Source organism: Manacus vitellinus, unplaced genomic scaffold, assembly GCF_001715985.3.
Source record: "Manacus vitellinus isolate BGI_N305 unplaced genomic scaffold, ASM171598v3 scaffold_72_pilon, whole genome shotgun sequence".
Lineage (NCBI taxonomy): Eukaryota > Metazoa > Chordata > Aves > Passeriformes > Pipridae > Manacus > Manacus vitellinus.
In genome coordinates this window covers 287,998-353,559 of record NW_021940764.1, presented here as the reverse complement: position 1 = coordinate 353,559, position 65,562 = coordinate 287,998, and the positions used below count along the sequence as shown (strand labels likewise).

At 51.8% G+C, this 65,562-nt stretch overlaps 6 protein-coding genes across 7 annotated transcripts; all 6 read left to right on the top strand.

The window, feature by feature from the left end:
* Nucleotides 1-6,489: 6,489 nt before the first annotated feature.
* LOC103757784 (keratin, type I cytoskeletal 14) lies at nucleotides 6,490-11,199 on the top strand. Of its 2 annotated transcripts, none has more exons than XM_025896301.1 (7): nucleotides 6,490-7,028; nucleotides 8,272-8,354; nucleotides 8,762-8,918; nucleotides 9,423-9,584; nucleotides 9,672-9,797; nucleotides 9,901-10,121; nucleotides 10,915-11,199. In XM_025896301.1, exons 1-7 carry the CDS (start codon nucleotides 6,531-6,533, stop codon nucleotides 11,072-11,074), a joined length of 1,407 nt encoding a protein of 468 aa, XP_025752086.1. In that variant the 5' UTR covers nucleotides 6,490-6,530; the 3' UTR covers nucleotides 11,075-11,199. The 2 variants fall into 2 exon arrangements, with proteins under 2 accessions (XP_025752086.1, XP_017940032.1); XM_018084543.1 differs by having other exon boundaries at nucleotides 9,901-10,169; nucleotides 10,969-11,199.
* A 4,263-nt stretch (nucleotides 11,200-15,462) lies between these two features.
* Nucleotides 15,463-19,825, top strand: LOC103757782 (keratin, type I cytoskeletal 14). Its single transcript, XM_029964510.1, is given in 9 exon segments — nucleotides 15,463-16,001; nucleotides 17,598-17,680; nucleotides 17,971-18,127; nucleotides 18,379-18,540; nucleotides 18,628-18,672; nucleotides 18,674-18,750; nucleotides 18,862-19,083; nucleotides 19,442-19,491; nucleotides 19,587-19,825. Coding segments are annotated over 9 exon segments (1,392 nt in total). The 5' UTR covers nucleotides 15,463-15,503; the 3' UTR covers nucleotides 19,685-19,825.
* Nucleotides 19,826-25,372: 5,547 nt separating this feature from the next.
* LOC108641668 (keratin, type I cytoskeletal 19-like) lies at nucleotides 25,373-28,642 on the top strand. The gene is made up of 7 exons (XM_018084506.2): nucleotides 25,373-25,903; nucleotides 26,258-26,340; nucleotides 26,514-26,670; nucleotides 26,760-26,921; nucleotides 27,198-27,323; nucleotides 27,417-27,643; nucleotides 28,555-28,642. The coding sequence occupies exons 1-7, from the start codon at nucleotides 25,373-25,375 to the stop codon at nucleotides 28,640-28,642; spliced, it is 1,374 nt and encodes a 457-aa protein (XP_017939995.2).
* A 6,564-nt stretch (nucleotides 28,643-35,206) lies between these two features.
* LOC103757733 (keratin, type I cytoskeletal 19) lies at nucleotides 35,207-40,172 on the top strand. Its single transcript, XM_018084546.1, has 8 exons — nucleotides 35,207-35,980; nucleotides 36,887-36,969; nucleotides 37,297-37,453; nucleotides 37,691-37,852; nucleotides 38,294-38,419; nucleotides 38,524-38,750; nucleotides 39,054-39,199; nucleotides 39,970-40,172. The coding sequence occupies exons 1-8, from the start codon at nucleotides 35,408-35,410 to the stop codon at nucleotides 39,993-39,995; spliced, it is 1,500 nt and encodes a 499-aa protein (XP_017940035.1). The 5' UTR covers nucleotides 35,207-35,407; the 3' UTR covers nucleotides 39,996-40,172.
* A 4,504-nt stretch (nucleotides 40,173-44,676) lies between these two features.
* Nucleotides 44,677-49,349, top strand: LOC103757732 (keratin, type I cytoskeletal 13). Its single transcript, XM_018084550.1, has 8 exons — nucleotides 44,677-45,165; nucleotides 46,036-46,118; nucleotides 46,637-46,793; nucleotides 47,031-47,192; nucleotides 47,647-47,772; nucleotides 47,952-48,178; nucleotides 48,678-48,796; nucleotides 49,285-49,349. Exons 1-8 carry the CDS (start codon nucleotides 44,677-44,679, stop codon nucleotides 49,308-49,310), a joined length of 1,389 nt encoding a protein of 462 aa, XP_017940039.1. The 3' UTR covers nucleotides 49,311-49,349.
* A 7,131-nt stretch (nucleotides 49,350-56,480) lies between these two features.
* LOC103757731 (keratin, type I cytoskeletal 13) lies at nucleotides 56,481-61,515 on the top strand. The gene is made up of 9 exons (XM_018084545.2): nucleotides 56,481-57,098; nucleotides 57,188-57,270; nucleotides 57,792-57,948; nucleotides 58,209-58,370; nucleotides 58,729-58,854; nucleotides 59,060-59,298; nucleotides 59,579-59,859; nucleotides 60,314-60,415; nucleotides 61,235-61,515. The coding sequence occupies exons 1-9, from the start codon at nucleotides 56,481-56,483 to the stop codon at nucleotides 61,258-61,260; spliced, it is 1,794 nt and encodes a 597-aa protein (XP_017940034.1). The 3' UTR covers nucleotides 61,261-61,515.
* The last annotated feature ends 4,047 nt before the right edge of the window (nucleotides 61,516-65,562 follow it).

Here is a 65,562-nt window from a genome sequence, read left to right as displayed (position 1 = left end):
GTACCCCCGGATCTCACTGGGTGCCACCGGGTACCCCTGGTCCCACCGCGTACCCCCGGATCTCACTGGGTCCCACTGGGTACCCCCGGGTCTCACTGGGTCCCACTGGGTACCCCCGGATCTCACTGGGTGCCACCGGGTACCCCCGGATCTCACTGGGTCCCACCGGGTACCCCTGGATCTCACTGGGTCCCACCGGGTACCCCTGGATCTCACTGGGTGCCACCGGGTACCCCTGGTTCCACCGGGTATCCCCGGATCTCACTGGGTGCCACCGGGTACCCTCGGATCTCACTGGGTCCTACCAAGGACCCCTGGTCCCACCGGATCTCACTGGGTCCCACCAGGTACCCCTGGTCCCACCACGTACCCCCGGATCTCACTGGGTCCCACCGGGTCCACCCCAGTCCCCCTACATCAGTGCACAGCCCAGCGCAGAGCCTCAGCACCGGCCCCCAGGGCAGGTCCCAGCCCAGCTGCCCCCCTGAGCCCCCATCGCCCCCGGGGTCCCCACAGGGCGGGGGGGCACCAGCACTGCAGGGACATCAGTACCATCTGGACACCAGGACCACCAGAGCACTGGGCCAGCGGCACCACGGGTCACCGGGACCACCAACACCACTGGGACCTCCATGGCACAGGGACCACCGGGACGATTGGCACCACCAGGGTTCCTGCTGTTTGGCGCTGCCTGAGGGTCTCAGCCCAGCCCCGGTGGTGCAGACCCCCATCCGTGCATTGAGCTGGGTATGGAGTTTATCCCGAGCACCCACTGGTCCCGCAGTGCCAGGCTGAGCCAGCGGTTCGGATTAATACAATAATAAGAGAGGCGAAGCTGATCAGGGCCCGTAATTACAGTTACGTATCGCAGGATCCGCTGCGCTCCGGGCGAGAGCGGGACCAGCGTGTGCCAGGCCCGGGCAGGCCTTCACCTCCCAGCAGACACGGCTGACGGGCCTTGGCTCTGCACTCCCAGCTCGTGTTCAGAAAATCATTAGTGTCATTAGAGCTCCTGGGTGGAGCATGGCCCCGGGCCAGGAGCGCTGCGGGCACTGCGAGGGAGCAGGAGCGGGAGTGGGGTCAGGCGGGGTGCAGTGGGGGGGGGGGGGGGGGGGGGGCCGTTGGGTGGGTGGGCTCGCGTCTCGGGGGAGCTGGGGAGGGCTGGGAGGTATTTTATTTGTGGGGCTTCTTGTAGGCACTGACTGTTTCAGTCTTGTTAATGACTTCATAAAACTCTCTGCCAAGTACAGATTAATGAGCAGCCAAGTCCTTACCCTCCTGTGGGAAGTGACAGTGCAGCCTGGTTACAGGGGCTGCTCTGGGGTACATCTCCCCAGCACAAGGCTGGGCAGCCCCTTCCCCTCCCAGCAGCTGCAGTGGCCTTCTGGGATACGGCCCCATCATCCCCCAAGTGCACAAGGGGAGCAGACCCTGCTGCAGCCAGGCCATGGCAGAGCCTCACAGGCAACACCTGCCACGACCATCAGCCCTCGAGGAGCAGCAGAAGGGGAGGGCAGGTGGGGACCAGAACACGTGGCGGGGGCTGTTTCCCTGCTCCTGCCCATCCTCCTGCTCCTCGGGGCTGTGATCAGGGGCCAGGACAAGGCCTGGATACAGGAGGGCACTAAATGCTGGCAGAGGCTGTCATGGAGCAGTCACGGGGCTGGTGGAGCCCCTGTCACCACCGGCAGGTTTGTCACATCCCCCGGGGTCCTTTGGAGTGAGTGGCCGCACCCCAGAGCAGGGACCAAATCGCAATTCCCTTCTGTGAGCACGAGTCAATGCCGGTACCTGCCTCACCCCACCACTGACGTCAGGGTGTCCCCACGCTGGGATTCCCATCTGGCTGGAGACCTGGCCCGGGGGTGCAGCAGGTGTGGGTGCAGGATGAATGTGGGAGCCGCTGTTTGTTGCCCAGAGTCAGCAGAAAGTACCTGTGAGTCCCTGCTGGCTGTGCCGTGCTCAGCGAGGGGAGAGGAATGAGCAGACAGGGTGTGATCGTGTTGCCACACCGAACAATGAGACATGAGAAAAAATGCAACAGCTGCTGCTACCTGGAAGACAGATGCTGAAAAAATAACGTGGGAAACTCCAAAGTGGGAAACTCCAAAGTTTACTGTGGAGATACAGCTCAAGCAGCTCCTGGTGGCTTTGGGACTTTGGCTCCACTCAGACACAAAAACATCCTTCTGTCTAGAGTAAAACAGGCCCTGAGCTGTGTCCATCTGCCCTCCCTCCACCAGCCAGAATGACTCTGGTCACACCTCTGACTGCAGCTCAGGGGGATTCACAGGGAGAGCCCTGCTCACACGCAGTGTAGAGCAGCTGGTCCCTTGGCTCTGGACCAGGGAATGGTCCATGGATCTGCAATATTGTCACCAGCCTCAGCCTGGGCTGGAGTGCACAAGCTGGAGGTCCCAGGGAGCTGAGCTGCTCAGTGCTGAGCTTGCTGGAGTGGGTCTCTTCATCCCCAGGCAGGGGCAGGAGGGCTGAGCCAGCCCTTGGAGACAGGACTGGTGTGATCACAAGCTGTTCAATACCTTCAGAGCAGAAAGGCCACGCTCAGCCAGCCTGGGGGGGGGGCTGGCAGCACATGGGGCTGTCATAGTGCCTGGGTGGCCTTGAGGACGAACAACTTCAGCAGGAACTGGTGGGAAGAGCTTCAACCATCATGCAAAGACCATCTAGTGCCAGACAGGTCCGTGATCCCCAAAGTGTAGCAGAGAGAACCTCCCTGCCCTACTCTGCCTGGCCCTTCCGATGAGCAGGAGCTGCAGACTGGCTGTGTCAGCAGTGCTGATTCCCTGGGAATCAATGCCACGAGGGGATCTCCTCGGCACCAAAACGGGCAGAGCGGGTCTGTGCTCCAGCACAGCCCTCACTGGTGGTGACAGCTCATGAAGCATCGATGTCACAGGGCTGGGAGCTTGCCTGGCCCCGGGTCTGGCTTCACCGCTCCAGTCTGGAGCCCAGAGAAGGACAGCACGGGTCACTCCCCTTTGTCCTCCCCTGTGCACTGCTGCCTCCATCGCTGCCTCCTCCCCTCCGCAGTGGCCGGGCCGTGCTGCCCCTGCGTCAGCGTGGGCAGGAGGGGATCAAACAGGGTGAGCATCACCCCCACCCCACAGCTCGGGCAGCCGAGGCTCGGCTCCCTGGCTGATGGCGACGAGCCCTGCGCCTGCCCAGAGGGAGTTTCCATTGCAAACACACACCACCGTCTCCTTTCTTGGTAACTGATCTGGGATTGCTTTTTTCCAGATAATATGGGGGAGGCCGTCAGGACATGTCCTGGCAGAAGATAGAAAACTGAGACAGAAACAAAGACATAGTTTGTCACTCCACACCTCGATATATTTGTTACCCATTTTGTGTTGTGCAGACTAACAGAGCAAACCCGTCAGCCTGGGCCCGCCATCCCTCACACACAGGAGACACCTTTCCCAGGGCTGCATCATTCAGCGGGTTCCCACTGAGCTGGGAATTGCTGTGGAAGGCACTGGGGAGAAGCTGGTCCACAGGGGAAACCTAATGACTCCTAATTAGCTCTTATTCATGACACTAAAAGCGCAATTAAGTGCTATTCTTTGAGGCAAATGCAACACACTGACCGTTGCTGTTTTGCACCACTCTGGGCACCCCAGCAGGTAATATCACCTCCCCTCCCATGCGAGGAGCGCAGCTCGTCCCTCCCCCCTGCAGCACACAGGCAGAGATAGCATCTCCGGCGTGCTTCTTGCAGGAGCAGACTCCGATACCATCTCCCGAAAATTACGACGTTCCCTTTTTCTTTTATCTCAAGGGAATTTGTTGTGGGTGAGTGTTTTAGGAGAGCCTGGGAGACTGAATTCTTCTGCTAACATGAAATAGCCGAAGGAGCGGCTGCTCCTCCGTTTCCTGATGCCCCGTCACAGCCGGCTCAGGGGAGCTCTGTGCTGAGAGTTCCTGATGTCAGAGTGGGGCTGGTTTGGGATTGTTGTTCACGAGCTCGGTCAGGGGCCTTGGCAGCAGCTGACCAGCAACGACTTTGACCAGAAAAGTCCAGAAAAAGCTGACATTGCAGGACAAGCTCCACATTTCCTCTTTGACTCCTCTGCCACACGTGGTAAAAGAGCTGAAACATGGGTTGAGGTTGTGATAACACAGAAGGAAAAGCCCTAAATCCAGGTGTTCCCTACCTGTGGGGCTGTGGCAGGGCTTTACCTCATGTTAGGGCAGTTGTCACCTTCGGGCTGACTTGTGACTTGGCCTAAAATGTGAGGCTGACCTGAGGGGGTTCAGACTTCAGACCTCACAGCACAGGTTTTGGCCCACATGGGAGGCTCAGGGCCAACATGGGAATTGCCTGGAGCAGGAGGGTGTTTGCTGGAGTGAACATGAGCAAAGCGAGCACATCTGCTCCGAGCAGGGGTGGCCGGGGTGGCTCTGGAGCACAGCTCCCACACGACGGCTGTTGGGCAATCCTGTACCCCCCACTGTGGAGGGAAGCAGGCCAGGAACACCTGATCTTTGCCCTGCCAGGTTGCCCCAGGATGGTGCTGGAAGCTGAGCACTGTCCTCTGCTCGCTCTGCCTTTGCCAGTGGTGGGTTGGGCCCAGGTCCCCTCCTTCCCCAGCTCCCTGAGGGACAGGGCATGTGTGCACCCCAAATGCCCTGATTTGGCAGCCTGGGGAGTCAGAAATCCAAATCTGAAGCCCATAGGTGTGAGGCAGTGCTGCCCAAAGAGCAGAGCCCTCAACTGAGAGGATCCAGAATTTCTCTCTCTGGTTAAGTTGGTTCCTCGGTGGCCGCCCAGAAAATCACCCCACGCTCCTGGAGCTGCTGAAGGCAGCGTGACTGCTGTGAAGTCCTGGGATCTAACAGAAGGCAGATAAAGCCTTGTTGTTATTGTGTCCTTCAGGGAACAGATGAAAGAAAGGAGGCACCATGAATTACCGAGGGTGAGGCTCTGGGAACATCTGAGCACCTCCAAAATCAGTTAAGTGCATTAATGTGAAAACAGCCGGAGGGGCCCGGGAAGGAAGGAGATCACAACAGGAGGGAAAACACAAAAGGGTTCCTAATCCCTATAACTCCCTCACTACCTCAGAGGCACCTCTGCTAAAAGCAAAAATAACTTCTCTGATTGAGAATGCCACGGTGGAGCCAGGCGGGCCGGGCTGGGTGTGCGATTTTCCACTGCATGCGGCAAGAGTTGGCGTCACACCAGCGAAGGGTTTTATTCCCAACAAAGAATAAAACAGTGCAGGGTCTAATTTCCTGCTTCTTTGCTGCTTTTTTCAGGCCAATACCTGTCCAGCTGCATGACTGTAATGGCTCTGCCCAGTCCCTCAGTAGCCCCGGGCAGGGGTGGCCGGCGGGGCCTCACCACTGTCCCTCCCTCTGCGCTGCCCTGGGCGAGCCCTTGGGGTTTGCAGGGTCCTCACCCCAGTGCTGGGTGTGGGGGCCTTTGCCCCTCAGCACTTTTGGCACAGGGGATGCTGGTCCTGCTGAGTTACTGTTGGCTGTTACTGTTACTGACCTCAGCTGCAAATCCATAGGAAAAAACCTATGGCACAGGCACTGATAAGGACTGATCGTACTCTTCCCACTGATAAGGATTTATGCTACTCTTCCCACTGATAAGGATTGATCATGCTCTTCCCATTGATAAGGACTGATCCTACTCTTCCCATCAGAAATTGCAGGTAGCATGCCCTGGCCGTGGGTGTCTGATGCAGTTGCAGTCCCACTCCTCTGATTCAGAATATTTAGGCATTAAAACCTGCCTCAGCCAGGAGAGAGAGGAAATTGTGGCACAGGATTTTTTAGCTTCTACACATTTTTTAGAAGGCTGCTTCTGTGGAATTTGGGACAGGTGATGGAGCAAAGCAGGTACCCATTGCTGTAGGGACTTTCCAGTCTCTGTCAGGAGATTCAGCCCAGACTGGTACAAAAGCAGAAATTACATGATTTCTGCCAAATCCCATATCAGTACACAAATCCCGCCAGGTCTGTGCTTGTCCTGGGTTAGAGGTCCTGACAGGAAAGTTTCCATCTGGCTCTGGGTTGGCCCATATAAAGATTATGGATGTGCAGAGCTCTTAAGTCAGCAGCTTTCCTTGGCTTTGGACTCTTTTAAAAAAGCAAATAAACAGATTTGTAGATTTTTGCAATGATATCAGCCACTTGCGGGCGACCTGGCGGATCGCAGAGGATTCACTTGTGTTACTTCATGAGGGAGCAGCGGGTGGAGCTGGGCTGGGAACGCTAAAACGTAGCCATGAGCAGGAGCCTGGACCACGCCAGGTGCTGGGAATGGAAGCGGAAGGAGAAGATCCCGTGTGTGCCCTGGTGCTGCTGGTGGGATGTGACAAAAGATGTGAAATCAGGGAGAGGAAAATGATGATTCTGGAATTTGGCTCAGGCTGTTGGGGGTGACGAAAAGCACTGGGAACGCCTCCTGGCCGGGCTATAAAGGGCCCCGAGGCAGGGGAAGGAGCACTCACTGCTGAGCTGCAGAACTGCCTCTCTCTCCACCTCCAGCCTCCACCATGAGCACCACTGTCAGGCAATACTCCTCCTCCACCTCCCTCAAGGGATTCGGGAGCCTGGGGGGAGGCTCCAGCAGGCTTTCCTCCGTGCGTGTCGGGGGGGGAGGCTACAGGGCCCCCAGCGTGCATGGGGGCTCTGGCAGCTACTCCGTCTCTTCCCGCGTTGTCTCGGGGCTCGGAAGTGGCTTTGGGGGCAGCTACTGCAGCAGCGTCGGAGGGGCCCTCGGCGGGGGCTTTGGGGGCAGCTTTGGGGCCGGCTTTGGGGCCGGCTTTGGAGGGGGCTTTGGAGGCGGCGATGGCATCCTGCCGGCGGGGGAGAAGGAGACGATGCAGAACCTCAACGACCGCCTGGCCGCCTACCTGGACAAGGTGCGAGCCCTGGAGGAGGCCAACACCGACCTGGAGGTCAAGATCAGGGAGTGGTACAAGAAGCAGGGCCCTGGTCCTGACCGGGACTACAGCCCCTACTACAGGACCATCGAGGAGCTCAGGAACAAGGTAGGACTGGGGATTAATGCACTGGGACATCGTGTGTCAGAGAGGAAGCAGAAACACTGACTGTTACTTCTGTAATTAGTCAGCACTAATTATGTTGTAAAAAGTGTCCCACTGGCACATGGGGAGCGCCAGGTTGGAAATCAGGGGTGTTTCAACGTCATCTTTTGGTTGCATCCTCCTGGGTGGGACAAGTGGCAGCTTTCACTGGCAGAAACGGATGTAACAAGACGTAACACAAAAAAGAAGAATACAGACAAGTCTGCACTGATCATGTGTGTTCTTGGGAGTTTTAAAGGAATGTGCAGGGAAAGTTGTAACTGTGGGCAAACTGTGAGACGCTGATGTCATGTTTGGAAACATTCAGGCAAAGAATTTGCAAACTTGTTTCAGCTCCTCCTATTAAGAAGATTTAGATGATAAAAAGATGTATCTGACCAATAACGAGTTCTTCACCTCCTTTTGGCAGTCACTGCCCCTGGGCTGGGCTTGGTGCAAAGCCCCCAGCCCAGGCATCTTGGGGGATTCCTCTCCATCTGATTTGAGTCCCAGCACCTCATTTTGGAGGAAATGCCCCAATTTCTTTTGTCCTCTGTTACTTCCCATGCATGAATTGCCCCCAGCAAACACGCAGGAAGCCTTGTGCAGCTAGAGCTGTGGGAGTGCTGGCAAAGGATGCAGGGAATCCATTTTCCTCCCATCTCCTTAACACAATTCTCCCAAACTCTGACTTGAATCTCCTCCCAGGAGGGGTTATTTGCTTTGGTAATATGAAAATCAGAAGCTGTAGGCACCTGCTCACTGCCTTTTGCTCCATTTCTGTTGCCAAGAAATTAAATCCACCCCAGAACAAGGTGTGCCAAGTGCAGACACCCTGCTGGTCCCTCTGTCCTGCCACGGTGCTGCAGGTGGGGACCACGTGATTCCTCCTTGACCTTTCTATAATCAGCACCTGCCCTGAAGGACGGGAACAAAAGCTACCATCAGATTTCACACATCTTTCATGGCCCCACCTTGCCTTTTGGAACACTTACTGATGGATTTTTGGAAAGGGAAGTCACAGACCGACCAGCCCCTTCCCACGGTCGCAGCTGCATCTCCCTTGTCCCGATTCCATGCACACTTCTGCTAAAGAAATCCCAAACTTCCCCAAAACTGCTCCTGTCCCAGCACTCCCACTGTGCTGCTTCCCTTGATCTGTCAGGAGGAGTTCCTGACGCTCCTTTTTTTATCCTCCACCCACCAGGTGCTGGCGGCCACAGTTGACAATGCCAACCTCTTGCTGCAGATTGACAATGCCAGGCTGACGGCCGATGACTTCAGGACCAAGTAAGCCACATTTCCTGGAAAAACGGAGCGAAGGGAAGTTTGATGCAATGAGGAGAAAATCCCACCCAAACCCCAAAAAGGCAGCGGGAAAACAAAGCCTTCAAAACGAGGGTGTAATTTCCAAAGCAGATGGTTATCTCAGGCACTCAGGGATTGTGTTGCTTCCATCCACGACCACTGTGTTATTCCCATTCCTTGTTCACCCATGGCACAGGCTCTCCTGTGCAGAGGCCTTGCCCTGTGCCTTGTTGTGCACTTAATGTGTGTGTGCAGCTGCACAGAGCACAGAGCCAGCACCAGGGCCTGGTGGGATCAGGAGCAGGGTGACGTGATGGACTCAGGTGGACACTGTTTTGCTGGTTTTCCCCACATTTGTGCAGCTTTGCTGACTGTTGCTGTGCCTCCAGGTTTGAGTCAGAGCAGGCCCTGCGCCTGAGCGTGGAGGCCGATATCAACGGCCTGCGCCGCGTCCTGGACGAGCTGACCCTGGCCAGAGCCGACCTGGAGATGCAGATCGAGAACCTGAAGGAGGAGCTGGCTTATCTGAAGAAGAACCACGAGGAGGTGAGCACAGAGCCAGGCTCAAAAAAGGCCATCCTGGGCCCAGAAATTTGATCTCTGGTCCAGCCTTTAAGGCTACACTAAGTGCTGGGCGGGAGGTGAGAAGTGCTGGTGAGGCAGCAGAGGGGCTGCACCTTGGACAGCAGCACATCCTCCCCATCCTCCCTGGAGACTGGGTAACACCCACTCACCACTTGGCATGTCAGTAATAACCACTGTAGCTGTTAGAACTTTATTAACATCGCTCACAGCTTCGGGCAGGGAAGGTCTGTTCCTTGAGAAATGAACCAGCTACAGGCTCTGTTTTATTTTCTGACGAAATAACTCCCATAGGGATTTCTTAAGAATTTGATCTATTTTCTCTGTGGTCATGGGGCAAAGACCCCAATTGGCTCCCTGTTGATCTGCCTCCAAATGCTCCCTTTCCTGAAGAACTCTGTCTCAAGAAAAACATTTCATATGCTGGTTCTTGGATTGCATGAAGATGTTTTTCTCTTTCTGTGCCAGGAAATGAGTGCCCTGCGCGGGCAGGTGGGTGGGGAGATCAGCGTGGAGATGGACGCTGCCCCTGGAATCGACCTGACCAAGATCCTGGCGGAGATGCGGGAGCAGTACGAGAGCCTGGCGGAGAAGAACCGCAGGGACGCCGAGCAGTGGTTCTTCACCAAGGTGAGGGGCTGGGGGGCAGCAGCGGGCACGGGGCCGGGGCTGTGCCCACCACTGGGGCTCTGAGGGCACGGCTCGGCCTCACTGCAGACGGAAGAGCTGAACCGGGAGGTGGCCATCAACACGGAGCAGCTGCAGAGCGGCAAGACGGAGATCACGGAGCTGCGGCGCACGATCCAGAGCCTGGAGATCGACCTGCAGTCCCAGCTGAGCACGGTACGGGGGGCGGGGGGCACCCAGGGACACGGGCCGGGGCCGCAGGGCTGTGCCCCCCCGGGCGCCCCCGCGCCCCTGAGGCCGGCCCGTTGCCCGTCCGCAGAAAGCGGCGCTGGAGGGCACCCTGGCCGACACGGAAGCGCGCTACGGCACCCAGCTGGCCCAGCTGCAGGCGCTGATCACCAGCGTGGAGGAGCAGCTGGCCGAGCTGCGCTGCGACATGGAGCGCCAGAACCACGAGTACAGGGTCCTGCTGGACGTCAAGTGCCGCCTGGAGCAGGAGATCGCCACGTACCGCCGGCTCCTGGAGGGCGAGGACGCCCAGTGCGTGAGGGGCTGCGCGGGGAGGGCGGCGGGAGGACACGGGGATAGCAAAGGAAACAGAAAAGGAACCACCTGCATTCCCTGCAGGGTCCTGTCAGCCCATTCCCTGACCCACCGCATGCAACAGGGTCTCCAAGTCCAGAACAGCCCCGTGGTTATAACGGTGCTGCAGCATCCCTGGGATCCACCTCCCATCCCTCCTGTGTCCATGTGACCCTGTGGAGGGAGCAGGTGCTGCTGCTGCTCCTTGCAGCTGGGATAGGTGCTGCCTTGGTATCCAAATCCCCGTGGTACACATGCATCCTTAGCAGTTTCTTCCCTTAATTGTGACACCAGGCAGTTTCCACAAGCACTGGAGTTTTAATCACTTACTGGTGATTATCACAAGAAATAAAGGCAGGGTTTAAATAATGATTTTGTCTTAGCGATCACCCACTTTTTTCCTGTTTCTGACCACCCCTTCCCTGTTCTCCTCCTGTAGCATGTCCTCCCACTACATCGCGCCAAAAGAAGGTAAGAACAGGTCTTGGCTGAAGCTCTGATCACATACAGCTCTATCACACCCTTATCCACCTTCTTAGCACAGAATTCTTCTACTAATCTACTAAAGTTACTATTGCATTATATTTCCAAAATGTGAATTGACACAAACCACTCTTATGATATACCAAAACCTCTTTGAGAAATTATCTGAGCAGACTGAAACTGTACAGTGAAGCTTACAGGGGTGGGAATGGGGTGTTATGTTGGGTTTCTGAGGCGGTGGTTCTAATAACAAATCTTTAGGATGAAGCTCTTTAAGACACTTTCTCCTTACTGCCCTGGAAATAATGGTTCCTTCCCTCCCCACTGCAGGGCCTGTAACCACCCGCCAGATCCGCACAATCTTCGAGGAGGTGCAGGATGGGAAGGTGATCTCCTCCCGGGAGCAGATCACCCAGGCTGCCCACTGAGCCCTCAGAGCCCACTGAGCCTGGTTTGCTGCAAACCTCGCCTGGCACAGCAAAGCAGATCCCTGCTGACATGCTCTGGCCCTGTGTGCCATGAAAAGCACCTTCTCCCTCTCTCACCCCCCTCCTTCCCCTCCCTCACCCTTCTCTCAGCACTGTGCCACACACAGAAATCAAATAAAGCTTCTCCTCACACTCCTGCAAACCAGGCTCTGGTCCCGTTGCTCTCGGGCTGTCCTGCTCCTGCAGCCATGGGACAGAGCTCCTCCCTGGAAGGACCAACATTCCCCAGCCTTGGTACCCTGATGGCAGGCCCAGCACACTCACACCTCTGAACACCTGAGACCTGGCGGCTCCAGGGAAGAGGGGAGGGATGCTGGTGTGGAGGAGACCTAGACAGGAACTGATCCCACAGGTGGTGGGAGGTGAAACCTGTCAGCGTGTCTGCGTTCCACCTCAGGCTGGGCACTGAGAGGTTCAGGTCGGGCAAAGCACTCCTCCACTGTGACACCCAGGGAGAGCAGAGCCGAAGCTTTAACCCAGAGAGGCCAAGCAAGAACATGAATAAAGCCCAGGTGATGCAGCCAGGACCCTGCAACAGCTCTGCCCCAGCAGCTGCCCCTCAGTCCAGATCCTGAGCTTTGGGAAGCTGCAGGTGGGGCAGGGGTTCCCTGGCTGCTGCCCCTCCAGACAGGCAAACTCAGCTCAGTTTGATTCCTGCTTCCAAAGGTGCTGCTGAAGGGTGAGGAAAACAGTGATGGGAAGCAGTGGGGTATGGTCTGTGCAAGCAAAAAGATTAAAATTCTTCTGGGAGTTCTTCTGGCACTCCCCAGGGTGCTGGTGGCTGCTCCTGACACAGCAGTTCCTGCTGCTGTCAGCTGGCCCAGCGTTCCTGGAAAGCCAGTTCAGACACATTCTTGGCTGGATTCTGTCACATTTATTACTTCATAAATCCAACTTCTAAATCAATGAGATGAATCAGAGCAATGCTACTGATTGTGAGTGAGAGCAGAGCTGGCCACACAGCTTTATGACCCCTCTCCAGAAAATCTGCCTGGAATTCAGGGGGAGATAAGACAAAATTCTTTTTTTTTCCCCCCAGACATTGGAATGATGCCTGCAGTGCATCAGCTGGGTTGGCAGGGACCCCCACAGTCCTGCCCTGCACCTCTGCCCAGCACCAAGGGCTGTGTCCCCCCTGTCCCCTTGGAGCAGACCCCTGTGATCCCTGTGGGTCATCAGCTGTCCTGAGCACCCCCAGCATCCACCAAGCAGTGGAGACACGATTTGGTTTAAAGCTGAACTCTATCAATCAGTGAGCTCATTTCCACTCAGATTCCACCCAAGGACATGGAAACAACCCAGTGAGGCAGTGCTGGGGTCAGGAGAACATCCTTGTGGTGCATCGTGGATGATCCACGCATCAACAGCAGCACAATTCCCAGCTGGAGGCACTTCCAGCCCCAGCACCTCCACAGTCCTGCAGACTGCACTCCCTCTGCTCCCACAGCCTTGAAGGAGCAGCTCTGGGCAGCCTCAGGTCTCTCCCTGGGGAGATCCATAGTCTGGAGCCTCTCCCTGGGGGGATCCATGCCCTGGGCTGGATAAAGGCAAGGCTGAGCCATCCAAGCTCAGCTGCCTGAGAAGTGTCAGGACAGACACAGCCTGCAGTCAACCCTCCAGCTGCCACCCTTGCGACACAGAGCGAGGGGCTGCTGAAGTGCCTCGCTGGAATTCACCCTTGCTTCATATTTTTCTCCTGTAAAAGTCTGGGCACACCCCTGTTCCTATAGAAACAACAAATAACACTTTTCTAACGAAATCCCCTGGTTTAATTACTCCTACTGCACAGTGTGAGGGAGGTGTGAAAAACAGAAGTCGATTCTCTCCTGCCTTGAGCACTATTAATTAGCCCTGACCTCAGGAAACCCGTCAAGGAGGGATCTGCAGGCTCATGCTGACAGGCAGCGGCAGTTTAAGGCATGTTTCAAAAACTGGGAATTTAGTCCACAAAGACAGTTCGACTTCTCAGGCTACACAGAGTTACTCTGACAAAAAAGACCACTTCAGAAGGAGACATTGATATGTGGGTTTTCAGCTCATTTTAAGGACAGGAGAAACTTTATAAACACATTTAAAGAGAGAAGTGGTTTTATCCAGGTAGTATCTGGGTCTGCTGATAAATGAGTTTGGAGCCAGAACTTCACCTCCATTTTCCTCCTACAGAATTGTGTGTTTAAACATCAATGTGCAACCACAAAGCTGTTATGCCATAGAACTGGAATTCTGATTTTGAAATGTATTAAAGGTGGGCTCACAGCATGCACGTGCTACTCAACAGAGGCAGGATCTGGTTTAATACCCAGCCTTTTACTTCAAAGAGTGTGATACAAACAACATGCAGTCCTCGTGGTTGTGTTCAATGGGAGGTCATGGAAATAATGTCCTCGAGTGGTTAATGTTGTTTTCCACCTTAATTAACACTTCATGATTTTAATTGCTGCCCTGTGGCATTATCAAAGTATCACAGATATTTTGGGCAATGTGTATTTTTATGACACAGCAGTTCAATGGCAAACAAAAGATGACAGAAAAGGCAATTTCACGCACAGACAGAGCCACGTGTCACACGTGTGACACACACAGTGACAGTGCGACGGTGTGACAGTGACCTTGTGACACCCCCGCTGCCCTGAGGGGCTTTGCTCAGGGCCAGGCTGAGGGTTTGGACTCACAGGGGGCTCTGCACTGGTTTTGTCTCTGACATTCCCCTTCCCCCTTGTCACCACTGCAATCGGGGAGGACAAACCACAGCATTGCCCGGGCGAAGATGAGGAAATAAAGATGAGGAGGAAGCACATTCCTCAGAGTGACACGTCCCGGCCGCCCCCGCGCTGCTGCACCTTCCCCATGTGCACCTGGGCAGGACGGGGGAGTGGGCGGCGCTGGCCCCGCGCCCGCGCTCGCGCCGGGGATGGAACAGCCAGAGCCAACACGGCCGAGGCTCCTGCAGAGGTCCTGCACAGCTCCAAGTCCTATGGAAGATGGGCAACCACTTCTCCACAGCAGCCAGCTCCTGATATTCCAAGGACACATCCCACTCCTGCACCGTCTCCAGCTTTCTGCAGAGGGAGGGGAGGGAGTCGTGCCCTTTGAGCTGCTCAGTAATGTACCTTTGTTCTTCTTTCCATTCCCTTTCCCCCCTCCTTTGGCAAATGATCTAAGGAAGAACTTGGCTGTTGGGAAGGGGCTGTTGGGGCCTGTCTGTGGAGACAGCCCAACAATCCACCGTGTGCACACATGAGCGTTCCCTCCTCCTCCACACCCTGTGTGACGAGCCAGGGACACTGGGATTGGTGGGCTCTGCCCGTGCTGGGGGTCAGCACGGAGTGCCGACAGCAGACCACGGCACTGCACTCAGGTTTGGAGTCCTTTTGCTCGTCAGACACAACCACAGTCTCTCCTGACGGGAGCTGTCAGCTCCAAACTCACACTGCACTTGTCCTGCCTGGTCACAACTGATGTTGTCCCTCTCAGAAGACATCACCAGCATTGGCTGCCCAGCTGTGCTGCTGTCAGCTTTGTGCTCCTGTTCACAGGATTTAGACACCAGGAGTTTGTTCCTTACATCCTTCATCTACTTTATGCTATTCTGCATTTTTCCTGGAGCATCTCGTAATGTCTAGCTAGCAGCCATACCCTGCCCTTTCAGGATAGTTTGCTAGTGCTCGTCCACAAAGAACACAAACCATCCCCTGCTAATGCCTTTTCACATTCCCCCACTCATGGGTGGTCTCTGAAGTAAAGACTGGAGCGAGCCCTGGAGCACGAATTCCCTTTTCATTGCTTTTTCACTACTGATCATCCCTCTCCCTGTGGATAAAAGAGCACACTTGTATTTCCAGGATCAGGAGCCAAGTTCCTTCTGGCACCATTGTACTCACGGGGCTGTGGAGGTGTCACGACACGGCTGCTGTCCCTGCAGGTGTGTGTGCAGCCTAAGCAGGGACAGGAAACTAACTGGGATGAAAAGCCACAGTAAAAGAGATGCTGAGTTACTCCCTCAAACACTGCCTGTTCTAGAGCTAACAGTGCAGAAGGAATTAAATCGTAGCCCTGAGCAAGGAGCCTCCTCCTTTGAATCACACCTGATGATTTACTTGGAAACGGAAGAAGCATAAAGACTCCCTTTGTGAGAGAAAAACCTTCTAGTGGAGTATGACAAAAAGCATCAACAGAACAAAGGCAAAAATGACGATTCTGGAAGTTGGCTCAGGTTTTAGGAGTGATGAAAATCGTCGGGAATGCAACAAAAAAAAAACCACCGTGTGGCAACGCCTCCTGGCCGGGCTATAAAGGGCCCCGAGGCAGGGGAAGGAGCACTCACTGCTGAGCTGCAGAACTGCCTCTCTCTCCACCTCCAGCCTCCACCATGAGCACCACTGTCAGGCAATACTCCTCCTCCACCTCCCTCAAGGGATTCGGGAGCCTGGGGGGAGGCTCCAGCAGGCTTTCCTCCGTGCGTGTCGGGGGGGGAGGCTACAGGGCCCCCAGCGTGCACGGGGGCTCTGGCAGCTACTCCATCTCTTCCCGCGTCGTCTCGGGGCTTGGAAGTGGCTTTGGGGGCAGCTACTGCAGCAGCGTCGGAGGGGCCCTCGGCGGGGGCTTTGGGGGCAGCTTTGGGGCCGGCTTTGGGGCCGGCTTTGGAGGGGGCTTTGGAGGCGGCGATGGCATCCTGCCGGCGGGGGAGAAGGAGACGATGCAGAACCTCAACGACCGCCTGGCCGCCTACCTGGACAAGGTGCGAGCCCTGGAGGAGGCCAACACCGACCTGGAGGTCAAGATCAGGGAGTGGTACAAGAAGCAGGGCCCTGGTCCTGACCGGGACTACAGCCCCTACTACAGGACCATCGAGGAGCTCAGGAACAAGGTAGGACTGGGGATTAACATAACATCTTCATCAGAGTCACTTGTAAAAAGATGACCTTGTTCCTAAGAGCTGGAGGGAAGAGGATTAACAAATGGCCTGAGATTGGAAAACAGAAGGAGCTTTGGAATAACAGTTGCAATTTATGAACAGCAGATCATGAGGCACCAGGATGGGGTTTCCATTGACTGTTCCAGTGCAGGGAGAATGGTGGGGCAGGAAAGCAGGAGTCAGACACTGATTCATGTTACCTGATGTATGTGCCCCTGTAGATATGTGCTCCCTGTCAGGCTCCTGCTGGAGCTCAGCAGGCAGGGACACGTTATCTCTTGGCCCCTTCACTGTTGACTGATATGCAAATGGAGATGATAAGTCATTCCCACAATACAAACCCAATCTTTTCTAGAATGTAAGGAGGCTCAAGGTGGGGGTTAAAGTAGAAAGGAACTGTCCTATGGAATGGTTGTTCTTTGGGAGTTGCAGACACAGACATGAGTGAAATCCAAGGGTTGGATCACCCTGGGCTGTGGAAGGTGCTGAAATCAGATGTGTGCCCTGGTCTAAAATGCAGCGGATGAAATCAGGGCCAAGCTTGTGTCTTTATCCTTAGCAGCTCCTTGGATGATTTTAGGTAAAAGCCCCTGATCCAAAGCATCAGAATGTGCCATCCCTCCCTGCCCTGCCATCGCTGCCCCCCTTCTGCCCTCATCACTCATCCCCAGTGAGCTCAGGTTCCATGGAAGGGATGAGGTGTGGGGTTGGGCAATGACATACCTGGCCCGTGATTAAATTCCAGGGAAATGGGGCAGGGTCAGCCCCTGGGGTAAGTCACATTCCTAGAATTTTTCTGTTCTTTAACTGTTCTCTTGGGCTTCACCCTGGGGGGAAGGGCCTTTGCCTGAAGCTCCTCTTCAGATTCCAGCTTGTTGGGTGTGCTCTGATGGAGCACAGGAACACAGGAGCTGTCTCTGGATTTGAGCAAAGAAGTGCTGGGTCTCACAGAAACCCTCTGCTCCCGATCCAGGGGGAGGCAGATGCTTTCCTCCCATCCTGCAGAACAGCTGAGAAATGACCACATCAATATTCCTGGATTATTCCCTGGATATCCCCTGAAGGAGCAGAACTCAGTGAGAGCTTTTCATTAGCTTGTGGCTACAGAAATTCCTGCTCACTAAACGGCCAACCATTTTCATAATCCCAGAGCAAATATTTGCACCTCGGGTGTAATTATGAAAGCCAAACTACGCAGGCACAAGGCACTCCTTCCTTCCTTCCTTCCTCAACCCTTTTCTTCTCAGCCAGGCTCTTCCCATTCCCAAAGCCTGGAGTGCTGCCAGGGCTCAGCACGGTGTGAGCACCTGGAGATGCCACCTGGGCAGGGCCGCGTGCCCATGGCAGTGTCCTCACGGGACTGAATCTGTGCTGATGGGAGATGGAGCTGAGCACCCCCGTCTCCCTCTTTGCAGAGCCCACCTGGAAGTCCAGCCCCACGCCAGGAGGCCCAGTGCTGCTCCAGTCCCAGTCCTTCCCTGGATGGGTTTGCTGCCAGCGGTTTAAAATGACTTTTTAACTCTTTTTCTTTCTTTTATCCCCCACCAGATTCTTGCTGCGACTGTTGAAAATGCCAACATCGTCCTGCAGATCGACAACGCCAGGCTGGCAGCGGACGACTTCCGAACCAAGTGAGTCCAACGCCTCCGAGAGCTCTTGGGACAAGGGGGGAAAGGCCTGGCTGTTCAAGGCTGTTCTTCCTGCACCTGGGGTTGCTCCACCAGGTCACTGCTCACTAGGAGTGGGACATTTGGGAATTGTGCATCTCTCCCTGGGCACAGCACTGACATTCCTGCACTGTGAGATCTGTGAACGCACACTGAATTACAGATTCTTGGCAGAAAATGCCAAGTTGGGGAAGGAAAAGACAAGAATAATCCTGTATGAGGTGGGTGTTTGCTGACTGTTGCTGTGCCCCCAGGTTTGAGTCGGAGCAGGCCCTGCGCCTGAGCGTGGAGGCCGATATCAACGGCCTGCGCCGCGTCCTGGACGAGCTGACCCTGGCCAGAGCCGACCTGGAGATGCAGATCGAGAACCTGAAGGAGGAGCTGGCTTATCTGAAGAAGAACCACGAGGAGGTGAGCACAGAGCCAGGCTCAAACTGGGACCTACGAATATTTCTTGTGCACCAGGTCAGGTCAAACATGCAGGAGTCTCTGCAATTAGGAATGTCAGGAGACATCTGAGGGGAAAGGGAGAGGGAAATAATCCCTTCAGACAGGACCTCCAGGAGGTCTGTGGGGTGCATATGCTGGGTGCAAATAAAAAGTTTTTCAGGATGGAAATACCTTGTCACTGTGACGTGTATAATGTGTCTCTTCTGTATTAGGAAATGAGTGCCCTGCGTGGGCAGGTGGGTGGGGAGATCAGCGTGGAGATGGACGCTGCCCCCGGAATCGACCTGACCAAGATCCTGGCGGAGATGCGGGAGCAGTACGAGAGCCTGGCGGAGAAGAACCGCAGGGATGCCGAGCAGTGGTTCTTCACCAAGGTGAGGGCTGAGGGGGCAGCAGCGGGCACGGGGCCGGGGCCTGTGCCACCACTGGGGCTCTGAGGGCACGCTCAGGCCTCACTGCAGACGGAAGAGCTGAACCGGGAGGTGGGCCATCAACACGAGCAGCTGCGAGCAGGGCAAGACGGAGATCACGGAGCTGCGGCGCACGATCCAGAGCCTGGATGTCGACCTGCCAGTCCCAGCTGAGCACGGTACGGGGGGCGGGGGGCACCAGGGACACGGGCCCGGGGGCCCGCAGGGCTGTGCCCCCCCGGCCGCCCCCCGCGCCCCTGAGCCGGCCCCGTGCCCGTCCCGCAGAAAAGCGGCGCTGGAGGGCACCCTGGCCGACACGGAAGCGCGCTACGGCACCCAGCTGGCCCAGCTGCAGGCGCTGATCACCAGCGTGGAGGAGCAGCTGGCCGAGCTGCGCTGCGACATGGAGCGCCAGAACCACGAGTACAGGGTCCTGCTGGACGTCAAGTGCCGCCTGGAGCAGGAGATCGCCACGTACCGCCGGCTCCTGGAGGGCGAGGACGCCCAGTGCGTGAGGGGCTGCGCGGGGAGGGCAGCGGGAGGACATTGGGCATAGACACCACATGTGCTGCCTGGGGACTTGGTCCAGCCGCAGCTTTCAGGGCTGGGCTCCATATTCACACCAGCCGTGGATGCCCAGTGGCTCTGTCCCTGGTTTCTGCCTGGACTAGGATGCTGCACCAGGCCCCCTTCCCTGCTGGAGGGGGTCATGGTTCCTCTGCTCCCCAGCAGAGGCCAAGTGTAGCAGCACTTTTAGCAACCTCCATGAGCCTTCTCTGTTTTCCTGCTGCCTGAACACAGCTGTATAACAGCAGCAACAGATGTTTGTCCCTAACTTCTCTTTGGTTTTGTGCTTCTCCTGCAGCATCTCCTCCCAGTACTCCTCTGCCATATCCCCACACTCCGGCAGAGATGGTAAGAACCTGCCATCTCCTGAAGAATATTTGATAAAGTGTTAAGAAATTCCCTCCCTCCTGCCATGAATAACTGTCCCCCCTTTCCCCCTGCAGTGGTGACATCGTCCCGCCAGGTCCGCACGATCGTCGAGGAGGTGCAGGATGGGAAGGTGGTCTCCTCCCGGGAGCAGGTCGCACTCACCACTCGCTAGGAGGGCCAGTAGGACCCTCGACCCCAGGCTCAGGAGAGCAGTGAGCTGAGCCAAGCACTGCCTGAGGCCCTGGGTTGTGTCCCAGAAAGCTTCCTCCACCTCCTCCTCCTGCCTGTATTACCCTCATTCCGTGCAGGTGCCTTTGGACACACTTAATAAAGCTTTTTCTCCTCGCTAGTGCAGCTGCAGACTTGTCTATCACTGACACAAGATCCCTCAAAGCCTCAGGGTGGTGTGTTCATGCCAGGGAAAGTCCTAAGAAACCACAAGAAGAAGCCAGTGAGAGGAGGGGAATGGCAGGAGATGGGTTTCACCTGGAGGGACATGGGTTCCACCTGGGGCAAAGGTAATTGGAGACAGCTTTTTCTAATGAACTCATTGCTTGTAAATACACGGGACTGGCTGAGACATCAACTAGATTAGTGACAGAAATTGAAGGCAGTTATGGATAGATGAGGTCTGAGGTCAATGTGCCACGCGACTGATAATTAAAACCAACAAAATAAAGCTCAGTTCTCTTGGGATCATAAAAAATCACTTTCTCCTGTAAGCTGAACTTGAATGACTTTGGCAAGACTGTTGCTGTCAGATGTTCCATCTGAGACATGAGCCCAGTGTCAGGCTGGTTGGCAAACCTCATCCCCACTTGCCTGCTGCCTCTTTTGACTGTCTTTAAATCACACTATTGGGCAGGGAAACCTTATACAGAGCTTTCTATGCTGCCCCAGGGCTGCACTTAACAGGATCTAAAGTAACCATTGCTTAATCCGCATGGGGATGAGTAGCAACAATTTTTATCACTATCACATCTAGTAGATCACTGGTAAAATCCTTCCTGAAACACAGGAGGCAGAAACAGCGCCTGAGGCCAAGCTGCCACTCAGGATTAGTGACACAGTTGGGCAGCAGGTACCAGGTGTGCCTGTGCCCACTTGCTTCCTGGAGAGCCAAAAGCGTGATGGAATCACTCAGATCCAGCTTCATGCTCTCTACAGTGGAACCTGGGAGCCCTGTCCATCTTGGATCTTGGGCTCATGTTAATCCCCCACCTCAAGGATACAGATCTGGGGCTCAGACCAAAGGGAAAGGGACCAGCCTGCAGTAAATCAGCTTCCACAATGCACAAAAGGCTCCTGTGGCTGAGGCTCAGCTCACTCATCCCTTGGGTGATGAGCGGTGATTCATTGTCCCTCAGCCTCCCCGCAGCACTGAGGGCCCACTGAGCACTCACCACACACTCCCCGGCCCCAGCAGGTTGGGAAAGAGCTGGTGATGTCACACTGGGCATGACAGGACAGGCAGAGGAGATCGAAGAAGTGGGGAGCCTGCCAGGTCTTTCCAGAAAAAGGGAGTGTGAGATGTTATCGCTCTGTATCATCGTTCAGCAATTACAGAGAGGGCAGGAAACGAGCGGAGTGCAGAGTTCATGGACTGTGTCATGCTTCTCCCTCTCTGGAATAACAGACCTTCCTTGGAGAAATAGGAAGTCTCCCAGGCTGACTGAGCCAGAGCTATGTCAAAAATTAAAACCAGATCAAGCAAAATGTACCTGAGCCTCCAGCTGTCTCAGGGTCTGCGGCAGTGGGCAAGGCTGCAGGCAGAAATCCTGAGAACACTGCTAATGTGCTGTGCTTATTTTCCATCAGAACAGAGTTATTTCAGTTTTAAATGGCAGTTTTTTAACTCTTGAGCCATCTGCAGACTGCCCCAAGTGTATGAATACAGAAAGGCTTTCTGCAAACCACAAATCTAACTGATGAAATACAAGTAGGAGGCTAAAAGAAGATGTCAGTCCAGGAGTACCGGCCTCCACGGGCAGCACAGGGAGGGATGGCTCCTTCTGCAGCCAAGAGGACACAAGGGAGAGATTGATCCAACAGCACATTTGGTTATCTCTGATTGTCACCCTGTGCTGAGATATTTACATCTATCAGCAGGAACTGCCTGAGGTGGAATCCTGAGGAGAGCTGGGGGAACAGCTGGGAGAGCTGATGGAGAGCCCAGATTTGTAATCAGTGGATTCAGTTCTCCTGGGGTTTTCCTTATTCATCAACATATATTTGCATCAATGAAAAAGGCCTTAATTCTGCATACAGCTCAGTGTAACACTGTTATCACAGGTGAGAGCGAAGTCCAAGCTCAGTACAAGTGATCCCTGTAGTGCTCCGAAGAAGGAAAATACCACAGGACTATTGGGCAATTTATTGCCTGTTACTACTCTTTGATACACACAGTATGTGTCCGTGAAACATGGACAAATTGTGACTCCAAGAGAAGGACAAATACTGGTTTTGGAGAGCGTTGCTCAGATTTTCTGGAAGCTCCAAGCACAAGAAGAAAAGCCTCATTAGGATTCAGCCAAGAGTTACAGAAGCAAGTCCTCAGCAAATGATGGTGAAACTTTAATGGACAACAAAATGAAAAAAGGGAAAATCAAAAATGTCCTTGAAAGGTATTTCATGACTGAGACACAGAGAGAAATCTATGAGATGTGCCTGTGTCAAACTTAACATAAAACAGCAAGAACACTGACAATATATAATACACAAGAATTGTCTTTCCAATTTTTGAAGCCCCTTGTGCTTCTTAGAGAGTTATTTTTACAATGCCCTCCAGGAGGGGGATGACTGTTATTATGGTTTCCATTCTACAAAGCATGAAATTGAGACTGGGAGGAGCTGAGTGAATTGCCTGGAGTAACTTGCAAAGCCGGGATCAGACCCTGGAGCACCCGGTGTCCTCAGAGGGGTGGAGATACAGCCAATGGCAGCTGGCAGAAAGTGGTGTGACAGGTACATCACCAGCCAGATAAGCAAATACTTTGTAAATACTTTGTATGGATTTTCCATAGTGCCACACGGAAATTCAGCTGACAGTGGGCAGAGAGCTCTCCCTGCCCGGGCTGGAGCCGTGAGAGACACCCCAGCTGGCAGGGGCTGGGCTGGGCAGTTCCTGGCTCCAGCTCTGCTCCTGGCATTCCCTGTGTCTGTGCACCAGCAGGGACTCGGGGTTTGGTGCTGTGTCTGAGTCAACGAGTCCCCAGGGAAGCTCTCTTGGACATGAAAACAGCTGGTGACTCAGGGATTGTTTGTAATAACGTGAAATGCTGGATCTCCTTCTTGGGGGCACATTATACTTCATCTGCATTAGCTTAAGAAACAGTCTGAAACCTTAAAATATCCAAAGGATTTCCCTCCAGGGAAATCTAATCTTTCTCATTTCCATTGCCCTGTTGAATCTGGTAATTCTGTGCTGGAGCACCCTTGGGAATAACGCCAGCGTGCCCATCCCCTGCCCCCGTCACACAGCCCAGGACGCCGACAGAGAGCTGAACTATAATCCCTTTTCTCTCTATTTTTCACAAAGCTCATTACGTGGGAGCAGCACCTTCGCCTGGGGGAGGCTCTTCTGCTCATTTGTTACTTGAAGCAGTCATTTTTCCTGGTCAGGCCGGTGCTGCTGCTCCCGAAGTGCCTGTGGCAGCTCCTCGTGCCTGGCTCCTTCCTCTGCCCCCCCTGGGGCACAGCGGTGCCTGCGAGGGGCTCCCGAGTCAGCCGAGGACGAGGACGGGGCATCAGAGCAGCGCCCCGGGCTGGCTCCGAGGCTGTGGGCAGCAAATTTCCATCTGCAGACTCCAGCCGGGAAGTCAATAAAAGTTAATTCTGGAAGGAGCCTTCCATTAGGCAGGGAGATGCCGTCATTAGCAGGTCTCCTTGTCACAAAGTGAAAATCTCTTTAATGATATGAGGGCTGTGACTGCTGGCAGGGCCTGAGGTGTGCTCTGGTGTAAACCCAAGAGCTGGTTTTAATAAAAATTTTGCATTTTGGAAAGGAAAAAAAAAGCTGCTGTGAAGGACACACAAATTTGGAAAAATCAAGAGTGAAGTTACTGTTCTCCTTTACAAAAGCTGTAGAAATTCTAATCACCTTTGGTAAGGTCTGAAGTTCCAAAAGTAAGGAAGAAACGTGGACATCTCTGCTTAGTTTCCAGTAATTGAAAAAACCCCCAAACTCTCCACTCGTTATGTGTTTTTTTTCTCCTCATTTAAAAAAAATCATAAAATCTTGTAATCACAGGATGGTTTGAGTGGGGAGAGACCTTAAAGCTCATCTCATTCGACCCCCTGCCACGGGCAGGGACACCTTCCACTAGACCAGGCTGCTACAAGCCCTGTCCAACCTGGCCTTGAAAAATGAAGGACCATATAATTATGGATTAAATGAATTTAAATGTTTACTCAGCTCTGGTTTTATAATTCTTGGATGGAAAACAGACCGATTGTGGCCGGGCTGCAGCTGATCCCGACCCCAGCTCCAGGCAGGGCCTGGCCACCCCTGTGTGTGTCAGGGCACCCTGGCACCGGCTTCGCTTCCTAATGACGGCGTTAACGAAGGACGGGCACCCACAGAACCACCCCAGTGCTGCAGGAGCGCTGGGTTTGCAGTGGCAAGATAAAATCGAGCCTAATGAACTCACCCAAATGGCAGAAGCAATATTTGTGAGCCAGGCTGCAGCTAACACATCCTGTATGCCACGTGTCCAGGTGACCTGGATGCCAAACCCACAGCTGAACCACACGTGGGTGAGAGCCAGCCAATATTAGCATGGCTTTATTAATGTTATTAATAAAATTAAAGATTCAGATGACAAAACATTTTAATTATTTCCCTTCTTCCTCAATCCATCATTCCAGGACCGAAAAATAGCTTTAATATATATTTTTTTAAAGTTGTTTTTGTCTTTTCTAAATGTAACACCTAGATTGTATTTGGAGTGTTTCCACGGGGCTGATTAGAACTGGGTCAGACCTCTGCAGAGTCAGGCATCTGCTGAAATTCTGCATGTTACTGTTTCAGAAATCTTATCCCGTGTGGTGGTGAATATTCACAGTGAACTGCAATGTTTGGTGTTCAGGAAACATCCTCTTCTCTTATATTTTGGATAAATATTTGACTATTTTGTCTACCCTATAAAGCAGCAAAACAAACAGATCTCCCTCTGCAAGGGGATGTTTTGATGGAGGTAGGAGAAAGAGAAAGGACAAATCATCCCTGGTACATTCCAGTGCAATATTCCTCTGTGTTCTCCAAGAGCATTTCAAGGGGCTCACTCAACCCAGGGCCACGCAGGATGGGACAGACCCTCGCTGCACGGTCCAGGGTGGTCTCCTGGCCCTGGTCCCAGGGACTGAGGGCAGCTGAGTGAGGGGACCCTCTTGCTCCTGGTGACAAAGGGGTCGAGCAGGCTGGGTCAGATAGGATGCCTTTCCCACAGCTTTCACTTTCCGGGTGGACTCGCCCACGCCGGGGGTGGATAATTGCCGTGGTGTTTCACTCCCCGGGCACTCTCGGGTATCGTCGGGTTTTTGTGTCACTGTTGTTGAGCTGTCATCACAAGTCAGACCTGATGATTCAGGAAGTAACATTTTTGATGTAGTTTTGAAACACGCTTCTGTTAACCAAAGCATCTTTCTGTTGTGGGATTTCTGGAGACAAACGCCTTTGGGGAATTATTTCCGGCTGAAAAAAAACACCTCCCAGCCAGGTCACAAGGAGGAAGAATAAACAGCCCTTCTCCAGTGGCACGATCCACGGGGACTGGTATAAATAGAGGACCAGGGGACGGAGGGATCACAGTTGGATCCTGCAGCGAGCTGAGCACTTGCCCCGGGCTCCGTCGGCTGCACCATGAGCTGTGCTGTCAGGCAGGTCGTCACCACCTGTGCCCAGGGCAGGGGCAGCACGGGCAGCAACGCGGCCGGCACGGGGAGGAGGGTCTCCTCCGCCTCCTCGGGGAGACACGCTGCCTACGACCTGGGTGCCGTGGGGGGCAGTTTTTCCGGCGGCAGTTTGAGCGAGGGATTTCTCGGGAAGCAGCTGAGCGCCGGCAGCGCGGCCGGCGGGAGCTTCGGAGCCACCCAGAGGGCTTGTTCTGCCCTGGGCTTCAGCGGTGGAGGCATCTGCACTCGAGGGGGTGGGGGCTTCCCCAGGGCTGGCGCTGGCTGCGGGGATGGGATCCTGTTCGCCAACAACGAGAAGGCCACGATGCAGAACCTCAACGACCGCCTGGCCTCGTACCTGGACAAGGTGCGGCTCCTGGAGGGGGACAACGCCGACCTGGAGTGCAAGATCAGGGAGTGGTACGCCAAGGTGGGGCCCAGCTGCGAGCCACGGGACTACAGCTGCTACCACAAGGAAATTGAAGACCTTCAGAACCAGGTAAATCCTTGTTCGTCAAGAAAGTTTAATATTTCCTTGAGCTTTGCTTTCCCAAGTGCAGAGCCCTGCCAGAGGGCAGAGGCAATGGCTCTGGAGGGGCAGGTGCAGTGATGGTTTATATGGAATGATGGTCCAAGGGAGGGGGATTCTGCATTTACTGAGAACTGACACTTCAGCACAGCCAGCTCCACCCAGCTGGCATGAGGGTTTCCCTGCTGTGATCCCACCTAACTGATCAATAATCCCAGTACATGGAATCATTATAAAATACCCCGGGTAGGTGTTTCCTCCAGGGTCTTCTGGAGCCAGAGGAAGCTGCAAGCCCTAATCCCTTTCCTACATTTGCTTTTCCAGATCCTGTGTGCAGCCATGGAGACTAACAAAATCCTTCTGAACATCGATAACAACAGGATGACTGCTGATGACTTCAGAGTGAAGTGAGTACAGACCCGTGCTGGGGAAGGGCAGGTGAGGGGCGGTGACGGGGAAATCCCAACCCTCTGTCTGTCAGGCTGCACGGTCAAAAGCAGATTTTTTCCCCCAAAGTTAAGTGAAAGGCTTGCCTTGCCCTGCTGCCCTGCTGACCCCCCTTTGCTGCCCGTGGTTTAAGGTACGAGACCGAGTGTGGTCTCCGGCAGAACGTGGATGCCGACATCTGCAACCTGCGGCCCGTCCTGGACCAGCTGGCCAGCTGCAAGACCGACCTGCAGCTGCAGTGCGAGGCTCTCACGGAGGAGATGTGCTGCCTCAAGACCAACCACGAGGAGGTCGGATCACCCCTCACCCAGGGAATAGAGAAGAAGGAAAGCCCCCCCCGGGGTTGATATTACTGATATGGTGCCCGTATTCCCTGCAGGAAATGAGCTGCCTGAGGAAGCAGGCGACCGGGGATGTGAGCGTGGAGGTCAATGCCTGCCCTGGCCCAGACCTGAGGAAGATCCTGGAGGATCTGCGGTGCCAGTACGAGACGCTGATGGAGCGCAACCGCAAGGAGACGGAGCAGTGGTATGCCTGCAAGGTACCACACCCGCCCAGGGCTGGCCCGGCACTGCCCCCTGGGACAGCAAAATTGAGGGATTAGATGTCCTAATACGAGCAGCTGGGTCACAGGAGTGCTCTGATCTAACTGTGCTGCCCGATTTCTGTGCTCTGTCTGTGGCAGAGGGGCCACCACATGGTGTCACAGGGCCACAGGAGAGTAAATGGGGGGGGGGGCTCAGCCTGCTCAGGGCACTGCGGGATGTGAGATGATGTGGGGACGTGAGGAAAGGGCTGCTCTTTTCTGACCTTGCAGATGGAGGAGGTGAATCTGGAGGTCGTCACAAGCAGCCAGGAGATCGAGTCAAGCAACAAGCAGGTCACTGAGCTGAGGCGGCAGCTGCAGGCCCTGGAAATCAACGTGCAAGCCCAGCTCACCATGGTAGGGATGCCACACGACTCACACCTGCAGCTCCCGTGACCAGGGTCGTGCCCGCAGCAAACCCAGGTACCTGTGTGCTTGTTCCATTCTCAGAAAGAAAACCTGGAATCCTCTCTGACGGAGACCGAGTGTCGCTACAACAAATACCTGGCTGAGCTGCAGGCCCAGATCTCCTGCGTGGAGCAGCGGCTGGCTGAGATCCGAGCGGAAATGGAGTGCCAGAACCAGGAATACAAGACCCTCCTGGACGTCAAGTGCCGCTTGGAGCAGGAGATCCAGACCTACCACTGCCTGCTGGAGGGCGGCCAGCACGACATCATGTACGCAGACAGAGCTGGGCACCCCAAAATCCCTGTGCTTTGCCTTCCTGATACCAGTGGTAAAAGCAACACTGTGGTGAGGAACCAGTGCTGACCTGTTACCAGACAGGGCCTATTAGCAAACTGTGAGGCACCTGAGGATTTGGCTCTGATAAATGTCCAGGGTGCATGTCAGAGACCATTCTGGGGCCAGGGAGGGGGGCCAGGAGAGCCCCCAGAGCTGTCCCAGCCCCTGGCACGGTGCAGCAGCTCTTTAAGGGCAGCTTTGCTGGCAGCTGGGCAAGGTCTCTGACAAACACTGTCACATTAACTGAGTTATATTGGCTTTGCCAGAATGAGGCAGGGTTAGGGACTGGCAGCTAAATTAACCGAAACAATAAATTATCCAAACATTTTAAGCTTCACACAACAATTTTAATTAAAGTTTTGGGAATTTAATTTGTATGCAAAGCAGCTGTCTCTGCCCTGCCTCCCATTGACTGAGGTTTTTAAACAGCCAGGCTGTTAATCCCAGACATGGCTGCACACACACAACACCAGCCTGGGCACCCACCTGCTCCATTTGTTTGGAAAAGGAGGCATTGGAATGGTGGAGCCCTGAGAACTCTCCAGTCCTAAATTAGTTACATGACAAATCAGTTTTTGTTCCAAAATGCCAGTTGCAGTGGATGAAGGGACACTGTTAGTGTTTGTCTTGGAGCCTGGGGTGATCCTGGGATGGAAAAGCAACAGCAGCCAAGAGGCAGGCGGGAGGGAGCGGGAGAATGGTGGCCAATGGCCCTCAGGGCTCGGAGGGGAAATGGCAGCACTGACTGAAGAGACAGAGCTACAGCCAGTGCACAGGTCAGGGGGAGATCTCCAGGGTGGGAATGCCAAGGGCCTGGGTCTCCAGAGCTGTCTCCTTTCCACAGAGGGCCAGCAGGAAGAGGAGTCGCTGCCACATCAGCTGGGAGGAGCGGGGGGCTGAAAGCCACTCTGTGCCAGCCCTGCCTGCCCTGAGCCTGGCACAGGAGAGGGTCTGCCAGGTGAGGGGTCCTCCAGGAGCCAGGGAGTGGGACCATGAGCTGTCCTTTCAGTGCTGGGAACCTGGGGAAGAGGAGGATGAGAGGCTTCCAGGCTTTTCTGGGTGAAGAGGGGTTGGAGGTGGTGTCTTTTCCCTGGAAAGAGGCTGGGTCGGAGCCTGCCAGGAGGGATGGCAGCTATGACTGTTGGTGGTGGAGCACTGGGATTAACTGGGCTATGGTGGGAAGTAGTGGTAAGGAATGGTGGGAAGCAGTGGCAAGGGATGCAGCTGTGGGACATTTATACACCTCTGTAGAAATTAGGTTTGACATTGGGGAGTGCCCAGCAGTAAAGGTGTGGTTAAATAAGACTTCCAGCACAACATGGGAATGAGGAACTGGAAGGGGAATCAGTCAGTCACAGCTCTTTGAGAAGGTATAAAATCAAGCAGAGCTGGGGAGAAGAGGGAAGAGGAAGGTCAGTACAAGAGCAAGGGTGTGTAAGAGAAAGGCACATATGCAGAACCTCCTGAAAAAGTGATGCTTCCTGCTCTCCCTCAGGTCACTGCAGACCAGAGAGCCCCTCAGCCCCACTGCACATCCCCGAGGAGCTGTGAAGAACAAGCCATTTGGAAGAACAAGGCAAGAATAACCCGGGTGTTCTCAGTTGTGCTCCAGCAGCAGCCAGAGGGACTCCATGGGAGCTGCTCTGATCCCAGCACTGCCCCTCACTCGGGCTCCCCAGGGCTGTGCTGGTTGTCTGACAGCAACCAAGGCTTGTCTCTAATAAAACTTTGCTCCTACTGACACAGCCTCAAACCTGGGAAATAATTTCTACAAGTAAATTAATATACAAGTATTTAAAAAAAATAGTTATGCAGACACTGATATTCGAGGCACAGCTTTGGATGGAATCCACCCTCACTCTCCATCCACACACCCGTCACTGCAGGGAAGGAGGAAAACAAACTGTGTCCCCATCAGTGCTCCTGCTGAACTCAGAGGCTGAGGAGGGGATGGAGGGTGGAGGAGAGGGACCAGCCTGTGCTGTGGAAAGGGATGTTTGCTACCAGAGGAGGAGGCATTTGCTAAGACATGAGGTAGAAGGTGATGTGGAAAGAAACAGGTAGGGAGGCTGGGCAGAGGGCAGGGAGGGACTCTCAGGCTGTCTGACTGTCTTCTACTGAGAGACCTCTGAGAGAAAAAGGAGTCCTCATTAAAGTAGGTGTGTGCTAATATAATAAAATATAATATAATATCACATAATATAATGTAGCACACAACACCTATGACTTATTATGGATGTGCACTAGCAGGATAAAATCAAGAACAACAAGTTTTCCCAAATAATTGGAGCAGGAATTTTGAAAAGCAGGAATTTTGAAAGCCAGGCTCTGCTGGACTGTCCACGCCCTTCTGGTGGAGGCAAACAATTCCCAGAGAAAACACTAAACAAAGAACCTCTAAATGGATTTGTAAAAAAGGCAAACAGGAAGAACCAGCTGGCAACATGTGGGAAGATAAAAGGGTGAGACAAATTAATACGTGGGAGAGAATTTTTTTAAAAGTGAGACACAATAAACAGCCAGGAAAAAAAAAAGCTGCTGGTGTTTTATTACCCCAGTGAAAGGAATGACAAACACATCCAGGAACACGACTGCATTTTGCTGTGTGTGCAAGCCAAGGCTCAGGATGCAGCCTGTCCCTCCTCACTGGCAGTGTCTGAGAGATGGGTCAGTAGGGCTGGGAGTGGTGTCACAGCCCTCACCCCTCACTGTGCGGCTCTGAAAGCCCTTTTCTCCCATGAAATATTGGATGGGGTTTGATGACTAACCTTAGACAGAAGCCTGAAATGGAGGATCCTAACAAGGCGGCTTCGGGGGACACAATGAGTCCAAATTAGTGCCCGTTTCTAAAGAGAGAAACAGCTCAGACGGTTCTGGAACAGCCTCTCCCTGAGCTCTGTCCAGGACACTCGTTAGCCCTGTGGGGTAATTGCTCTAACGAGCTCCTGGCCAAGCTCTGTGCTACTTTCCCTGCTCGGTTCTGCATCCCCCCTCCCGCAGCACTAATTACACTGCGCATTTGGGGGCGATCTAACCCCCCTCGGTGCTGACACAGCACCTCTGAGGTCACCACACGCTGCCCTCCCTGCCCAGACTCACAGCCTGGGCAGCCCTGGGAAATGATGGAGGCTGTGGAGGCTGCACAGGAGGAGGCAGGGAAGGGAAGGGAAGATATATGAAATGCAGAGGGCACAGTGCAAGAGACAACAGGACAAGAGTGACCAGGGACAGGGACTGCAGGTAAATGTCTGCCGTGTCCTCACACAGCTCTCGGGTCGTGCAGCTCGTGGCAGCTCAATGTGTCTCTTGTAAATCTTGTAAAGCAAGAACCAACAGATATCTCAGAGACAGAGAGAGACTTGGGCTGAAGGTTCAGGACTGGGAGAGGAACCAAGGATAAAGAGAGCAAGGGGGGGTGCCCAGGGAGAGGAGAGGGTGGTATCAGCACTCAGGCTGGTAAGCAGAAGATGAAATGCACTGTGACTGCTCCAGCAGATGTGTCTGTGTGCTACAGAGAGCACATGGGAATTACACCACCATCAGGAAAAATCCCCGAGGAGTGAACGCACCAGAGGTTTAAGGGATCAGTGAAGAAACAGAAAGAAAACAACTAATTTTGCAAATTGCCAATGCTGGAAATCAGCCACGAGTTCCGGACTGCACAGCACAGCCAATTATCCCTGATTACAGGCATGGTGTGTTTGGAAAGGCAGGCCATGTTCTGCTGTGATGTATAAACTGTAATTTCTCTACAGAAGTGTACTTCATGCAGTAGGCAGACAGGTACAGTCTCACTCACACCCACAGTAACTATCTGTGGGGTTTAGATTTTTGTTTACTGGCTTGTGCAACATTTGTAAAGAACTAGAGAGATGAGCAAACTCCTGCCATAACCCAACAGATTTCTCAGCTCAGTGCGCTGAATGACATAATCTAAACTGCCAGTAGGAGCCACAAACTTAAAGTGCATTGAAATTAAGAGACTTTAGTATGATATAAAGCTAAAAGACACTGTGGGGAGGCTCTGGCTGCTCTGCCCAGCTCTGTTGCACCCCTGACGGTGTCTGAGCGCAGGAAGCACCTGAACACAACAGGTTGTCAGGTTCTGGTCTGACCCTGTGGCTCAGCCTCGGTTTCCCTCCCATCCTGCACCATGCTCAGCTCTCCATGGGGGACTGGAACTGCTGTGGTTTCATCACCCATCACTATTCCCATCTATCCTAATGAATTCTCCAGGACTCTTCTCTGCTGTGATAACCTCCAGAGGTGCACAGTCTGGAGGCCTGGCTGCACTGCCAGTGTCTGGCAGGTGCTGGAAGGAACCAACAGCCCTCACAAAGCGAATCAGGGGAGACTGTGAGCTTCAGTAGGAAGAAACCCAGCTGTGTCCATGTCCTGCTGAGCTCCTACTTCACACTGCAGATGCTCAGAGCCTGCAAATGTGAACAGTCAGCAAGAAACTGAAGCAGAGTCACCCCCTCGGTCTCAGAGGTGTATTTAAGCCCAGGCTGTTACCAAACCCACTGTGGTAATTATTTCACTTGCCTTACAGGATTTGGCTAAACATGGTGGTACAAACCAGTGAGTCACTAGCCAGGAAAAAGTCGTGGTCTGCATTTGAAAGATGAGAGCATGAGGCCTGGAGCTGGCTCAGTATCACATCAAAGAAGTGTTTAATAAGTGATGCCTAATGGCCATTATGCAAATTATTAATGGTAATTACAAGTGACAAGATAAAATCATACTCCAGTGTGGTTGCACAAACATCACTGAGGCAATGCTTATGAAAGCAAAGTTCTGTAGAACCAGACACACCTTTCTTGTAGTTGACACAGGAGAGCATTATCAGCTTTGATAAGCAAAGCCAGGCGAGCGTGTGGAGCCGGGCTGGGCACAGGGACCAGCATCCCGTGGGAATGTGACATCCTGCTGCTTCCCCCATCCCTGTGCACCAGAAATGACCCTTATCACCTCTTCCTCCACTTTCACTCTCTCACCCATCAGGCCCAGAGAACTCAGCTTGTTGGCACTGACATTGTGTGTGACCACTGCTCATCATCCTGGCCCATGGCCTGTCGTGGATTCCTGCACTTCCAGCTGCATGAAGCCATTTGTTTCCTCCTGCCTTACACTGAGGTTGTAAATCCTTTTGGGACACCTTCGTGTCTTAGACTTGCACAGTCCTTTCCCAGCCTTCTGCCCCAAGGCTGTGTCCCAAGGCTACAGGATTACAAATAAAAACAAAAGTGGAGGTAAAGAAATCAGTGTAATGGGGGAAGAAGCCGGTACTGAGGGATGTTTTGGAATGAGGCAGTGGCTCCCAGCTAGAGAAAGCAGAACCACACAGCCAGTGAGCCCCACACAGCCTCTGTCTGGCCTTGGTGCTGAGCCTGGAGCCCCAACACAGTCACAAGGAGCGGGACAACACCACAGTGTGTTTTTAAGATACAGCCAGGTTAGTCAGGGACTGGCTTCTGGGTGCACTGGCTGTACCAGACACATGTCCCACATCCCAGTGGAACCAGCAGGAGCCCAGAAAAGCTCCAAAGAATGCAACTGCATCCCAAATATGAGTACTTTGGCAGAACTGTATGGTCGTGTCTAACTCTCCCTGGTGAAATGGGATTTGGGAGCCTGTGGACCTTTCACCAGGACGTGAGTGAAAGGTTGTACAATGCTGCAAACCGATCTGTTTTGTGGAGCAAGACCTGTTCCTTCTTCCTGTCAGGGAGCTGCTGAAGGGGGGGGGGAGGTGCTCCATGTCCACCCATAGAGAAATGTCCACCATCCTCCTAAAGCCAAGAGTCTGCAAGGGAAAGAAAGGCACCCCCAGCCCCGTGTCTGCTCTTGGGTAACTCCTGAAAACCTCCCCAGCAGAAGCGAAGCTCCAAGCAAGCATTACATTAATTTCTGTTGGCTCCAACAGCCACACCCTGTCTTCAATTATATTCCTCAAAACGACGGATGAAAGCCAGATTTGCTCCCTCTCCTCCTTTTCGCTCATGATTTTCCCGACTGCGAGTCTGGGCTCTGTGGGGAGCACGGGGGCTGTGTCTAGGGGAGGATGGACTTGTATTTCAGGCACTGCACTCTCAGTGAGGAATCTGAGCTCCGACAGACCCGGCTCAGTCCTCGAGCAAGTTATTTCCCTGCGCCATATGAATAATGAATATTCCTGGATGCTGCCAGCCTTGGTAGGCGGCTTTTTATCATTTCGGATCTAAGTAAAGAAATAAATTACTCCACCGGAGAGTGGAGAGCCTTAACTCATGCTGGTGTGAAGACAATCACAGCTAAACATGCTTGGGGTCACTCTCATACCATGGTGGCAGAAGCCACCAACTTCCCACCAGTCCATGAGGTGTCTGAGGGTACCAGTGTGGGTTTTCTCTGCCCTTCCTCCCAGAGATGACGCTGCTCTTGGGGCTCCCTGAGTGTCACCTCACTGCCAACGAGGATCTATCACAACTGCTCCTGTGAATACCCAAACATCCTTGAGACAAAGGTGGCTCGTGAGTAAGAGTCGCGTGGAAATTCCACCCTGTAGGGGACAGAAGCCGTCGTCCCCCGGAGAGCAGAATATCCTCTCATTACAGAGTCTGCTGGAGAAGGACACTGGCACTGGTGGAGCCAGTTCTCTGAAGGCTCCCCTGGCTGCCCCTGCCTGCTTGGGCTGTGCTCACTCCTGCTACTGCTCCAACAAACTCAGTAAGAATTGCAGGACACTTTTGTCCTCCTTGTCCTGTGCTCAGCACAATCTTAGTAACGGCCCAGACCCGCAGGGTCCCATCTGAGTCCACCCAGGGAACTGGATACATCGCCCATGGATACTCCCTTTCCTGTCCTCTCTGTCTTTATCTCCGATCACCACAAATTGGTGCAGCAAGGACAGCAATTACAGTAATTGAAAAATAACTTTAGCGAGGTCCTTCGAACACTGCAGGTGACATCAGCCCCGTGTCACCCACACACAGGGGACACTGAGCCGGCCTGAGCAGCGCAGTGTGAGCAACTTCACTTCTTGTGTTTCCATGACCAGGGGAGGTTAAGCCATACACAGGGAACTAAACCCATGGGGAACTGCCTCACTGATCTAGGAAATCTCACTGTAAAGCAGGTATTAGAGCTGTGCCAGGTGACCCACATCCACAGTACAGTGTCCCTGGTCTGTTCATTCTATGGTTCACACTTTTCAGAAATGAGAAATTCTATTAGTCTCCCATTTCTGTTTCACGAACTCTACCACAGCATGTGATATAAAAATGGTTATTGGACTAAGAATAAAATAAATACAAATTAATAAAAGATAAAAGACACTTTGATGTTATAAATACCAATGTTTCTTCTTTGTACATAATCTAGGGCAACTTTTTTCTTGACTTGTTGCAAAGTTTGCATCATACAAAAAGCTGATGACTCACAAAACACTATTTTACTTTTTGGAATAAGCTGCTGACATGTAAAGTATCTTCCTTGTGAACTGGGATTTCTAGAGGGAAACTGCCTATGGGCTATTTATTCTTGGCATAAACAGCCAGACTAGCCAGCCCCGTGGGAAGAAGAAACACCCCACAGGTGACACCCCCTTTGGAAGGTATAAATGCAGACCTGCGGCAGCGCCAGCCTGCAGTCGGACTCAGTATCACGCTCTGCATCTCGCTTTGGGCTGTGGGTTGGCGCTGCAGCTGGGCCTCGCCATGAGCTGTAGTATTAAGCAGACAACTGGCTCTCTCAGGGGCAGGACCAGCGGGGGCAGCTGCGTGGTTGGTGGCGGTGGTGGTGGTGGCGGAGCGCGGATCTCCTCGGTCTCCTCCGGAAGATACACGACCTGCGGGATAGGCGGGAGCCGAGGGTTCTCCGGGAGGAGCTACTGCGGTGGCGTGAACTACGGAGGGGGACTGAGCACCGGCAGCTTGGTCGGAGGGAACTACGGAGGCGGCTTAGGAGCCGCTGTCCTCGGAGGATGCCCGGGCATGGGATTCAGCGGTGGCAGCGCTCGCTTCGGCGGTGGCATGGCAGGGGGCATGGGAATGGGGCTCGGTGGAGGTGGTTTTGCTGGTGATGGCATTCTTCTTTCTGGTGACGAAAAGGTCACCATGCAGAACCTAAACGACCGCCTGGCTTCTTACCTGGACAAGGTGAGGTGCCTGGAACAGGAGAATGCTGACCTGGAGTGCAGGATCAGGGAGTGGTATGCCAAGCAGGGCCCTTTTTGTGAGCCACGGGACTACAGCTGCTACTACAAAGAAATCGAAGATCTTCAGAACCAGGTAACATCCCTTCTCAGCTGCTTTCTCCCCTGAAAGCCTCTCCCCCGGTGCTGCCCACATTGTCAGGAGTAACAAATCAATGTTGTAAAATGCTCTTTGCAAACATCCATTATAACATCAGCCTGTGGAAAGCCCCAGAGCTCAGAGGTGAAATCTGGAGGGTTTCTGTTGCTTTTATTCGTCAGATATACTAAAGGGGGAAATGTTACTTCATGGAATGCATCTGGATGGGCTCAGTGATCCTTCTGAATTCTGTCAGTGCCAAGGTGTTTAAATAGACACGTGGCAAGAAAGGAACTAAAAGATAAATAAATAATGGATTGCAATAATTTGCCTGAATTTATATTATTGCCATCAGTCTTGCAGAATTCCAGTTAAACTTTATTTCCTCTATTAGTTTACTCTCTCATAAGCAATTGGGGAGTACAGGATGTCTAATTAAAGGTAAGAACAAAGACAGCATTGCCATAACACATTTGAAATGAGCAATTTGAAATTCAAAATGTTTACAAAGTGTGTTTGGCAAAAATTTAGGATGTCAATGCATAAAGAAGAATAAAGTGAAAAGAATCTGGGAAAGGGACAGAATGAGACCAGTTTGTCATTAAGTCTTCAAACAAAATCTTTAAATCTCTTATCTGTGAAAATAAGATTTAGATTTAAAAGGTTGAGGTGGATTGTGGCAGGTGCTGGACACTAATTACACCTCCCAGACTGCCTGTACCTGAACCATGAATTTTATCATTTAATGCCTTCACTGCACTTCACTGAACACCCCTGTGAGCGCTGCACCCCTCAGCTCCCCATCCCTGCTACCCAGGACGTCAAAAAAGGAAAGGGAGAACGGGGTCTGGTGGCACTGGGCAATGGGAGCAGAGATTTCAGGAGTGAATGTTCTTTTTCCAGATTGTCTGTGCAACCATAGACAACAACAAGATCATTCTGAACATCGATAACAGCAGGATGACAGCTGACGACTTCCGAGTGAAGTGAGTACCGTGGGCTGCCCCCTCCTCTGTCCCCGCCCCCGGAGCTCTGGGCAGCTCTGCTGTGACCCACGACAGCCTGGAGGCTGCACAGAGAAGCCTCTAGATGCCCTAATAAGGGCAGTTCCAGGAGGGAAAGTCTGGGATGCCGAGCTGGGTTTGAGTGGAGATCAGAGTTCTCCAGGAAGCAGAGGGATCTGCAGCGAGGGTTCAGCTGAGCTGCTGTTCCAGCACGTGGTGTCTTTAAAGGGGAAGGTTTTGTTTTTCCTGTCGGAGCTCGGAAACGCTCGTGGTGGTGTCAGACACTGACTGCTCTCTGTCTGTTGGCAGGTACGAGACGGAGCTGGCCCTGCGCCAGAGCGTGGAGGCCGATATCAACGGGCTGCGCCAGGTCCTGGACCAGCTGACGCTCTGCAGGTCCGACCTGGAGGCACAGCTGGAGTCGCTGCGGGAGGAGCTCTGCTGCCTGAAGAAGAACCACGAGGAGGTAGGTCCTGCCCCTCTCCTCTGAAAACCCTTCACTCCTGAGGGATCCATCCTCCCTCGCCCCAGGATGCTGCTCTGGGGGGCAAGTGGTTGATGGAGACCATGGTGTGACCCCAGAGCTGTGAGGGTCCAGCAGAGAGGGGCTTTGCCAGGCTCTGCTCCTCCCTGCAGGGCAACTTGGCTGCCTCAGTTCTTTCCTCCTTTTTAAAAACTGACCTGATCTGGATGGTGTTTCCAGGAAATGTGCTGTCTGAGGAAGCAATCGACTGGAGATGTGAGCGTGGAGGTCAATGCCTGCCCCGGCCCAGACCTCAGGAAGATCCTGGAGGAGATGAGGTGCCAGTACGAGACACTGATTGAACGCAACCGCAAAGAAGTTGAGGATTGGTATGAGTGCAAGGTGAGTAAATTCCCACACCTCTGACCTTCCCCAGCTAACACTCAGGCAATGGTCCCCCAGGACTTAAACCTTTAAACCATTAAAGCCACACAACGGACTGTAATAGCATTTAGAATTGGTTCAAAGTGACCAAGGGACACAGGGAAGGGATGCTGCTGCCCTGTGTCCTTGTCATGGGGTGAGGGAAGCACTCCATGCTGGTGAGACTTGAGGCAGGAATTCTCTACAAGGCCGTAAGTGGTGAGAAGAACTGGAAGCAGCACTGTTAGAAGAGCAAGAGGAATGACCAGTAGGGTTTACACTCCATTAGGATGAGAGTTTTCACCCAAACCTTTCTCATTTCAAGTTCTTGCCAACTTCTCTGCCCTTTCCTTAATACTTAATCTGACTTACAATGCACCTTCCCTGAACTCCCTCTTTACCCTGGATTGGTGATTTCAGATTGAGGAGGTGAATCGGGAGGTTATTACAAGTGGTCAGGAGGTGGAGACGTGCAACAACCAGGTGACCGAACTGAGACGCCAATTGCAAGCCCTGGAAATCGATCTCCAAGCTCAGCTCAGCCAGGTGGGTGACGAGCTGGTGCAAACCTCAGCCACCTCACAGAATTTGCAGCTAAACGTGGCGTTTCTCCTGCCTGTATTTGCATTGTGCCCCTTGTCACCCCTCAGAGGGACAACCTGGAGTCCTCGCTGGCGGAGACAGAGTGTCGCTACAACAACCACCTCGCTGAGCTGCAGAGCCAGATCACCTGCGTGGAGCAGCAGCTGGCTGACCTGCGGGCAGAGATGGAGTGCCAGAACCAGGAGTACAAGATCCTGCTGGACGTCAAGTGCCGCCTGGAGCAGGAGATCCACACGTACCGCTGCCTGCTGGAGGGCGGCCAGCAGGACCTTATGTAAGTGGGCTTGAGACTCACCAAAAGGTACAGTGGAACACCTGTGTCCTGGTTATTTTGGTGTAACAGCAAAGGGAAGGTCCTTTTCCCTTACTGGCCTACTTGGGCTGCCTGGTGCCAATGGTGGGGACCTGCTGCCCTGCCCTGTGCCAGCTGCTGCCACAAGGAGAGTGGTCACTGAAACCTTCAGCCCATTTTCTGCCAAAAAGGGAACCTGACTGAGAGCAGCCGGGACACTGAAAATCTGTAGCTCTAGTTTGTCTGTCCTTTCCCTCACTAAAATGTTATTTTCTGTCCCCTCAGTCAGCAAGGAGGAATTGGTCAGTCTTCGGGTCTAGGAGGAGGAGTTGCAAGAAGCAGTGGGATAGGAGGAGGAGGCATCATTAGGACAAGCCACACTTACACTTCGTCTGCCCAGATCCCATCCTGTGCAGCTGCGGAGATCCAAGGTAAGAACTGCCCCACTCTGAGGGTTTCCACAGTTTCCTCTGCTCTAATGCAACACGGATGGGCAGGAAGAAAGATCTTTCCCAGGCAGCTTACAGATGTACTTGAAAGTTTATTGTGGGGCCCCTGGGAAATACAGGATGGGAGCCACAGAGGAGTGGCTGAGAGGAGAGCTTTTGGGAGCTGGGACTCTGCTGAGACACAGGAGAACTGCCAAAGGGAGGAGGGGAAGAGGGATAAAAGGGAGAGGGACAGAGTCAGCAGGCAGGTAAAACATGGACAACATGGAGAAAAGACTGACATGAGATGGGGGACAGAGGAAAGAGCAGGAGAAAGCAGAGTGCTCAGAGATCAAGGTGGAGGTAGAAAAAGCAGGAATCATGGGAATACTGGCAGATAACTGCTAGTCCTAGTTCAAGAGGAAGCTTCCAGCCAAACTGAAAAGGAAAGAATGAAATATGGTGAGAGTTGGTCCAGGAAATGAGAGTGAGCAGGGGCATTGCTCCAGCACGGACCCCAATGCCATTCCCTCATCCACATCTCCAGCTTCCACTGCCTGGCATGGAGAAGGGCAGCCTGTGCTACAGCACAAACAGATCCATCTGGCAGATCCATGGCTGGCAGGAGCCATCAGACCTTCCCAAGAAGGGGCAGTATTTATCTGAAGTTCTAATTGAATTGGCTTGTGAAACGATCACGTGTGGGGAATGACAGTGTGGGAAAGAATCCATTTTTGCCATAAACACAGTAATGTTTCCTTTGATCTCTCCAGTGCCTTGCCGAAGGATTTGTGATTAAGCAGAGAAACAAGAATATCCAAGAGAAGCCTGAAGCAGAGCTATGGGTGAAGAGAGAATATTTACTGCATGTGTCTGCAGAGAGCACGGGGCGTGCTCGTCTGCGCTGCTCAGCCGTGCTAAGCAATATGCCAGAGGGATGAGCAGAGCGTTGGGCCACATTCTGCTTTGGTTTGCTATTTGCTTTTCCAGTCTGTGTTGCTGTGTGTGGCCCAGCACCACGACTATCGCTGCAGTCAGCCAGTGATCAGCCATCACTAATGTACCTGCTGCTGAAAAACGTCTCTAATAAAACTTTGCTTGTGCCTGATGCAATCAAGAACGTGCGTCTGAGGCTGAGTTTCTTTAGAACACCAGGTGCTGAGCCATGGGCACACGGGGCACCTAAACTGGTCGGGGTCATCCTGCACTGGGAGCAAAGCTGCTTTGCCAGCGGGAGCCAGAGAGCGGCCTCGCTGACCTGGCAGGTCTTGTCCCACTCCTCCCTGTCACAGCCTGAGGCAGATGTTGCCTGTTCCTGCATGACCCACATGGACAGGCAGGTCAGCATGTCCTTCCCACACAGCACTGGGCTAAAACACAGTCCTAGAAAAGTTCTGAGCGTCACTGGGGGAACATCTGGAGACATTTTGCCTCAGTCCCAGTCTAGTGCTGACACATCTGGGCTGGGGCCTCTCATACTCCATCACCCAGCCTGGAGGTTGTGATTAGGGTGAAGAGGAAATCTTGGTCTCCATTCAGTTTCTCCTGACATGGCTTATGTTTGGACCTATTCCTTTAATTCTATAGAAATCTTCCCACTGGGAAAAGGACTGGAGGCAAAAGGTTTATCTCCTCTATTTTCCCACAGTGACTGAGTCATTTACTGGTCATCCTTCTGTTGCAAAGAGTTTCAACCTGAACATCAGGAACGGTTGGAAGATCATCTTTAGATGAAACACACCTTGTCTGGGGAGCTGGGGAGGGCAGGGTGGGAGCTGAAAATGAGCAGCTCAACAGAGAACAGAATGGAGAAAAAAGCCACAGAGGCACTCAAACCTCACAGGTAAGACAAGGATCACTCTTGGGCCTCGACCAGCAGCTGGTGCTGAGCCAGTGCATCCTGGCACTGACCTGCCCCGAGGCACCCTGGGTTTGCAGAACTTGCAGTTAAAAGCATTATGAGGGTGTTTGGAGGATTAAAGTGTTGGTCCAGAAAGCCAAGCAGTGACGGGTGACTGTGATGTGGCTGCTACAGAGTCAGATTCACCTGTGACATGACCTGGAAAAGCAAAACTCCTGGTCACTCCTTTTCTGTCAAGGGCTGGAGGTTATGGGCCAGCAGGCTCAGGGCAGGAGGAGGACAGGCACAAAGAGAAAACCACTTCAGGACTGTACATACAGCACACGGCTCTGCTGCTGGTGCTTCTGTACTCTCCTGATACTGAAACAGACTTTACATGGCATCGAGTCCCTGAAGAAGTTTAACCACTAAAGTTCAGGGAGCAGGTGAAAGGTGCCCTTGGAGAGAAGGTGTCTCTGGTATTTCTTTTATTTCATCTACCAGACACTAAGCTCAATAGTACCCATGGGCAAGACAAGAAAATGTAGCACTGGAACACCTGCAATGACCAAAGTGGCCAAAGGTAGAAGCTTTTAAACCAAGACTATAAACCAAGTCATCTTTAAATATAATACATATTGTTCCTATAATGGCAAATTTCTGTTGGACTCCTCTGGAGCTCAGCTATTCTGAGCTCTGGTTGAGAAGTCAAAAAAGCAAACCTTTCCCTTTTCCATTCCCATTGTCTTCTCCTGCCTCATTCAGTGCAAAGCCAGACTGAGATAACCCACTGCTGCCCTTTTTGGCCTCAATCCTTCCCAAATGAGAGTCCTCACACTCTCATTTCTAAAAATATAAAGGCACTGCACTGAGGCCCTTCCAGTTTCCATTCTTCTGGAAACTCTTGGCCATGTAAGATATATAAAAACGTGCCACTCTCTCCTGGCAGCCCCATGTGATTCCCACCAGCTCTGGGCTGTTCCTCCTCTTATGAACTGCTGCTGACATCCAGCTGCTCCTCTGGATTCCCTGGGCTCCTACACAGACCTCCCACCCTTCCCACCGCAGCCGCGGGTCCGAAGCGTGCGCTTTCACAAAGGAGCTGCCCTAAATTCCTGAGAGGTGAAAGAGACCTAATGACATGGTCAGAAGGACTCTAATGATCCAGACATGATGAATATGCCTCTGGAAAGCCCCCTGGGGGGGGAGTACAGCCTCAGCTCCTGGGATGCTGTGATGTTGTTTGTAGACCTATGAGCTGGGATGCACCTGGAAGGCAGCTCAGGAGAGGCAGCTTATGATTAACAGTCCCCCAGCAGAAAACACCCTGGAAACACCCCATTTATTAAAGAGTTGCAAATTATGGAGCTGCAAACATTGGAAACTACATTTCCATAAGATTTCCGTATTTCTTTGTGCTAATGAGACAGACCCAGGAAGCTTAGGAGTTCAAGTAACTGAATGAAAATAGGAGGAAAAGCTTAATTTAAGCTTTTAATGTTTCACAACAATCACTTAATTTTATCTTATTTTAACTGGTGCCCTCATTTCCTGAAGACAAACAGGAAAAATAGCGAGGCAGAGGGAAGTGTGTGTGGTTTGAGGCTCCTGGGCACAGTTTAGGTGGGTCTGAGGTGTCCAGAGGGATCAGGAGCCGTCCCTGCAGCGGGCACGCAGACACCCTCCCCTCCCAGGGAGCAGTGTCAGCCCGTGTTCCTGCCTCTGCTGCTCTGATGTGCTGCAGTGATAATGTGGAGCCGGGAAGGAATGTGTGCTCACTCAGGAGAGATGCTGCAGACAGCTGTTGGGAAACTCCTGAGGAATCATCCGCAGCCCGGGCGAAGCTTCCAGCGCCGCAGCTCTCGGCAGTTTCGGTCCGTTCCTGCCGCCACGCCCTGGCTCCCAATTATGTTCTCGGGTCCTAGGGATGAAATCCAGCTGTTTCTCCCTGTACACAGTAACTTTGTTAGAGGTTCTGCCTATTCTGAGCTTTGTTTCTGTGTGTTTGGGGCTGGAGGGAGGCCCAGCGTGGCAGGCAGGGCCCAGCTGCAGCTCTGCCAGTGCCGAGAGCTTTGTCTTTGAGTAAAATCACTTTGAGAAGTCTCTCCACACCCGTCTCCAGCTTGCTGGAGATATCACTGGAATGCTGCTGGCTGTTATGGTGCTGGATAAGGAACATCCAAGGAGGCAAAGATAAGGGAAGGCGTCTTTTCAGCAGAAATAAGAGCAATAAAATGATGGGAAAATCCACAAATACTGGGATAATTCAGTCCTTTGGTAAATGGGATCATTTATCTTCCATAACAAAACCTATTTCACTTGATAATGCCATTTCAGCAAGAGTTTGAAGTCACTCTTCCCTGGTGAAGCAGGCTTGCAGAATTTCTTACAGGGAATGTTGGTTTCAGAAAGCTCAGGAACGCCTGACCCTTGCTCCATGGACACTGGAACAGGGGCTCCCAGGGAGAGGTCCAGTGGTCTGGAGTCTCAGCAAAGCATCTCATGAAAATGAGCTCAGCCTCACTTTTGATGTCAGAAGTGTGAAAGGATCCCTAGTTTTTATTTTCCCTGCCTAATTAAGATTTGGAAATTTTACTGACAGAGAAATTCTAGTTTGTACCAAACCCACCTTTCCCAAGCCCATGTGGAGCTGCACTGGGCAGCGACTGCTCTGCAGCTCCATCAGCAGATCTGTCTTTATATGTGCCAGGACAGCAATCCCGAAGCTCTGATTAGAGCACAGCACATATTGACAGAGAAATTGGCCATAGGATGTTTCCACTCCCATCCACTGTTTCAAAACCGCCCTTTCCCAGCAACAATTACAATCCATAATGAGGAAAAGTGTAGAAATTATCTTCCACTGAACAACAGGAAATATTTAAAGCACTTTTACCTTCCTTTACACTCTCCACATAATGAAACAAATCCCTTGTGAATTACTGGAGAGCCACAATCATACAGGAAGAACCTTTCATCCGTGTCTATTAAGAGATCCCTCCTTGGTCTCACTTGTCTCGTAGCAGAGTGTTCCAGATTTGTCATTTTGCCAGTGGAGAGATTTAAAGGTTAATCTCTGTGTCTCTGATCTTTCTACAGAGTTCTTACATCATTCCTCATACATCATCCGAGAAGCAAACTTAGTATTTCTTCTTTCTTTTTCATCTTGCATATTCCAACCTCAGCACCTTGCATGAAAACTGCTTGTTCAACTCAAAATAAAATGAAAATAAATTAATGAGAGATAAAGAGCTCTTTGATGCAATAACCTTTAATGATTTCTTCCTGGTATGTAATTTAGGACAGTGTTTTTCCTGGCTTAATGCTGTAAGTTTGCATCATAAACAAAAAGCTGATGATTCATAAAACATTATTGCTAATGTATTTTTGAAATTAGCAAGAGACATGTAAAGCATCTTCCTCGTCTACCAGGCTTCTTGAAAGGAAACTTCCCTTTGAGAAATTATTCTTGGCACCAATGGCTGGAGTAGCCAGCCTTATGGGAAGAAGGAGCAGTGGTGACACCCACTGTGGAAGGTATAAATAGGGATGGGCGGCCACGGCCAGCTCGCAGTCTGATTTCATATCAAGCTGTGCATCTTGCTTTGGGCTTCTGCTTGCCTTGCCAACCGCTGTCGCCATGAGTTGCAACATTAAGGAGACTATTACTGTGTCTAGCAAAGGCAGGAGCAGTGGTGGCAGCTGTATCATTGGTGGTGGTGGTGGAGCACGGATTTCTTCCTATGGGATAGGCAGTGCCAGAGGTTTCTCTGGAAGGAGCTACTGCGGTGGAGTGAATTATGGAGGGGGACTGAGCGTTGGTAGCTTGGCTGGTGGGAGCTATGGAGGTGGCAACTGCTATGGCAATGGCCTGGGGTTTGGCCTCGGAGGAGGGGTGGTTGTTGGGGGTCTCGGTGGCGACTGTTTGCTGTCGTCCTGCGATGAGAAGGTCACCATGCAAAACCTCAATGACCGCCTGGCCTCCTACCTGGACAAGGTGAAGTGCTTGGAGAAGGAGAACGCCGAGCTGGAGTGCAGGATCAGAGAGTGGTACGCGACACAGGGCCTGTCCTGCGAGCCCCGGGACTACAGCTGCTACTACAAAGAGATCGAGGACCTCCAGAACCAGGTAATGCCCCTCTGGGTTGTTCCTGCCATTGACAGCTCGTTGCTGAATTTCTGTTTAGAACCTGCTGCACTTGTCGGGGGAACTTTGGTGCTGCTGAATGTGTTCACAAACTAATTCTGGCAAGTTCCCCTATGACACTGCTGAGTGTGGGGGCACATCAAGGATGGGTGCTGCAAGGTGGTAGGGGTGGGAGAACGCTCTGGAAAAGGGAAAGGATGCTTTGGTACGTTGTGTTTGGAGTGTACAACTGTAAATAGGGTATTACCAGTGTGCTCTGAGGAGATGTAGTGGTGTCAGCTCTGTAGGGAAAGCAAAGCAAAGAGAACTATGGAACAAGGGCAAAACACACACATTGAATGCTTTATGAAGTGAAACATTATAAATTCTAGGTGAGAAACGCTGTGTATTGAAACTGATTGTCACAGGGGCACAAAGAGCCTCACACTAATAAATCCACAATAAAAGCTGATCCTAAGGCTTAAAGACACCTTCCAACCATCTTCCCTGAAGTCCCTTAAGTCTGAAGCCCAGAACACTCCAGCTTGAATATCAGTTGAGATTTAGTGACTTAAAGAAGGTTCTTCAGGTTCACTTTGTGAAGCCTCTTTGGAACTTGCCTTCAGATCTTGAAACTGAGATGCCCCATCTCACAGCTCTTTAACTCAACCTCTACATAATTGATCTCTTTACTGACTGTGAGTAAAGGAGGCAAAGCCCCCTCCTTCAACTTCTCTGCTCAAGGGACTAGGTTACTTAAGTGAGAAGGTAACAGAAAAAGGGAATTGTGCAGGGCTACTGCCTAATTGCAATGCAGAGAGACCTACAGAACAGGAGAGGAGGAGGCATCTCTCATGCTCTGCTCTTTTCCAGATTGTCTGTGCAACCATTGATAACAACAAGATCATCCTGGACATCGATAACAGCAGGATGGCTGCTGATGATTTCCGTGTGAAGTGAGTGCCCCTTCTGAACCTGCTGCCTCCCCCCTGCTCCTTCCCACCTCGCTGGGGAGGCTCAGAGCACTAATTACAGAGGCTCCAGACACGTCTCCCCACACCACTGTGGTAGGGCAGGATGATGAAAGGCATTTTGCTCCTGGTCACCAGCCCTCCCTTAATTAGTGTTCTTGGTAAAACATTTAGCAACAGCGTTTGTGGTGAGGCTGGGGACGGGCACTGCAGGGAGTGGTCCATTTCCACCCCAGACCAGAACAGATGGGATCAGCAAAGCAGAAATGCAGCTGAGTAAGTGATACCAAATACAGAGTGAGCAGGAGCAGGGAAAAACCAGGAGGAGGAAGGAAAGCTTTCACATAACAGACATGAAGTGGTGCAGAAATCCAAGGCACGGTGCATTCAACATGGACAGCAGATGCAGACCAGAGCAGGGAGCTGGGAAAGGAGATCTGGGCACAAAGAGAGCCCGTGTGGGATGTTCCCATCCTGAATCTGTGCTTTCCTGCCCAACCCAGGTACGAGACGGAGCTGGCCCTGCGCCAGAGCGTGGAGGCCGATATCAACGGGCTGCGCCAGGTCCTGGACCAGCTGACGCTCTGCAGGTCCGACCTGGAGGCACAGCTGGAGTCGCTGCGGGAGGAGCTCTGCTGCCTGAAGAAGAACCACGAGGAGGTAGGTCCTGCCCCTCTCCTCTGAAAACCTTTCACTCCTGAGGGATCCATCCTCCCTCGCCCCAGGATGCTGCTCTGGGGGGCAAGTGGTTGATGGAGACCATGGTGTGACCGCGGAGCTGTGAGGGTCCAGCAGAGAGGGGCTGTGCCAGGCTCTGCTCCTCCCTGCAGGGCAACTTGGCTGCCTCAGTTCTTTCCTCCTTTTTAAAAACTGACCTGATCTGGATGGTGTTTCCAGGAAATGTGCTGTCTGAGGAAGCAGTCGACTGGAGATGTGAGTGTGGAGGTCAATGCCTGCCCTGGCCCAGACCTCAGGCAGATCTTGGAGGATTTGAGATGCCAGTATGAAACACTGATTGAACGCAACCGCAAGGAAGTCGAGGATTGGTACGAGTGCAAGGTGAGCGACACACACCTGAACCAGACTGACACTCACCCCGCAGGCCTCAGGAGCCTCTCAGAGACCAGACCTGGAGACAATAAGCAGTTCTTGCTTCTCAGTAAAGCCCAAGAGCAGCACTCATTATACCCTGTGTTCCATAGGAGCCACAGGCCTGTCTGACCAGTTTGTTATGTCCCACCTGGAACAGCAGCATTTGCCACAAGGCCTTGTGGTGTGTTGCTGGAACACAGATATTCCACATTTGGATTAAAGAGACTTACTAGCCATGGGGCTAATGGGATTTGTAAAATGAACAAGCACAGGAGCCAGCAGGGAACGCCCTGTGCACAGAGAACCTGCCCTGCTCCCTTTTACTTCTGCTGAACACTCCCTGTGTTCTGCTCCTGTAAAACCAAGCCCGATGTACCCAGATACCTCCTGAAAGCTCTTTACCCTGGCTTGGTGATTTCAGATTGAGGAGGTGAATCGGGAGGTGATTACAAGTGGTCAGGAGGTGGAGACGTGCAACAACCAGGTGACCGAACTGAGACGCCAATTGCAAGCCCTGGAAATCGATCTCCAAGCTCAGCTCAGCCAGGTGGGTGACGAGCTGGCTCAGCTCGGACGTGGTCACTGCTGGGTTTCTTGGTGTGAACAGCCAGACCCACCAACCAGCACAATGGTGCTGAATGGCTCCTTCATTTCTAGACTGGAAATCATAAACTCCAGGGTGACGCTTAAAATGAATGTTGTTTCTTTGCTTGTCCTGTTTATCAGAGAAATAACTTGGAATCCTCTCTGGCTGAGACTGAGTGCCAGTACAACACCCTCCTCGGTGAGCTACAGAACCAGATCACGTGTGTGGAGCAGCAGTTGGCTGAAATAAGGGCGGAAATAGAGTGTCAGAACCAAGAGTACAAGACCTTACTGGACGTCAAGTGCCGCCTGGAGCAGGAGATCCAGACCTACCGGTGCTTGTTGGAAGGAGGACAGCAGGACCTCATGTATGTACATCTCTAAATCCACTAGAGAATACATGAAAATATCACGGATCTGTATTACAGATTGGGAATCCAGCCGGATCTTTAGTCCTTCTTAATGCTTTCTTTGAGATGAAGAAGTTGTCTTATGAGCAACTTCACTGTGATGAACATTGAAATCAGAACTAAATGTCACTCCCTGGGATCTGCAAAGCAGAGATACCAAATCTGATAATTGCTGGTGACAACACTGTCTGTCCTAGCATTAGGACAGTCTCTTCTCTGGGGTGATATATGTGAGAACTGTCAAAATGGGAATTAATGGCAATTAATTGGCAACTGCATTGCAGTTCCACGCCAGGGGGGAGCACAAATGTAAAGCAACTCTGAGAGTGACAGAAAATGTGGTGTAAAATACTCTATATGTAAAAACCCTTATAAAGGACACAGTCTGAAACTTTGTGCCATGTAGCCAGTCAGCAGTGACACGTGAAGTTCTAAAATTGCCTGTCTGTCTCACTAGTCACGGAGGAGGAATCGGAACTGGCGGAGGGGTCATTAGGACAAGCCACACCTACACAACAACTACAGCTGCCCACTGCCAGCCCCAGGTCCCACCCTGCAAGACTGGAGACATACAAGGTAAGGGCCGTGTGCTCACAACAGGAAAACAGGCTTTGTTTGGTTTGCTCCTGAGCTCTGAGGGCCAGAGACAGCACAGTCCTAGGACGTGTCACTGGCATCCTCTCAGACTCACTGTGCTACAGGAGGGATCTGTCACAGTGGTGGTGCCACCGAGGAACAGGGTTAAAGAGAGCTCGGGCTGAACACAGGGCTGCAGGAAACAAATGGGGGATGAGAGGAGGCAGTACCATGGAGAGAAGTAAAGAAGATGAGTCTAAACTTACCATAAGAGTCTGGAAGGAGTGAAAAGAAGAGTAAATCTATAACTTTACAAGAAAATTCCCATTAAAGTAAATTATTTGGGGAATATCTGGGGTTTCCTGGGTTGCTGCCAACTGCTCCAGCTTAGCAGTGCATTCTAGAAATGAGGGCACCACACAGACTCAATTTCTGTTATTTGAAGGATTCTGTTTCAGTCAAATAATGCTGCTGTGTTTTCCCTCCAGTGACCTGCAGGAGAATTTGTGATTAAGGAGGAACGGACTGGAAGGTGACAGGGAAACCCAGAGACAAACCCAGAACACTCCGTGTTCGCTGCACCCTCTGTGCAGAGAAAGTAGAAGTAACTCAGCGACGCTTGGCCACGTAGCTAAAGGGGGTGTCAGGAGCCCCCTCCTCTGTTCTGCTCTTCTGTTCTGCAATGCTGTAACCTCTAGAAATTACCTGAGTTAGTCAGGGTCACTAACGTACCTGCTGCTGAAAAACGTCTCTAATAAAACTTTGCTTGTGCCTGATGCAATCAAGAACCTGGGTCTGAAACTGAGTTCCTTTAGAGCACCAGGTGCTGAGCCATGGGCACAGTGGGCACCTAAACTGGTCAGGATCACAGGATCATCCTGCACAGAGAATGGCCTTGCTGACCTGGCAGGTCTTGTCCAGTTCCTCCCTGTTGCCACAGCCTGAGGCAGATGTTGCCTGTTCCTGTATGACATGGGAGGAGGCAGCCAAGCCAGAGGAGCTGGAGTTCAGTGAAAGGAGAACAGGGATGAGTGACAGAAATTCCCGTGCCAAAGCTCAGGGTGGTGTGTATCCATACACAGCTACTGGCTCAGCAGCCATCCCTGGTGCACATCTCCAGCTGCTCTCCAGATGTGTCAGGTGTTAAACTGCGAGATGAGCTGGTGCTGGGGAGTTCAGTGGTGGCTGCAGCCACCTGGGGGGAGAGGTGTCACCCAGGGGGAGAGGTGTCACCTGGGGGGGAGAGGTGTCACCTGGGGGGGAGAGGTGTCACCCAGGGGGAGAGGTGTCACCTGGGGGGGAGAGGTGTCACCCGGGGGGGAGAGGTGTCTCCTGGCCTCACCTGTCCCCTGGACTTGTGCAGTGTGAGCATGTCCAGGTGCTGCTGCCCCTCGACAGAGCGAATCCCACCTCCTCTGTGCGGGACCCCTGCCCAGGGAGGGGGACCCTGCGAGGACAGTGCCCCTTCTCCCGGGTGCCTGTCAGGCCACGTGCTGAGATGACAGCACTCAAATGTTCTCAGCAATCTCCTCTCATGGGGACACTCACAGCTGTGCAGAGACACCCACAGGACGGAAAGAGCTCATGGCCTGAAAGCCCTTTTTGTAGTTTATATGACACGGCACCAAGATTTGTCACACCTAAACACGTGTCAAATATTGTGGAGTCCTTTGCTGAGAAATTCAACAGCATTTTAAACATAAAAGCAAATGCCAAACCCCGCTCCTGACTGTGCCACACACCTGGAAAAGAACATTTCTGCCCCTGCTCTGGCTGGGTTCTGCGCTGCAACAAGCCGGGAGAGGGGACGGGCAAAGGGAGGGCGGAATCTCGGCAGTGAGGAAGCGGAGAAGGAACAAGAGTGATCCCTGGCGGCCGGGAGGGACGGGCAGCTCCATCACAGCCGCTGATCCCGACTCCGGGAAGGACACCGGGAGCTCCTGCGGCAGCACCGCACCCTCCTGGGGCCGGGCAGGGTCGCCTCCGGTTCTTCCCACACTCGGATCTCTCCAGGCAGCTCTGCCGTGGCCCAAACCCTCGTACAAAACCCCGGAGCTGCTGCTCGCTCCTCCTCGAGGACTTCGTGAAAAAGATCCTCTGGAGTGAGAGGCAGATCCTCACCGAAACTCAAATCCTGGGAACCTGAGCTTTCACTTTCTGCTGCCATCGGCACTGGCCTTTCCCTCTTGTACCGCAGAGAGAAACAGCAACATGAAGCACCTGTGAAAATATTTATACTGGGTTGAGTTTCGCTGTTTGTTTTTCCCAGAGGAAAGAGAAATTTAAAATATTTATACTGGGTTTGTTTTGTTTTGTTTTTTTTTTTTTTTTCCAGAGGACAGAGACATTGAGCATGTGTTTGCCTGAGAAGACAGGGCAAAACTGACCTATCCAAAAACCGTCCAGTTTGGACTGAGACTGAAGCACAGGTTTTCCACGAGCACTGCATTTGATGTCAGGAAAAAACCTAAGAGCAGCTGGAGTAATTAATGATCCGGATATGCACGTGCTGCTGGTGCTGAGGAAAAAGGAAATGGAGAAAGTGCCTGGGAAGTCCTGGCACTTCCCAGCTCTCCCCATCAGGTGTCAGCTGTTCCCAACCGGCAGATCCGAAGGAAACACGGACCTGTCAGTGTCTGTCCTGCTCCCGAGCCCCGGCCTGGCCTGGCCCTGCTCTGCCCCAGGAGTGCAAACAACGAGTCACCGCGTTACCCGAGTCTGAGACTCTCCTGAAAGTAGGGATCACATTTTCCTAAGAGGCCCAAAGACACTAAATTGGGCTAATCCTGTCTGTGGCTGAGTGGAATTAGTTGCTGGTAGCCTATCTAGCAGGAGTACGATAGTATGTGATTAAAATAATAGGTATATAAATAATAAATATAAAATTATATAAAATTATATAAAATTATATAAACGTATATACATTCTAAATAAAAATGTAAATATCCACAATCTGCAGCAGTTTCAGCCCTGCCCAGGTCCCCTGCCCTGCAGGGGGGTGGGCAGTGTTCCCTCTGCCCCACCGAGTGTTGCGCCCACCGTGCCGTGGGATCCCGACACGTTCTGCATTTCACCACACGGGATATTTGGAGATATTTGGAGGTGCAGGAGCTGAGAACTCCCCGACCCTGGGCCGCGGGTGCTCTCTAGAGGGCACTCGGCTCCCACCGAGCTGCCGGAGGGCGCCCGGGGCAGAGGCGAGCGGCAAACCCGGAGCTGGGGGCTTGGCTCATCCTCCCACAGCAGAGCCGGGTGGTGTCTGCGGGACGTGCCGGGAGATCCCGCTGCGGGAAAACACGGAACGCGCTGTGAGCCCGGACATCCCTCTCCAGCTCCTCCGGTATTTAGTGGTGTCACTCGTAGTGAGGTCGGCACGACCCGATTCCGTGTGTGACAGCCCAGGGACGGGCAGTGCCCTCCCTGCCGCCTGCAGACCCCCGGTGTCCCCCGGGCCGCCCCGGTGCCGTCCCGTGCGAGGGCGTGCGGGATGAATGCCAGGCCGAAACTCACTCCCTGATTTGCTAATACCTGTTTATGTTTCCAGCGGCACCGGGATATTTTGCATCACGTCGCTGGGCGGGAGCACAGCGAAACTCGGGGTCCCCGCGGGGGCTGGAATGCGCTGTAATGACCCTTTGCTAACGAGGGTCTTGCCAGTGCAGCTGCATCAGCTGAGACCCCAGTCACCTGGGCCAGGGGCTGCTCAGGCCCGAGATGAAGCCGTTCCCAACCCAGGGGTTTGTGCTCCGAAATCTACGGCTCTGACTCACCTAATTTTTGTTCCTATCGCAGCCACCATCACTCCTTTGGGTGGTGGAGCTGTTGAAGGTGCCCTTTAACGTTTCATCACCACTCGGCTCTGCAACAGGGAGTGAGTAACAGATGGGGCAGAGTGGAGGCAGGAATTACCTCTTCTCCTACAGGAGGGATGTTTGCTGGATCGGACACCCCTGGCTGCCCTTCCCTGGGGTCAGCACGTCCCCCCCCCGCCGAGTCCAGCTTTACTGACCACTGGGGGAACGTGCTGTGTTTGGACCATTGGACAAACAGGGGCAGGTTCCAGGGATATTCCCTGTGACCACACACCTCAGGGTGTGGGTGGACACCAAGACTTACACCAGAAGACACCAGGAGAGGTGGGGACTTACTCTCTCACTTCAAAACATATTTTAAAACCCTTCACTTAAAAAGTGCCTAAAATATGTTTTGGCATCAGGGAATCACGGAATCATTTGGGTTGGAAAAGCCCTCTGAGATCCTCGAGTCCAGCCCTTCACCCAGCACTGCCAAGGCCACCACTTGCAGATGGTGGTCCTAGAATTTCACTGAGCTCTAGAACCACACTGTGTGTTTTGGTTTGTGGCAATGAACCAAAGCCCACTGGTCTTTTGACAGGATAAACATGAGTGAGCCCTAATATGTTACAACTGATCTAAATCAGATTTTTCAGTTTTCAAACATCTAGTTTTTTATTGGGATAAGGAAAAAACCCTCATCGTTTAAATTTTAGGGGAGAGGAGAACAGCTTCATGCTAAGTGTCAGGCAGCTGAACCTCACTGGAAGGAAGAGCAGTGTACAAATAAGTGTTCACCCTCCAACACAGTCACACTGCAGGGCCTGGCTTTCTTCTCTACTATGGAGAAATCCTACAGGATTATCTGGTGTTAATAAAACTGCCTGATGATAATATAATGGGAGTTAGTTTATAGCATATAATTATGAGAATGAGTCATATTCCCCAGGTAGATAATTCATAGTTTTTCTCTGTGTAGCAACATAAGCAAATTGAATATTCCTGACAAGACCTGATCAGAAGCTGGAAGGATGGAAAAGGATCCCTGTGAAGCACCAAAACGGGTGGGCAACAGCACAGTCGTGCCCCCTGAGATGTGTTCAGCAACCTCGGTGGTTTGTCCCAAACACATCAGCGTAGGGAGGGTGTGGATGTGGAGTTGGAAAAGGTGGTGCCAGGGTCTGGGAGGAGCCACGTGTGCCCACCCACGGCAGCCTCACCTTCCCACTGCCACACACCCAAAGGAAACAGGCTTTGTCCCCCCCCTCTGCTTCAGCCAGCACACGGCTGGGCTGTGAGGGACACACAGCAATTCTGCCACAGAAGTGCTGGATGAAATCTGCCTGTGCTGGGTGAGCCTTTCAGGCTTAAATAGTCCCCCCGCCTTGTTGGGCAGGACCTGGTAACAGTTTCATCACAGGAGAAGGGAGAGGCCCATTGCAAACAACTGTGGGGCCACCTGCCTCCAAGGCACCTTCCTCCTCCTCCTCCTCCTCCTCCTCTTCCTCCTCCTCCTTCTCCTCCCCCCGTTTTGGCCCTGACCAGTTTTTGGCTCTGCTGCACTGAGCAGCCTCAGCCCAGATTCCAGAAGGTTTTGCTGTCCCATTTCACAGGTACCCCTGGGGATCCTTCCAGCTCCTGCAGAGTTTATTGCATCTCTCTGGTGTTACGATTTCCCAGCCCTCCAGCTGCACTCCAGCAGCATCTCTAGATTTTGCTGGAAACATTATCTAAGATCACCCAAGAAGCTCAGAGTGTTGCAAGGGCCTGGACAATCCTATGAGACATAACTGCAGACAAAATTACCGCCTCATAAACCAGCTTCCACCTTACAGCAGCTCTGAAATAAAACATTCCTTTCGGGAACCATTGGTTCAGTCACTTCTATCTCTGATCCTGGCCAGGATTCCCAGATACGCTGAATCATCAGGCTTTCTCAGGTTTAAAGAGATAAGCTTCACTCTTGAGGAAAGTTGCCTGCACAAATTCTGGGGAAAAAATGGCATTAAATCTTCCTTTCATGTATTAAACATAAAGCTTTTAAGTTGCACACTGGCATCCTCCCTGATATTCAAACCATCCAAACGTTCTCCTGTGAAGGGAAGACAGAAAGCTTGGTCCATCTGAAAGGAATGACTGATGCAAAAGATGTAATAAACATCTTTGCAGAAAAAAAAAAACAACAAAACAAACCCCTTCTGCAGAATTATACAGAAAACATAGATTTGTACCCATGTCAGCAGCTGGAAGAAACAGTTAAACAGGATGTAACCCAACGGCTCCAAGAGCCAAAGCAGCTGGAAGTATAGAAGACAATTTTGTTTACTTGAGAGAAAAGGGTTTCTGGCTGTAATGAGCTAAAATTATCCCCCACACTCCATTAAATGTTGCAATGAACCATTTAAATTCCTACAGTCCAGGGGAGGCCTTGCTCCCACTTCAGAGCTGAAGTGGAGCAGAAGATGAGGCGTGTCCTGCTGCGTGGGCCAGGGTGTGCTGGGAGGGGCCTTCACAAAAAGCTGTTTCCACAAACACTTGCTGCGAAGCCACAACAAACAAACAAACCTGTTGATCAGCAACAACCAACAGCACAACGGGCCGAGCGAGAAAACAGTAATATCCCAAATCAATACAGGAAATTGGACATCACACGACGAGTTCCACCCACGAGGTGCGACAGGTAACAGGCTGGGATTTGTCTGGCAGGAGGACGAGGTGAGAGGCACCCAGGGGAGAGGTGACACTGTCTGAGGCTCAAGGCACGGGGAGAGCTCACGAGCCTTGGGCAAAGATACAATCTTGAAAGAAGAAGATGTAAGATGTGCCTGTGGGTGGAAAACGAATCTGAAGGGAAAATGTGATGCAGTTTATTGACTTAATCTCCAAATCAGAAACTTCACCTTTCTCCTCCAAGGATGTTTGTATTTGTGCTGCGTGGGGAAAACATCCTGATAAATTTGTGAATTCCCTTCGGGAGTGAGAACAGGACCTCTGACACTCCCAGGAATGTCAGGAGAGACCAGCCCAGAGCCAGGATGCTTTCCCAGGTGTCTCGGCCCTCCTGTGCCTGCATTTGGTCCGAGCACATGAAGGGTTATTTCCAGAAACAACCTGCCACACTTCCATTCCTCACAGCCTGACACGGAGCTGTTCTGCAGTTGTTGTAACACCCTTTTTCATAATTAAATTGTTATTTATAAAACACAATTGTAGAGGTGTGATTGGAATAATTGCTGGCACGTGACATTTGCCAATGTTCTCTGAGCTTTTACGAGATATTATAAAGAAGTCAGAGTGGTTCATTGTACCTACAACTCACATCCTGGGATGGGCTTTCCAAAGGCATAAAGCAATCAAGGACTAAAAATAAGGAGCACACAGCAAAGAATAACCATAAATCTATGAAAATATCAGGTAACTATAAAACAATCAGCCAGTATTCCTTGACAAATATCTGAATATTAGAAGAGAGACAAGAACATCCACCACTGTCCCTTATTGTGGCAGAGTGTTGTTGTGTTGAGAGGGATGTGACCAGGACGAGGTGAGTGGGATGAGTTTCTTTGGGATGACTGTAAGTCAGTGCACTAGATCTCAGCAAAGATCTCCCCCACTCAGAGCCACCCAACAGAAATTACATGTTTTGTATGAATAAACAAATGGTCACAAACACTTAGAGGAAGGGTTAAGCTTCCTGACACTGCCAAGCATCTCCCTTTGGCAAATTAGGGCTTGCAAATGCACATGGAAAGCGGGTACTCCCTTCCACGGCGACACCCTCTGTCTCGGCTATAAATGCAGAGGAGGCCGGCTGGAATTTGGAGCTATGATTCCAGGACAACTGTAAGACCAGCTTTGAGTTTTCACCTGAGTCCTTTGCTGCTGCCAGGATGAGCTGTGGCTCGAAGCAGCCCCTGAAGAGCTGCCTGCGAGGGAGCAGCGGTGGCGGTGCCAGCAGTGGGGGAGGAGGAGGGGGCAGCTCGCATTCCTCGGCCTCCTCGAGGAGGATCTCCTCCAGGAGCAGCGGTGGTGGCAGGTTTTCTGGCAGCAGTTGTGGTGGAGGAAGCTCCCGGAGCAGCTGTGGTGGGGCAGCTGGGGGGTATGGGAGTATCAGGCGCAGCAGCTACGGAGGAGGGATGAGCAGCCACAGCTGTGGAGGAGGGATGGCTCCCGGATATTGTGGAGGGGGAATGGGAACGGGCTTCAGGTCAGGGGGGAGCGGGTTTGGTGCTGCTTATGGAGGAGGCTTTGGTGGAGGTGGTGCTGGTTTCAGCGGTGGCAGCTTTGGCTTTCCTGGAGGGAACGTGGGAATCCTCTCCTACGACGAGAAGCTGACCATGCAGAGCCTCAACGAGCGCCTGGCCTCCTACATGGAGACCGTCAGGAATCTGGAAACGGAAAACGCTCAGCTGGAACAATTAATCAGGGAGTGGTACCAGAAGCAAGGTCCTTCTGGCCCAAAGGACTACAGCCACTATTATGGACAAATTGAAGAACTTCAAAGCCAGGTAGGATGCTCTTTGCCAGAGGAGTTGGAGCACTGACAGGCTGAGAGGTTCTCAGGGAATGTTTGCCCAGCACGTTGTTTCTCTTCTAGATTGTGACTGCGGCTGTGGACACCCACAAGGTACTTTTGGACCTGGATAACACAAGGATGACTGCAGAAGACTTTAGAGTAAAGTAAATATATATTCCTCTTTTCCAGCCACTGATTTCCTTCCTCCTGCTTTCCTGAACTTCATAAATTAATTCCATAAGCAAATATCAATCCACAGGGACTTGGGTTCCTCCTGGTTCTATGGCAGCACAACTGAAATAATTTGTGAAAATTCAAAATTTTCAATATTTCTAGAATGATCTTTGGTGGGACTGCTGTCTCTGAACCAGATGGATGGACCCTGCACAAAGTTGCAGGTCAAAGAGATGATGAAAGATACCACAGAATAAAAATATTAAAGTTCAATATTAATATTAAACTTTAAATGTATTAAGTATAAAGAATAATAATGTTATTAAGTAATATTAATTTTAAATTGTAAGTACTGGCTGATGATTTCCTAATTCTGCTGGTTGAGGGATGCTGCATGCACTGAAGTACAGACACAGATACTGGAATAGGTGAACTTCTCCATAAATAATGCCAGTAGGAGAACTGGGATGGGAAGAGCAGAGCTGACCTCTCTGCACTGTCCCTGGCACAGGTACGAGACCGAGTGTGGGCTCCGGCAGAACGTGGAGGCCGATCTCAACAGCCTGAGGCCCCTCTTGGACAGCCTGACCCTGTGCAGGTCCGACCTGGAAATGCAGTTCGAGTCTCTGAAGGAGGAGATGATCGATGTCAAGAAGACCCATGAGGAGGTAAGAGCAAAAAAGCAACAAAACCCCACAAACTGGAGGTGCTGCAGGGGAAACCTCGGCATGAAATACCCACCGAGGGGCAGGGCCAGGCTGTGCCAGGGGGGCCCTGAGCTCAGCCCCTCAACAAGCAATGGCTTGAAGTCAAGGCCAAATAATTGCAACACAACTCCCCCCAATATATATATATATGTATGTATGTATGTATGCTGTTGAAAGGCTCTGTTTGTGTTCATTGTCCTGGGCCTGGCTTTTCTCTGCAGGAAATAAAACAGCTGGAATCCCAGTCCAGCGGGGATGTGAGTGTGAAGGTCAACGCTGCTCCAGGGGAGGATCTGCTGAAAAAGCTCAATGAGATGAGACAAGAATATGAAGCCATTATTCAGAAGAACCATGCAGAGGTTGAAAAGTGGTATGAAAGCAAGGTAAAGGGTGACAGTTGGAATGTTCATGTTAAAAAGGAAAACACCAGCCCCTGTAGAGGAATGACACAGCATCCATTGCTATTAGGAAATAATGGTAGAATCCCTTTGACTAAAATGAAGGAAATCACAAGTGGGCTTGAACTGTTCTGGCAGAGCCACACGAGGAAGTGTAACAGCCCCATTTACCAGTGGCCCTTCTGCAACTTTGAGTTTTCACCCGAGTTGTTTGCTGCTGCCACTCTGAGCTGTGGCTCCAAGCAGGCCCCAAAAAACTGTTCCAGCTGGTCCCATGATAAACTGCCATGTTGACATTGTAAGTAAAAGTCAGAAACTCCAGTTCTGTACATTAATTTTTCAGATGGAAGAAGTTAATCAACAAGTCCACTCAAGTGGCCAGGAGATACAATCAAGCAACCGGCAGATCTCTGAGCTGAGACGTGAATATCAGAGCCTGGAGATTGAGCTGCAGTCGCAGCTCAGCATGGTAGGTACCAAGTGCTCCTGATCCTTGGATTTGCAAAGAACCCAGGGGTTGCTGGGATGACAGGAGGGTGGCTGTAGCTGGCACAACAGTCAGTGAAGATGCTGGGTGCCCCTGACACCATGTGAGATCTGTCCCATGTGGGGCACAAGAACGCTCTGATCCTGCCACATTCCCACCAACGCCGCGTTTTGTTTGGCCCTCGCAGGTCGACTCTTTGCAGTCCAACCTGGAGGACACGGAACGTCGCTATAACCTGCAGCTGCAGCAGATCCAGGGCATGATCAGCCCCTTGGAGGAGGAGCTGGCCAGCATCCGCTGCGAGATGGAGAGCCAGAACGAGGAGTACAAGATGCTGCTGGGCATCAAGACCCGCCTGGAGCAGGAGATCCAGCAGTACCGGGCCCTGCTGGAGAAGGGGCAGCACGGCCTGAGATACAGAATTAAGTAAAGACATCAGTTTATTAACTTGCCATCTTTGCAATCAGGGGAAGAGGAAAGCAGCAATATTTATGTTAGGAACTGGTACAACTGATTAATCATCAACATATTTATTACAACCACAAGAATTCACATAAATCTTAGCTGGCAGGGTGCAAAGCTGGATTTTCACAAAAATATTTAGTGTTGTGATTTGTCATTTCTTCCCCTAAGTACCAGCAGGAAGTGTTGCTATCTGGGAAAATGAAGGGTAAGAAGGAAATAACACACCCTTTCCTGCTTACAGACCTGCACAGGGAGGAGCTGATGGTGGATCTTCAGGAGAAGGAGGAGGTCATGGAGGAGGAAGCAGTGGAGGAGGAACTGGAGGATCCTATGGAAGATCTTCCTCTTCTGAAAGTGGAGGAGGAGGAAGTGGAGGAAGAACAGGAGGTGGAACCTGTGGTAAAACCTCAGGTGGAGGAGGTGGCAGTGGAGGAGGAGGAGGAGGAGGAGGAGGGGGCAAATCCTGCCTCTTCCGCTCTTCATCGTCCCAGTCCCAGCCTGGTGACTCTTGTGAAAGCCCAGGTAAAAATGGAATAAAGAAGTACATCCTGCCATTAACGATCCTCTCTGAATAGCAGGAAGGGATATGACAACTTCCTTCCTGGAAATATTTTGCTATTTTTCCCCAGTTGTGTTTTAAGGCCACTCTGACATTTGCTCTTACACAGTGACAACTCAACATGGCAGCATTTGCAGTGACTCCACTGAAGAGGGAGGGTGGCATGAAGGGTTGTGTGGAAAGAGGAAATGAAGGGGGGAAAGGGAAAATGATGCCCAATCCAAAGCATGCAGGGAAGCAGGGAAGTCAGTGGTTAGAAATGGCACTGGTGTTAAGGGGGCATGGTTAAAGCAGGGCACAGCAGTTGGAAGGAACACTCCAGACATTTAAAATATGAGAGGCATTGGCTGCAAAAGACTCAAGTAGCAAAAGACAGAAAGGTCTGATCTGTGTCTGATTTCCCGGCTGTGGTTCCAGGAAGTGCTGAAAACATGAAGCTGTGCCTGGAAGGGAACAAAACACTGGGAAGAGGAGCAACCATGGAGGAAGTGTCCGAAGCCATAAAACACATGAGACTGGGTAAGGCTCACATGAGACTGGGTAAGGCTCCAGGTCCTCACAGCACCTCAGACAAACGCCTGAAAATGGGGAATATGAGCAGGAAATTGTCATTTTTAGAAAGGTTCACTTCCACTTTGATCCTGTATTGAGGCTTCATCGGTCTCTCTCAGTCAATCTGTCTCCCAAACACGCTGTTTCCACCACAGACTGACAGTCATGACATGAGAGCTGGCTCTCACCCAAAGGGCCTGGAGCCACCCGTGCAGACAGCAGGAACAGTGCACACACTCTCCTGCTGCTGGCAACAAAGGCAGTGAATTCAGAAGGAGTTTGTGTTATGAGGAAGATTCTTCGGGAAAATTTGATTTTTAAAAATTCATACATAGGCTTTGCAAACTCCTCTGCAAAAATTCACTCCTCTGATCAAACATCCCATCTGACCTGCAACACTCCTACATATATTAATGTTGGTAGGCAAGATTAAAACATGTCATGTGCCATCCATCTTTAACTTATAAAAATTTGTTGTAAATGTCTGTACACAGAAAAACGTACATTCTAAGTTCCTCTGTATTTGGTATACACTGCTCAGCCACTCTAAAGTGATTTGCACTCCCACAGCTGAGAACAGAAGCAGGTCTGTGCAGCTCATTGCTAAAGTTGCACACACAGGTACAAACACAAGTCTGACACTGTTCAAACTTTTCTGGGAGGCTGGAACAGCCCTGGTGCACCGAGACTGCACAGGGGGTACTCGGGGAGTAACACAGGGTTAAAAATGCTGAATGAGATCACACTTCTTCAAAGAAATTCTTGCTTCCCTCCATCTTTCCTCAGGGAGTTTTAGAAGGTCTGAGGAGTGATTGGCAGGAGCAGCATCTTCCACTGCAGGACTTCCCCAGTGAGGCCTTTGGACCAAGCAAGACTCTCCGAGCACGGCCGAACACGGCTCTGCCACGAGCAGGAGCCAGCACTTGTTCAAGTTACCCAACACTGCTCACTGCAGGGGCTCCTCAGGGCTCCCTGCATGGCCTGTCTGCTGCTTCCACCTGTCTTTCTGTTCCGAATCACTGTTACCTGATTTAATCTCTACCGTGATTGGTGTTCCTGTGCAATAAAAGCTAATAAATCTTTGCTTCTCTGTGATGCAACCAGAAAACCGTGTCTGGTTCAAGTTCCTTTGGTGGAGTTTTTTGTTTGAATCAGTTACAAATATCAAGCCCTACCTGTGGAACACACAGTAATGTGTCAGGTTATCCACAGGACCCTGAGTTTGCAGTTCACCATTTAAGATTCACTGGGCAAAGCTCTGCAGACTACACTGCTGGGAACTGCTCGGTGGGCCCTGCAATGGGAAAACTCACAGTCAACAAACCCACTCACTTCTGCTATTGCCTTCTATCTGGGACAAGAGGGGGGGCTTAAGGAACTGACTCTTCCCTAGAAAACCTGTTTAAAATATGGGCTCCATGGAGAATTTCCCCTGAAAATAACGCAGGGGGTTCCTCACATGACTCCTGCTCACGATACTTCCTTCCTCCTGCGCACTTCCCCACTCGCCTGCTAAAACCCCAGCAGGACTATCGCTGCTGTGAGCCTTTCTCTCTGAGTTTTACAATCACGAGGTTTGTTTTTTCCCTCTGATGAAGGCATCACCCACGGGAGAAGGTTGGGAAATGCAGGCTGAGTGGGAGGCCGTGGGAACGGGAGTGCTGAGCCCTGATCCCAGGCTGAGCCGTGCCGGTGATTCACGGCGCTGCCTCACGCCGGGCTCTCAGCCATGGGATTGGGACTGGAAAACCAAGAAAGGAAGAATAAAATTGTTTTTCCTGACCAGTGTCCGTCTGGGGGCCTGAGGGACCAGGTCACCTCGTGCACGTGCTGATGTCCCCAACCTGCTGGTTGTTGATGATCCTTTGCCAGGATACCCCAAACTCCCACCTGCTGCAAAACCACACTCTTCAATTTTAACCCCTTGCAGCCTCACATTGTTCTTGTCCCTGTTTTGTTCCCTGTCCTCTGAACCTGCTTCCTCCAATTGCTCTGCTCGCTTTCCACCTCTGGCAGGTGGTGACAGCTCTTTCTCAGACCTGTCTGTCCAGGGTACTCAACTGACAGCCCAAATTAAGGAGTGCTCCAGGAGCCCTGCTTCTCACACCTCCCCTCGGAGCCTGCCAGGTTAACCTCAAAACTGTTCCTGCTCAGTGCCTGCTTCCTGGCTGTCCCAGGGTGAGCTACAGTGATTTACCTGGTCTCTGGTCCCACAGTGACACCCGGGAGGCTGTTGGGGTGATTGGATATGATTTCCTTGGAGCAGCAGCCTCTCTGTGCTGGACTTCACTGCTCTGTGCCACCACAGCAGCTCTGAGCACTCCTGGCCCCTCTTGCTCCTGCCCTTCTTTCCAAAAATACAACTTCCCTTTAGTATTTTACGACCAGTTGTCTAATCCTCAGGCATCTCTGCACATAACCTTGCAGGAGAAACTCCTCTGAAATGATCCTTGGGGAAGCAAAGCAGAAAGTGGAGTGTGGGAAGGGCTGTGAGGCAGTTCAGGGGCTGAGAAAACAGCACTGAGCACAAACACGTACCAGGATGCAGCGTGTGGCAATACCCAGGGCAGCTCTGCTGCTGATTTAATGGCTTATATGGATATGTTAAATAAGGCACAATTTCTGAGCCATTAGGATAAGTAATTATAAGAGCACTATTACTACTTTTGCTACTCAGCATTGATTGCACTATATTCTTCCTTACCTAAAATCTCTACCTTTAGTCTGCATCTACAATGCAAATGAGCTTCATAATAAAGTTTATTTGCTACATTTTACAGTATGTGACAAAATAAATACAAACCACCAATAGACTCACAAAAACCCCCACTCAGTCATGGCATCAGTGCTCACTACAGACAAAAAGCACTCTGAATTGTGATGGTTTCTTACCAGACCCTGGAAGAAAATGCCAGTTTAAGGATTCTTTCCTTTTTCCATTTTGTATTACAAAGCCTGCAGCTGGGTTACCACTGGCACTTGCTTACTGAGAGAACAGGCTCACATGGAAGAACAGAGCTAGAAAAACCATTGCAAAGCAGGAGTAAGAAGCACAAACATTGTAGTGTCAGGTGTCAAAGCTTAGGGCAGGCTCAGAGTGGGGCCGCAGAGATACTGAGGGACGAGGAGAACTTGGCACTTCTTATTTGCACGCATTTCGCTGGGGATTAATCAGCATAATAAGCTTTAATTTTATGAGCACAAAGTGTTGCAATTCGGATACTTATCTGGTGTTCCTATTAGTGCTCTGAGGAGATAATTGAGGTACGTGTTGGAACAAGACCTTCAGAGCAACCTGAGGCAAAACTCAGTGTGCACACACACTCCTGCCTGTTTGGCTTCAGAGCTCCCCGGCAATCCCTGTGTCCATTTGAAGGCACAGCTGTAATTCCCAAACTGCCTGTGTGTACTGTGCTGATCTCTCTTTTGTTGAGCGCTGTCAGGCCTCTTAATTGCCAAATCCTGCCATATTCAAGGCCATATTCAAGGGCTGCACAATGAGAACAGCAAAGTCACTGCGCTGGGGAGAAGGAACTCGACCCCTCCCAGAGTCCACCTGGCTTTGCTTCACTTCCATGAGGGGTAACACCCATCTCAGACAAACCTCTGTTTGAAGTGTTCACTCTTCTTACAAAAATATCTAAGAGTGATGGGAAGGGATGGTTAAATAGGTGAAAAGAATAAACTCCAGCAGTTGCCTGAGGCATCAGAGTGACAGTGAATTAAGGGGAAATGCTTCAGTTTGCCAGTGCACGGACACAAAGCTGAGAACACATTTCCTCCAGCTCTTTTTGAATGCAGCAGCTCCAGCCTGCTGGAAAAGCCTCCCAGTCTTGGAGCACGGGCTGCTCTCAGGGTGCTTGGGAGTCACTTCTTTGATACCAATCACGAGGCCTGATTGAAAGGAAAACAGTCACAGAGCGAGAGTGAAGGGACAGCAGCTGGGCCGAGCCGTGTGCTGGGCTGAGGAGATGCTCTGAACAGGGTTGGAACATTCCAGCACCTGCAGGCTGGGGGATAAATGCCCTTATTCTGCTCTGACTGGGAAACAGCAGTGTTATATAACATAGGGATGCTATATCTACACAGAAACATTAATGATTCAACTGTGCATCACGCATAGGAAAGAGACCAGAGAAGGACCTAAAACTGCCAGTTCCTGTTAGGTAATAATTCCATAAATTCACATCATCCTATAACACATTAGAGGAAAGCATCAGAGAACAAGATTCTTTGAAGGCTCTTTAAATGAGCTCAGAAATGAAAAATGCATCCTGCCCACAGAACAGATCTTCTCTTGTTTGTAAACATTTGCACAGTTAAATATTTAATAATTAATAAGTTAAAATAAGCCAGGAGGGAATTCAGTGTGTACAACTTTACTGGAGCATGAAGTACTCGAGTTCACCTGTATTTTTCAGGCACTTCAGTGTCAGACTCCAGACAGACACACAGTGACTGACAGAAACCAAACATCCCAAGGGCAACTCTGAGCTGCAGGAATATTTTGGAATATGGCCCAGCCTCACAGCCAGTAGGGTTTCTATAAAACCTCCAAGGTGAAATTAGTAGCAAAAATTAAATCATAGCAATGCTGAAGACAAAACAGGAACATCCTGAGAGCATGTGACTTATGAACTACCAAAGATCTGAAGGCAAAATCTGTGATTTGTGATCCTCCTTTATATACAAATAGTGGAAACAACACAGAACTACAATGAAATGTTGAGGTTAGTGGAAGTTCTCCACCCTCAATGCTTTGACTTTCTTTTCTGTCATTGCTTTGATTTTTTTAAACTTTTTCTTAATCCTGCAATAAGAAGTGTCCATTTTCCAGTGTGGACAAATCCCTTTTGTGAACAGGTACATATGGAAAAAGACCCTGAATAGGAAACAATGTGTGTTTTCAGAAAATACAGAAACAGAGTAAGAGACTCTTTGGGCAATTTTTTTACTTTTGTTTTAATAATTACAGGAATTACTTTGCTCACTATCACCTACAAACCCACAGATTGTTCTAGCTTGGCTATGAAAAGCATCTCTAAGGAATATTCCCGGAGTCTCTGATGGGAATTTGAACTTGACAATCCATTTTACTCACCACGGCAGAGTTT

Coding starts and splice junctions, on each gene's coding strand:
- LOC103757784 (XM_025896301.1), top strand. CDS start 6,531: ATGAGCACCACTGTCAGGCAATACTCCTCCTCCACCTCCCTCAAGGGA. Junction 8,919..9,422: donor TGAAGAAGAACCACGAGGAG/GTGAGCACAGAG, acceptor TTTCTGTGCCAG/GAAATGAGTGCCCTGCGCGG. Junction 10,122..10,914: donor CTGGAGGGCGAGGACGCCCA/GTGCGTGAGGGG, acceptor TTTAGGATGAAG/CTCTTTAAGACACTTTCTCC.
- LOC108641668 (XM_018084506.2), top strand. CDS start 25,373: ATGAGCTGTGCTGTCAGGCAGGTCGTCACCACCTGTGCCCAGGGCAGG. Junction 26,671..26,759: donor TCAAGACCAACCACGAGGAG/GTCGGATCACCC, acceptor TATTCCCTGCAG/GAAATGAGCTGCCTGAGGAA. Junction 27,324..27,416: donor TGCAAGCCCAGCTCACCATG/GTAGGGATGCCA, acceptor TTCCATTCTCAG/AAAGAAAACCTGGAATCCTC.
- LOC103757733 (XM_018084546.1), top strand. CDS start 35,408: ATGAGCTGTAGTATTAAGCAGACAACTGGCTCTCTCAGGGGCAGGACC. Junction 38,420..38,523: donor TCCAAGCTCAGCTCAGCCAG/GTGGGTGACGAG, acceptor GTCACCCCTCAG/AGGGACAACCTGGAGTCCTC. Junction 38,751..39,053: donor GGCGGCCAGCAGGACCTTAT/GTAAGTGGGCTT, acceptor CTGTCCCCTCAG/TCAGCAAGGAGGAATTGGTC.
- LOC103757732 (XM_018084550.1), top strand. CDS start 44,677: ATGAGTTGCAACATTAAGGAGACTATTACTGTGTCTAGCAAAGGCAGG. Junction 47,193..47,646: donor AGGATTGGTACGAGTGCAAG/GTGAGCGACACA, acceptor TGGTGATTTCAG/ATTGAGGAGGTGAATCGGGA. Junction 48,797..49,284: donor CAAGACTGGAGACATACAAG/GTAAGGGCCGTG, acceptor TTTTCCCTCCAG/TGACCTGCAGGAGAATTTGT.
- LOC103757731 (XM_018084545.2), top strand. CDS start 56,481: ATGAGCTGTGGCTCGAAGCAGCCCCTGAAGAGCTGCCTGCGAGGGAGC. Junction 57,949..58,208: donor TCAAGAAGACCCATGAGGAG/GTAAGAGCAAAA, acceptor TTTTCTCTGCAG/GAAATAAAACAGCTGGAATC. Junction 58,855..59,059: donor TGCAGTCGCAGCTCAGCATG/GTAGGTACCAAG, acceptor TGGCCCTCGCAG/GTCGACTCTTTGCAGTCCAA.